The sequence below is a fragment of the Anomalospiza imberbis genome, unplaced genomic scaffold (genome assembly GCF_031753505.1).
Source record: "Anomalospiza imberbis isolate Cuckoo-Finch-1a 21T00152 unplaced genomic scaffold, ASM3175350v1 scaffold_288, whole genome shotgun sequence".
Taxonomy (NCBI): domain Eukaryota; kingdom Metazoa; phylum Chordata; class Aves; order Passeriformes; family Viduidae; genus Anomalospiza; species Anomalospiza imberbis.
Window position 1 is genome coordinate 1,902 of NW_027099912.1, and position 70,533 is coordinate 72,434.

The following is a 70,533-nucleotide window of genomic DNA, read 5'->3' on the forward strand; positions in this document are numbered from 1 at the left end:
GCCGAATCCGGGCTGACATCAGGCTCAGCCTGGAGCTCGGTCAGCCCCGAGTCAGGCTTGGCTGGGCCCTCAGCTGCTGTGCTGCCGGTCTTTCTCCGCCGAATGCGCAGGAACTTCCGGAACATCTGCAGGAGAACAAAGGACAGGGAAGCCCGGAGTGTTCCATGGAGTGCTCCAAGCGTGGTGCTGGGCTGAGCAGTGACAGCAGGCCCAGCCCAGGTGGGGATGGCTGCTGGTACCTTCAGGCTTCTGCGGAAGCGGCCACGGCTGGGTTCCTGCTCTTGTGTCCGGTCCAGGGCTGCACCTGGCAAAGAGCGAGCGCAGCCAGAGCTGAGGGGCTGCGGGAGAGGCCGGAGAACACAGCCCAGCCCCGCGCTCCCCAAGCAGGGGCAGCCAGGGATGCCCCAGGGGATGGAGCACGGCCACTGCAGGGTGTCTGCCTGGCCCCTCTTCCATCCTGTCCATGGGCATGTCCCCAGGGGATGGGATGGGATGGGATGGGATGGGATGGGATGGGATGGGATGGGATGGGGCCAAGCTGGCTGCAGCCATCAGCCCTGTGGCCCAGCTCTGCAACTCACCATCCTGCGGTGGCTGGAACTGCTCCAGTTCTTCATGCTGTTGTGCTGGGGCAGCTCCAGGGTCTTCCTTTTTTTTCTTCCTGAACACTTTGAACACACTGAGAAATCTGTTTGCCATGCCAGAGTATGACCTTGAGGGCACCTTCAAGGAAGATGGCAGGGTGATGTTCTGAGTCAACAAGTTGTGTAGTTGTGCCTTGAAGGCACCTGAGACAGAGAAACCTCAGCAAGGCTGCAGGACAGCAAGTCCTGCACTCTGGTCTGGAGGGCTCCTGCCACAATGACAGGAGACTCCTCGTTAAGGATTGTGGTCGCCAATTCCCTCAGTCTGGCTACGCGGGCACCTGCAAAAGAAAAGCCTCGGGAAGGCCACGGGCTGCCAAGTCCCGACGTCCTGCCACGAGGTCACCTGTAGGAATAACGCCTCGGGAAAGCTCCGGGTCAGACACAAACGAGCGCGCTGTGCGGGGGCTCCTCACGACACCGCTCTGTCCCGTCCTGTCCCGTCGCCTGCTCCGAGCACTGTGGCGTGCTCTTGTCACCGCCAGCTCCTATGTCCCCACGTGTCACAAAGGCAGGGCCCTTGGACACCTTGTCCCGTTCCATGCCATGGTGACTGTGCTGCAGCGTGTCACAAAGGGCCCTTGCACACACTGTTGCCACCTGCTGTGGGGCCGCCCCCAGCCCACCCTAAGTGGCCAAGGTTGGAAGGAATCCCTGGCCCCAGGTGTCTAAGACAGCCCAACAGGATCTTTAGGAGCAGCTCAAACCATCAGCACACCCTGCCCTGCTCTGCGGGATCAGGCCATTTAAGAATCCTCAATTCAGGAAGGCTTTACTTCTCATTGGGCCCCTGGAGTAGTTCCAAAATTTGCAAACTTCTGAAATTAATAGAGATTGCTGGGGAATGTGAATGATTTGGAAGTTTGTTCCCATCTAAAAGCAGCAACTCGTTTGCCTTAACACATTCCATTGAAAGTCACTCTGGAAACATAGCACTATACAGAGGCAAAAAGAAGACCATTCTTTGGTGTGCAAATGGTTTTCAATGAAGGGATGATAATATCGTCATTCTCTTAAGGAATAAAAGCTCTCAAGGATTGAAAGTCCATTAAGTGTTACAAAAGTAGCCCAAACAAATGAGTAGATGGAAAAAGGGCTCATCCACCCCAGTAGAGATATCTAAGTGGCCAATAAAGTACAGCTCTCCCATCTTGTTCCCTGCAGGAGAATCAGGACCATGAACGGAAATAGTCACAGATATTCCTTCTGCCCTCCATAAGCAAAGCAGCGCTAAACCACAAATGCTGCCTTCAAGCTGATTCAAATTCCAGCCTAGAACTCTCACCTTCCAGACAACTCCTTCCCCAACACGTCCCCCAAAACCAACCCCCCGCAAACACCCGCAGAGAAGCCCTCAACAGCCCGCCAGGACCCCCAGCTGTCCCCGTCCCTCCTCAAAGCTTTCCCACCATCCAGCAGACCCCCTGGTTCCCTGCATGTGCCGTGGAATGGCACTCTGAAGGATCTTCTCCGAGGAATTCCCTGGCAGCAAGCTCAGGCTGCCAGGCCTATGGATCCTGGCTCATCCTTCCCACCGAGCCTTCCTGTGCACGGCTTTTCCATTGGCACATCTGCGCTCAGCTCGGACTTCTCCACTCAGCCAGGGCTGCTGGTAAAGGATTGAGAGCAGCCTGGCAAGCTCTTTTTCCAGCTCCCTCTGTGCTCTTGGGGCAGGTAGAACATTCCACAGGAAAGCAACTGGTGCCACAGGGAGTGGGCGGCATCAGGCAGCTCTGGGGAGGCCCCTCAGGACTGCTGTACCCTGAGGGAACACTGTTGGCCATCCCCTGTGTGTATCTGCACAAGCTTAAAATCAGCTGCCTCAGCTGCCAGGGCCTCTCTTGGCCAGCATCCTGACGTGGATGCAGGACTGCTGCGAGGCACTGCTGGGACCCAGCGGGACAGGACCGGCTGTCTCGTGTCCACGTAGCACCCCTCACGCAGCCAGGGCCATCCCGAAAGCAGACAGATGCTCCCGTGTCAGCAGAGAGGAGCAAGGAGCACTGGGCTCCTCTCAGGGTACCTCAGCTGGGCTCGCTCCACAACACGCCCCCATTGTAAGGCCTGCTGATGCCCAGCTGCCAGAAATGCCCACCTTGTGCTCTCCAAGATGCACAGGGAGAGCCAATGAGCAGGACACTTTGGGAGGCAAACCTTCCAAGCCTTTCTGAGGCCAGGCACGCACCAAGATCAGCCAAGACTCTCCACGCTGCCTGGCCCACCCAGCCCAGCTCTGTGCTGGCCCTGGGCCACAGCAGCTCCCTCCAAGCAGGAGGCAAATGCATATTGCCAAGAGCTGAAACCCAGCTGTCTTGGTTTGGAAAGACAGGTGTCTGCTAAGGAAGGCAGCAACCTCCCCTGAAATGGAAAAATGTAGACCTCTTCCCTCTGAATTGTTCCAAGTTTGAAATTAAGGGGAGCTCCCAGGCAAAAATATGGGAGCAGGAATACCAGTTCTTTATTAGGGAAGAAAATAACAGATAAAATACACAATGCAGTGAACTGAAACAACACAGACAGAGTCAGAATACAACCTGACACCCTGGTGGACAGGGTGTTGGTAGCAGTCCAATTGGAATTGTGGCTGCAGTCCTCCCGGAGTGTCAGGTGTGGTTCTGTTGGAGAAGTGATCTTGTGGAAAAGGGTGCAGTCTTCCTCTGAAGAGGCAGTGGAAGAGGCAGCTGTTCCTCTGGGAAAATCCAGCGCAGAAATAGCTGTGCTCCTGGGCCAGAAGTTCAAGACCATACATGCAGGTAGGGATGCTTGGCTCCTCCCTCTGGGCGGAGCATCTCACAATGGCATGTTACAGTTCTTTTCAGTCTTGCAGTGGCCCACTATCAGCAGATGTCTTTCCGGAGGGAGGATTGATTGTGGAAGAGATAAGGAACAACTGCCCACTTCACACAAGACAACTGCCATACAGATGGCAAATAGAATACATCTTGCTTTTTTCGATCTGGGACAACAGCAGACAGGGAAGATGTGAAAAGGGTGTGTGTAAAGGCCTTTTCATTCACAGCTCCCACAGAGAGCTTTGGGGCTCACAGCGGGACAGAGACGGTTCTGCTCGCACCTCTGTCCAAAGGGGGGTAACACATCCTGCTGCAGGTGCTTGGCTTGGTCTCGGCAGGTCCAGGTGGATGCCAAACCTGCTCTTCACAGCCTTCTTCCTGCCCCTCTGCCAAGTGCAATGGGCCTTCAAGGACTGAAAGGAGCACAGAGAGCCAAAGGGGGATACTCGCACCTACCTCACTGGGAGCTCCCTGGGAAGCACTTTCCTTGAGAAGCAAGCCCCTTTCCTCCAAAGGCGTTTCCCCAAACGTGCAGCTTTTCTGGGGAACACCAACACACCCTCAAGAAACGCTGGCAAGGCTGAAAGACTTCAGGTCCTTTCAGGACAGGCACTCCAGCTCTAGCTCGTATTCCCCCAAGTGTGTTTCCAGGTGGAGGCTCAGACGTGCAGCCCCAGGCCTTCTACAAACACGGGCTGCTCGCTGCCTCTTTCTGCCGGATCGGTGCGTGTCTCACAAACGGGACGGGACCCTGACTGGTTGCAGACTTGTGATTTATTATCTGTCTGCATCATACAAGCAAAAAGCAAGAGGCACAGGAAAATGACAACACCCATGCAAACACAGATCACAGACAAGATGGCAGCCCATGCAAAGCCTTTTTATACCCATTCTTTGAACCAATAGCATAAAAGAAAAGGTGTAAAGTCGTTATACTCTAAGCAATTAGAAAAGGACCCACGTGGGTTTAACATAAACAAAAAGGACTTCTATGAACCTCAAACAATACACAATAATTCGTTCTTTAAGATGGAAACTTGTTCTATCTTTGCAAAGCATATATCTAGGACTTTCCACATCTTGAGCTATCAATACGTTCTTGTTCTTTCTTGTTCCTTATGATAAATATCAATGTATTCACTTGGTTCTTAACTTCCTAGCTTTCTCAGAAGGTGTAGAAATTTCCCAGCCTTTCTCAGCTTTGGAAAGTGTCTTTTACCTTTTTATATTCCTACACCTCTTCAGCTGTGGGGCCGCCCCCAGCCCACCCTAAGTGACCAAGGTTGGAAGGAATCCCTGGCCCCAGGTGTCTAAGACAGCCCAACAGGATCTTTAGGAGCAGCTCAAACCATCAGCACACCCTGCCCTGCTCTGCGGGATCAGGCCATTTAAGAATCCTCAGTTCAGGAAGGCTTTACTTCTCATTGGGCCACTGGAGTAGTTCCAAAATTTGCAAACTTCTCAAATTAATAGCCATTGCTGGGGAATGTGAATGATTTGGAAGTTTGTTCCCATCTAAAAGCAGCAACTCGTTTGCCTTAACACATTCCATTGAAAGTCACTCTGGAAACATAGCACTATACAGAGGCAAAAAGAAGACCATTCTTTGGTGTGCAAATGGTTTTCAATGAAGGGATGATAATATCGTCATTCTCTTAAGGAATAAAAGCTCTCAAGGATTGAAAGTCCATTAAGTGTTACAAAAGTAGCCCAAACAAATGAGTAGATGGAAAAAGGGCTCATCCACCCCAGTAGAGATATCTAAGTGGCCAATAAAGTACAGCTCTCCCATCTTGTTCCCTGCAGAAGAATCAGGACCATGAACAGAACTAGTCACAGATATTTCTTCTGCCCTCCATAAGCAAAGCTGTGCTAAACCACAAATGCAGCCTTCAAGCTGACTCAGTTTCCAGCCTAGACCTCTCACCTTCCAGACAACTCCTTCCCCAACACGCCCCCCAACCCCAACCCCCTGCAAACACCCGCAGAGAAGCCCTCAACAGCCCTCAAACAGAGTAAGTTTGGACTGAACTTTTGCTTTCAGGCACTCAATGGATTTGTCATCGCCGTGACTGGAGACGGCTACATCTTCTACATCTCCCCTTCCGTGCAGGACTACTTGGGCTTCCACCAGGTGAGCACCATGTTTTCCTGGCTGGAAACAGATGGATGCAGTCCTGGTGTGGGAAGGAGATGCAGATGGAGAGCAAAGCTTCCCAAAGGGCAGCAGCTCCTGTGGCAGGGGAAGGAGCTGGAGTTTGCCTGTTCTTTACACTCAGTCTTGCACTTACAGCACCCAGGAAGGGAAACCTTCTGCCGTGTCCTCTTCCCGACACCTCTGCCAGGCTGTCCAGGAGCAGACACTATTCTGTTTTGTCGTTCCAGTCGGATCTCATCCACCAGAGCGTGTACGAGCTGATCCGTGCGGACGACAGGGCCGTCTTCCACCGCCAGCTGCAGAGGACCCCACTGCATGCTGCTGACAGTGAGTGCCAGGCTGATCCCTGCAGGGGTTCACTTGAGCAGCTCTGATCCGTGAGCTCAGGGCGTGCAGCACAGTTTGGAAAACTTCCGTTTGCTTTTCCAGCTTTTCCCCCTGAGCAGCCGCTGCTTGCCAGACGCAGCGCCACATCCAGCCCCCAGCACCTCCATGCTGAGAAGCAGTCCTTGGTGGAGAGGAGCTTCACCTGCCGCTTCCGCTGCCTGCTGGATAACTCCTTGGGATTCTTGGTAATGCTGGGACACCCTTCTGCTCCTCCTGTGCCTGCAGGGTGTTCCCCCAGAGCCACTTGTGTCCCATAGGGGTGAGAGCACAGCAAGTTCCCAGCACCCTGTTTGCTTCACACCCACGTTTTCTAATCCCTGTAAGGCCTTGAATTTCCATGGGGGCCTGAAGTTCCCCCTTGGTCAGCAAAAGTCAGCAGCAGACAAGTCCCCAAAGTGCTTTCTTTGCCATTGCCACACTCCTCCCGCCTATCTGCATCCTGGAGCTCCGGACCAAAACACCCCCGTTGCACTCAAACACGTTGGTGACTCTGTGGCACAATGTCCTCCTCCAGGCAAACCCAGTCAGTTGCCCATCGGGGGCTTCGCTGGCCATAGTTCCAAAAGACTGGGAGCTGCAGGAGCATACGTGGAGTCCCAGACTCTGCCAGGTGGCAGTCCTGAGAATTCCCCGGGGGCTTGGCTGTGGTGGCCACCCCCCTCCCAGTCTTTTCCTTGCCCTGCCCAGGGCTTGCATGAGTCCCTGTTCTCTGGGGATGGGAAGCTCTATGATGTGGAGGCTGCTCTCCCTGCACCCTTAGGAGGCAGGCAGCAGCCAGGGCATGGCGGCTTCCCCAAACAGCCCCTGGTAGCCCACGTAGAACCCAGCTTTTCCTGGGAGGGGGAGCAGGCAGTGCTCCGAGAGGACAAGGGGTTCTCACAGCTGTGGCTCCCACAGGCTGGGGCAGCTCCTCAGAGGAGCCATGGGCAGGGCCAGCGCAGCACAGCGGACGCCTGCTGAACTCCAGCATGGATCCCAGCGCCCACCAGATGGACTGCATTGTGCTGTCCAAGTGCCAGTATGGAAACAGCCTTTTTGGCAGGAGAGCAACTTCCTGAGGGATGCTGCTAAAGAATCCCTTCCCCAGCAGCCAGGCGCCTTGCCTTGCCCTGCTGAGAACCACCCTGGAGCACCCTCCTCCTCACCGGGCTCGGCTTCAAGGTGCTCAGCAGCTCTCCCGTGAAGGTGGATGCAGGAGCACCCCTGTGCTCCGGGCAGGGTCCTGGCTGCCCATCAGTTCCCTTCTCAGCTGGGCAGCCCCTCTGAACCTGTGAGATCCAGCTCAAGGGGAGGTGCGAGGGCTGCAGGACCTGAGGGGTGCCCGGCTCCTGTGGAGGTCTGCCAGGAGTGCAGCCACACCATCCTTTGTGGGCAGCCTGGTTTGGGGCTCCATGTGAACCAGGAGCCCTGTCTTGGAAAGCCACCAGCAGCCGTGAGCTCTTCTCATACCTGCCTGCTGTGCCCTGTGCCCCCTGGTCTCTCAGCATTTTGTCTTCCAATGCCGTCAGGCAGTCTTGAGATGAAGTGGTTTGGACTTTTTGTTCCGTGAGAAGTCTTTCAGGGAGATGCAGCTGTGCCACTGGGGAGGCTTGTGGGCTTCTGGGGTCCAAGGAAGGACATTGCTTGCTGGCACATCCATGTGCTTGGGGCAGCCTCTTGCAGATGGAGCTGCTGCCTCACAGGCAGGCAGCCCTGAACTGCTGTTTCTCAACAAAACAGCATGCTCTCCTCATCTCCTGTGTTGGACCACCCTTGTCATGTTGCTGTTTAGTCCCCTGCTTCATCTCTGCTGGCCTGAGCCTCTTTTCCTCCTGTGCTCTCCATCTCCTCCAGAGACCATCCAAATCCTTTGGAAAAGATGTTACCAAGCACTTCAAGAAGCTCACAGCATTGAAGGGTCTCGGTGAGAGGTGGAGTTGGTGGGAGTGGAGGCATCCTGGGGATTTGGGCTCTCCAGCAGCCTCCCAGGGGAGTTTGGGAGAGGTAGGTACCAGGCATTGTGACTTTACTGGGATGCAGGGTGGGGAAGGTCCAGCTGAGCTCCCCTTGGGTTTGTCACTGGCTTGTCCTTGTCGTCCTCTTCTCTGCTCCACAGTGCCGTGGGACAGAGAAGAGTGGGGCTTCCCCCTGTGGTTTTGCCAAAGCAGTGAGAAGGAAAGGCAGGGAGGGATGCAGTGACCACTGGCTGCCTCTCCACTTCAGACCGACTTGGTGCCCCTCAAACCATTGTTCTGCAGCCCAGAACAACCGCTTTGTTGAATTCTCTTCCTTTTCCATATACGTAACCTAAGATTTGAATGAATTGTTTTTTCCCCACCATGAGAGCAAAGTCTTGCAGATTCATCAGGGAAATCCACAAAAAAGCAAAGATTTTTTTTTGGGGGGGAGGGTGGGGATGATTTGAGTCCACACTGACTTGCAACCTTGGGTTAGAGAGATCAGAGTTCTTGGGGACATTCACACCTTCCCCTCATGGACCCATCACCCTGAGCATTGCATCTGCCTCGCACACCAGTGTTAAGCATTTTTTGGATCAAATTAAATCTGGTAATCAGCGCAGGGCCAGCAGCAAGCCCACATGTCCCGGTGTAGAGTGGCCTCATCTCCCCGGGTCTCTTCCTTCATGCCCAGCCTTGCCTCTGCTCGTGGGGCCTGGGAAAGGTCAAGCTCCTCTCTGCAGGCTGCGAGCAGAGCAATGCTGAAACGTGCTGGACCACTCTGAGGCGGCTTCGAGGAGCACCTAGGTCGGGCAAGGAGTTGACTGGCCATGATCCAGATCCAAAAAGCAGCAGGATGGACTCTGCTCACTAGCCTTTGTTGTTCTGGTGCCTGTGAGACGGTGCTGGGGGCGTACCAGGGGCTCCCAGTGCTTCAAGAGATGGGGGCACTGCTGCTTAGGGTCGTGACAGATCCCCCCCCGCCCCGTGCTCTGTCACTGGTGTCTGATCTCTCTGTACCTCGTGGCTGTACAGATAAAGTCTGTTCTGGTGGCAGCGTCTCATTTTCTGCTCCATGATTTCTTTGTGCTGCTGGTGGCAGCTGGAAGGTGCTGAGGGGAAAAGAGCTGTCCGGAGCCTCACCCCTGTGTTTGGTGATGTATTAAAAGGCGATTTGCTTTGTGCTGATGTTTGTTTTGACCCAAAACCATGTCCCGCCATTTCCTCCTTGACTGAGCAAGTGCTGAGAAAAGCCTGGCCCTGGTGCTGGGTGGGTGACACTCCCGTTGTCACTGTCCCCAGCTACTGTGGGCATGCACGGCAGCAGAGGCGTGACAGTGTCCCCCCTTTGCACCCCCAAACTGCCCTGTGGGGTTGTGGGACTCACAGGCAGGCTTACACTCCTCATTGGCACACATGGTTGTTAATATCTGATGATTAAAAATGATTACAGTGATGCGTCTGCCCAAAATAAGGTGTAAATGACACCATATGCTGGTGCCAATAGCATGGATCTTTATTTAACCGTAAACGTGAGGGGGAGAGAGGGAAAAGATGGGAGCGTGGAGAGAAAGTGACTGCAGCCTACATCCATCGAGTGGTGAAGGGAAACAGTCCAACAAACACCACATGCGTGGGGTTTCTATTCTGCTGAGGCTACGTGGGAACATCCCCTGTACCTCTCCCTGGGGCGGGGAGCTTCACACCGGTAATACTGTGGATCACGGGACGCTCGGGGACTCTTTACACCTTCGGAGATGCTGCAGCTGTCTCCAGGTGAGCGCAGTTGAATTAACGATGGCCCATCAGTTGAGATGGGTACCTTCAGCTTATGTGTGACTGTCCCCAGACTTGGGAACCCATTACGTGAGGGAGGACATTGGCATGATGAGTGAAATGAATGGGCCAGGAGACCAACTCCCTTTGATGCCTTCATTGAAGTGATCAGCTCTGGGTGGGGGCCCGAGGGGTCTCGCACACCGCCGCTGCTCCCTTTGGCGACGCAGAGGAGGAGGTGATCAGGTTTGCTTCACAGCAGAGCTGAGGGTTCTGTGCTCATGGCATGCCTAGGAAGACGATTTCTGGCTCATAGTCAGGGGTCCTCATTCTATTCTGGTTCAGCTTAGGTTAGGGTGACTTCTAAAAGTCGTTTGGAAGGGTAGAGGAACTTCTCCCCAGTAGGTCCAGTCACTTAGTTCCCCAAATTTTAAATTGGCTCGTTGTTTCTAGGGTCTTTTGTGGTGTTTTCTTGAGCTTTTCTTGATTTGCATATTCCTGAGAAGGTTTCCGGCTGCCATTTTAGGGAGCAGCAGCAGCAATACACGAAGGCTCCAATAAGGGGACAGGTAAAAGGGAATACAACCAGGGTACGTGTAAGGGAATTTAACAAGGAGGGGGGTACCAGGTGGGGGTACAACCGGGGTGTATGTAAGGGGGATAACAGTGAGGGATTATAACAAGTGCAGATTTAAGGGAGTTTACATTGGGGGTGTAACAAGGGCGTATGCAAGGGAGTTAACAGTGAGGGGGGTGTAACAAGGGTGTAACATTTATTAACCTAAACAGCAAATGCTTTAAAAGCTCCAACCATACTGACCTTGTTCATAACAAGAGAATAAAAGCTTCCTGGTGTCGCTGCTAATAAAGGCTGAAACAACCCTCACACGTTGCCTTGGGGGCATAAGGCAGGAATTCAGATGGCAATTTCTGCTCCACACAGGCTCCTCTCTGCCTGTTTCTGCAGAGCATCTCCTGTTGGGACCCGTGCTGTTGGGGAAAACAGTATTCTCAGCATCTGTAGAGGATGAGGCTATTTGGAATGCAAAATTGGGTTGAATAATAGAACTGTCACTCCGAGGCCCGTGTTTATCGCTGGAGCGTGGACATTTCTGTGTACCAAAGACTCCTGATAGTTATTGCAAAATCATTCCAAGGCAAAATGATCCGTTTTGGAGTGACATTGGTATTGGAATGTGCCCCCAGTGAGGTACCAACCTCGTGTCAGTTTACACAGGTGATGATCTGGCCTGAAACTTGGGACTTCAGGGCCCTGTTTGATCTGATTCCTGTTGTCTTCCAGTTACCAGCTAAGCAAAAGCAGCAGAGAAAGTGCTCAGTGCCAGCTCTGCAGGAAGGCTGAAATGATGATTCCTGTTCTTATTTGTGACAAGGGGGTCATAAATCAGGTTTTTGGGTGGCATAAAGCCTTGTTGTGGCACTGCAAGTTTGGGAAGTCAAGTCAGAACTCGACAGGTGTCAGCTGAGGTTCTGATCACTGCAGTTCTCCTAATTTAGACGATTTTAACTGCAGGAGCATCTGAAGAGCAACCAAAATAACATTTGTGTAATGACTGTTCCACAGTTTGGTGTTTCTAATCTAAGTATCCTCCTGCCCCGCTGAGTCACAGCCTGTGAGGGGGAGTGAAGGACATTTGAAGCTCTGAGAGAAGTTGGGTTATGTCACGCTCTTACTGCTGGGATCTCCAACAGTTTGTTTAGTTTTGTTTTATGAAATTCCTCTGTTTGTATTTGAAACATGAATTTTAGCCACAACATTAAACAATTGGGAACGTGCTATTCTTCTCAGAAAGAAAACGCTGTGAATGTCCTGCTCAGAGTATTTGCCACAGACACAGTGCCGAAGGGCAAAGTACCACTGCTAAACCAACAGAAAAAGATTGACTTCATCTCCTGCATTTACAGCTGATCATTTTTCCATTTGTCACAGCCTGCTTTTTCCTCCTCTCTTTCACAAGGAGCTTTTCCCTTCAAGGCACGCTGCTTTAATGAACCTTATTTCCTCTGGTTTAAATCCTTCCGTGGGTCCGCCCGCTGTTTGGATTTTCTCCTTTTCTGTGTTTAAAATTCCGGGAATGGATGGGAACAGTTTGGGGGATTTCGGCGTCGCTCACACGCAGTTCCCTCCGCGCGCAGCAGGGGGCGCAACGCGCTGTGCCTCGGGCAGGGAATTCCAAAGTTTTCCGCACTAAATCCAGCGGGTGCGTGAGGGGACCTTGTGTGCGTGCGAGGGATCTTCTGTCTGCGCGGGACGCTGGAATCTGCGTGCGAGTGTGTGGGAGAGAGAGGGACAGCGAGAGGGGAGATTCTGTGTGCGTGTTTTAAAGGAACCTCTGAGCGTGCGCGTGTGAGTGAGGGGAGCTTTTGTGCGTGCCTGTGTGTGAGGGAAGCCTGTGTGGGTGAATGTGAGACAGAGGGACGGGGAACCGATGTGTACCTGAGTGGAACCGGTGCGTTTTGGGGGGAGCTGGTGTGCGGGGAGAGCCGGTGTGTGTGAGGGAGAGCCCCCGGTGAGTGTGTGAGAGCGCCCCGGTGAGTGCGTGAGCCCCGGTGTGCGTGAGAGCACCTGGGGTGTGTGTGTGTGTGAGAGAGAGAGAGAGAGAGAGCCCCGGGGTGTGTGAGAGAGAGCCCCGGGGTGTGTGTGAGAGAGAGAGAGAGAGAGCCCCGGGGTGTGTGAGAGAGAGCCCCGGGGTGTGTGAGAGAGAGCCCCGGGGTGTGTGAGAGAGAGCCCCGGGGTGTGTGAGAGAGAGCCCCTGGAGGGTGTGTGTGTGTGAGAGAGAGAGAGAGAGAGCCCCGGGGTGTGTGAGAGAGAGCCCCGGGGTGTGTGAGAGCCCCTGGAGGGTGTGTGTGTGTGTGAGAGAGAGCCCCGGGGTGTGTGAGAGCCCCTGGAGGGTGTATGTGTGTGTGAGAGAGAGCCCCGGGCGCGCTGCGGGAGCTGACGAGGGCCAGCAGGTTCGGCCGCCCCCCCGTTCTCCCCCGGCGCTCCCGGCCCCGCGCCCGCCCCGCCCCGCCCCGCCCCGGCCGGGGGCTCGCTCGCTCAGCCGCGGGCGGAGCAGCCGGCGAGAGGGCTCGGGATCCTCCTCCGCTCCGACGTCAGGCTGGGAGCGGGAGGCAGCGCCCAGCGCCGCCGTTGCCGGAGGCTCGGCGGCCGCCGGACGGGGCGGACGTCGGGGCGGCGACTCCCGGAGCGGCGGGGGGTGCGGAGGAGGCGCTATGGCCGACGCGTTCCCGGGCTCCGAGCCCGACGCCGACCCGGAGGCGGCGCGGCGCTTCGCTCGCAAGGGCGCCCTGAGGCAGAAGAGCGGGCACGAGGTGCAGGAGCACAAGTTCGCGGCGCGCTTCTTCAAGCAGCGCACCTTCTGCAGCCGCTGCACCGACTGCATCTGCTGAGAGCCCGGAGCGCGCGTCCCCCCCGCGCCCGCCGCCGCCCGGGCCCGCTCCGCCGCGGGGGATTCCCCGCCCCGGGCGGCCCCGGCTCCGGTGAGCGGCCGTGCCTGCCCTGCCTTCCCTTCCCCGCCCAGCCGCCGCGTCCCCGGGCCGCCGGGTCGCGGTGCCGCCGCTCTCGCCGGGGCCGGGCAGGTGACCCCGCTGGGGGTGACCCCCCGTGTCACCTCGCTGCCCCGGCTCTGTCGCATCCCCCTCCCCGCGGGCTGTGCGCGGCTGCCGCTGCCCGGGGGGCCCGGGGCTGGGCGCACTTTCGGGGCTGGGGGAGCCCCCAAACTTGCCGGCGCTCGGGGGGTGGCAGAGACCAGCAGGGTCCGGAGCCCCGCGCTGGGACCATCGCTTCCCACATGGTCCAGAGCTGTGTTTGTCACCCCTTGTCCCCGGGTTCTGCTCGGTGGGGCCAGGCTGGGGGGCTCAGCCAGACACAGCCGCGCTGGGACGGAGGGTGTCCGTGTCATACCGGGCCGTTGCTGGCTGGCAAAACTCGGCTCCCCCAGCCTTAACTCCTGGTCAGCGCCTGCCCTGCTCCCTCCTGCTGCCGAGGGCGGGCAGCGAGGCCAGGCAGGCGCCGTGACACCGCTGCTCCGGTCCACGCCGAGGAAAGGGAGGGGTGGTTTTTGTGAGGGAAGGGTTTTCCTGCGCGAGAGGGCAGGAAAACTCCCTCCCGACACCCTCATTACTAAGGTGGTGGGCAAAAATACACCCATGGGTTCGTGCCGGGGCAGGGCGGCAGCTCCGCGCAGGCCGGGCCGTTCCGTGGCCCGAGCGAGGAGCGGCGGCCCGGGCTCGCAGGAGCCGGGAGAGCCTCGGGGGTCCTGTACCTGCAGGGACCGTGCAGCACAAACAGCTGGGGATTCCCCTCCTTCACCTCGCTCCAGCCCTGCTCCGCTGCTCAAATTGGCACTGCGGCTCTGGGTGCCAAAGCAAGGGCTGTGCTTTATTTTGGCCAAAGTTGGGAAAAGGTCTGCACGCAGCTGGCTCTGTGTCCGTGGCACGCTTCTTGCTCTTTTTATCTGTGTTTATGTGTCTGGACACGGACCTTTTCCTTCCGGTCAGTTTTCCTCTGCTTGCATGCTGAAGCAAAGACTGTGCTTGTGCCAGAAATTATTGAGATCTATTCGCAGAGTAAGGAAGGAAAGCTGACATAGTAGACTGCACAAGAAACAAGTCAAATTTCTGAGTTTTTAGTTATTTTAATTTTTTGGGGGGGGGGAAAGAAAAGAAGTTGGGAGTGGTAAAAGTGAGAGACCTTCAGAAACTGCTTCAAAGTTAATCTAAACCAGAATGAGTTGGGAGGTGTGAAAAACCGCTGCAGGGTTATTGCGAGCGGTGTTTGTGCACACCAGCAGCACGATTCTAAAAACAAGCAGAGCTCTGTCACGAATGACAGGGTGCATTTGGAATTGGAAGGGTATCTATCCTGTGGCTGCCAGGTGGCAAGAGCGACCATGCTCTTGTCTTGTCGTGCTTGCTGAGCCGGGGGAAGCTCTTCACATTCCTTGGAAGAGCATCTGACACCTGGAAAACTTGTTTGTTTTCTGGTTTGGAGATGGGTTGCTCTCAACCAACCATCGCGCGCCACTGAGTGTTTCCAAAATGACTTGTGTCAATGAACAATGTTGGAAGGTATAAAGAACAGCAAACACAACCTTTCAATGAAATATACAGATGGATTCTTTTCCTTAGATTACATTTCATCAGGTAATAGTTATCAAAATAGTTTAGTCTTTCCTCTTCAGCAACTTTCGCCCCTCCGCTTTGGTTCTGGAATGTTGATATTTTTTAAAAGGCTTTTTACTTAAAAATTACATTGTAACTGCTCGGGGAGTGGAACGGGCTGTGGCTCTGCCGGGATTCAGCTGAGACATTGAGCCAGAGTCGTGCTTCTGGAGTAGATAAAACAGGAATATTTGCAAATAAGTCTATTTCAAAGGATTAAATTTTATCTCAAGTCTGTTTCATGTTCTTAGTCCCGCCACCAGCTTTCCTGCAATTGTATTTCCATGCTTCTAGCTTTTGAGCTTTGTCAAGATGACTGGTAAAAGCATCAGAATGACAATATAGGTATGTGTGCTGCCAAGTAAACAAATAATTTGATTTTTCTCCTGGTTTTCCTAGGTCAGGTTTGCTTATAATAACAAGAAGTAGCAACTTGTGCAGCGAAATGTAGAGAAATGCTCTCAGCTGTGTCATTTCTGCTTCCTCCTGAAGGAACAGTGCACTGAAGGTTTTGTCTCTTCCATAAATAAATAAAAAAAAAAGTGGAGAAATTGTTGATACTTTTTTTTTAAGAAACCATTTCCATAAAGCTGATAATTAAGCCGTGTGTTGTTAATTGCACAGAGCTTCTCCAGCTCATGGCTTTTTTCTGATTGTGTTTGAGTGTGAGCAGCTCCAGCTCTTCAGGTGAAAAACAGGCTGCAAAGAAAAAGGCAGAGAAATGTTTATAGGCAGGATACACAAAAGAGTTATTTTTGTGGGAAGAGAATGTTAGATGCTTAAAGAGAAGCCAATAAATCCACAGCAGTGGAGTGTGCCAGAGGTACAAAATGTGTTGGAACTCTGGATACCACTGTCATTGTATTCATGGCACAAGTGTTACACACACATTTGTATTTTGTTATGGAAATGAAGCAAGGAAGCTGGAGAGCAATCAGAATGAAAATCAGGGGCCTGGCTTCTCATTTATGTTGAAGCAAGCAAAACTTTTCACCTGCTTGCTTTCCATCCAGCAAACGGCTGGACTCTAGCTGAGCCTCACAACAGCAGCTTGTAATCCCAAAATCCAGATGAAACCCTGTCAGGGTCTGTCCGAAAATCCCTCATGTTTGCCTCACGACTGTCTCCAAGGACTGAGACCCTAGACCCTGAAAGTAGCTCTAGCCTGGCTGAGGTGGAAAGTCTGCCAAGCCTTAAGGACTGGTATGCGATGCCATGGGAACTCAGTGCGAGAACAATGGACTGGTCATGGTGGACTGAGCCCTAACCAGTTCATCCTGTACCTTTGGTCCTGTACTCTTGGTCCTGCACCGGCGCGACGGTTACAACTGGTTCCCAAAACAACGAGTCCACACCCACCGTGTAGCCAGGAGAGCTGCCGCTTTGGCCAGATGCCACCCGCTTTGAGGAACCCTATAAAAGACTGAAGGAGTTTTGAGGACTTTGTCCGGACCCCTCCTGGAGAAGACAGCCTATGAGCATCTCCTCAAGCTCCGAGGGCCTCGTCTCTTCAGACTGGTAGCTATAATCCCCTTCCTCTCTTTCTCTATCTTTCACTCTATCTCTTTATTTCTCTCCCACTATCGCAGTTGTTGGCACTAAATAAAAGTGCATTTTGTTTAAGCAAAGTGTTGTGTCCCCTGCTGTGTCTTTTGTGCTTTGAGATCTCCAAAAAGAACCTATCAGGGACCCTGCATGCACTTGCAGACCCTGACATTAAATTGGCGTAGTCGGCAGGATCTTGGTAGACAGATTAAGGGTTGCGGGTTGTATGTAGTTTGTAACAGGGGAAGGACCCTCGCTTCAGCCGCGCCTAGCACGCCACGTCCAGTGAGCGCTGTCTAGAAAGCAAGGGGGGCGAGTGGAATTTCCCGCAAACTGCATCCACCCAGGTGAAAAGCATCCCCTGTCTTCAGGATTTTTAAGAAGGAGATCTCATTTGTACAAAAGATGGGACTGTGTTGTTTTATTTTTTGTGTGTGTTTTTGAGCTGTTTGGCGCAGTTGAGGAGACAACTATTTGTAACTAAGGAGTACCTCCCAAGCAGTTTTGGTCCCCTCACCCACTCCAGGGAAGCGAAGGGAAACACAGTTTTAGCTGTGCTTGTGTGTAATTTAAGAGTACCTCCCTGAAAGTGGTTTTGGTCCCTTCACAAAATGACTGAAAAATATAAAGATACATTTTTTGCTTTGCTAGTGAAATATGGTGCTAGACCCTCTCCAGCTGGAGAAGGATGGGCACAGGATAATTGGTTTAGCTTTGAACACATCGTAGATAGAATATATTCTTTGCAACATGATGCCAGATATAAGCTGGGCAGAAATAAAACAATACTTTGCTCAGTTTTGGGTGCTTGCCTATCAGCAGCCATTGAAACCTGTTTTAAACAGGTAAGTGAAGAGAAAGCAGTCATAGACTCCCTGCAAAATTTAGTAGAAGTCTTGCAGAAAGAATTAGAACATGAAAGGAGTATTAGAGAGGAGAGAGATAAACGGGTGAATGAAGAAAAAGCAGTAATAGGCTCCCTACAAACCCTAGTAGAAGTTTTGCAGAAAGAATTAGAATATGAAAGAAGTCTTAGAGAGGAGAGAGATAAAAACTTAAAACATGTAGAATAACTAAAAGAAGTAGAAGAGAAAGAAGCACACCACATTAAACACATATACCCCCAGAAAGAATTGGTACACATACAAAATTGTGGAGAATCTTGTTGTTCCAATTTGAGACCTCTCATTAAAACAGAATACAATTTTATAAGTGAAGAGGATTTTGATCCTCACATTACTACCAAAGAAATACCATACACTGCCACTGAATTAGCCAAATTAAAGAAAGAATATTCACATCTCCATCAAGAATCAGAGACTGAATATGTGTTTAGAGTCTCAGTCACTGGAGGAGATCAAATTAAATTAAGTGAGCAAGAAGCCAGTGGCTATTGGGGACATGGAGTTTTCTTAACAACAGGAAACACTCGAGCTCCATGGTCCCTGACACAGCGTGCGGCTTTTTGGGCCGGGGGAACGAGCCCCTTGGACAGGGGAGACCCCATAGCTATAATTAGTACCCCCGACCAACTCCTAGAAAGTGTGCACAAAGCTGCTTGCCTGCAAATGATTCATGAAAAGAAATTAATTCCTGGGTTTGAATCCCTGATGCAATTACCTGTGAAGCCTAAAATAATGACCCCTTTAATTCAAGGGCTTCTAGAATCACTCAAACCTACAGTGATTTCAATTCAAAAAACCACAGCAGCTGTATGTCCTGTAGGAAGACCAGATAGATTTCCTAGTAACCTGAACGACCCATTTGTTCCCCTTTATGACTTGTTGAGGAAAGGGGTAAAATGGGATTGGACTCCTTCTCAGGAGAAAGCATTGCAATTGCTGATTTTTGAAGCAACAGCTTATCAAGCACTGGGTCCCATCCATCCTACAGATCCCTTTCAGGTGGAATGGGGATTTGCTGCCTCAGGGCTGTCAGTACACATATGGCAGAGGGGACCTGAGGGTCCAACAAGGCCTGTGGGCTTCTATTCTTGTGGTTTCAGAGACGCTGAGAAAAGATACAGTACCTGGGAAAAGGGGCTGTTTGTGGTTAGTTTGGCTCTCATTGAAGTGGAAAAAATAGCACGTCACCAACCTATTGTGCTAAGGGGCCCCTTCAAGGTTATTAAGACAGTCACTAGTGGAACCCCCCGCTCCTGACAGGGTGGCTCAGAGGGCCTCAGTTAGAAAGTGGTATGCTCAGGTTGAACATTACTGTAACTTTTTCTCAATGACAGAAGGAGATGTAAAATTTTTAGCAATCCAAGAAACTGAGAGCTTGGATAGCAGCCATGACAAACCTGCCTCTGTAATCAAAGTAGCCCCTCATTTCTCCCCTGAACAATCAGCAAGTTCTTGGTTCACTGACACCTCTGCTAAACGAGAGGGGAAGGTGTGGAGATACAGGGCAGCAGCCCCCCACATTTCCTCTGGTGAACTAATTATTACTGAGGGAGAAAGCAGTGCTCAGGCTGGGGAGCTGACAGCTGTTTGGAGTGTTTTCCAACGTGAGGTATAGAATACCTCTCTTGTCTGTAACTACACTGACTCCTATGCTGTGTACCAGATGATCCTAACAATTGAGCATATTACCCTGGCCAACCTGTTCTGGTGGACCTCCCTTGCTATAGGGCTAGTACCACTTGTGCTAAAACCCTCTCTGAATAAGCATGCATGGACAGCTTCTGATGCTCTAAGAAAAGAGCAGTGGATAAAAACACGCTGGATAATTCCATCATTCTAACCTTTTCTGCCTTATAGTGGCAGGATTCTGTTGTGTTTACTTTTACAGAAGAACTCCGAGGGACATGAAGACCACCTAATCCATGATAAAACTGGTGATACTTTTCTGCATCCTACCACAACCCCATGGCCAGAAACCAGCTGAGTGGCCACGGTCTGAAATAATTGTGGTAGCATGCCAAAAAGGTGAAAGGATCTCTTTAAGCACAAAAAAGTTTGTACACACCCAAGTGTACAGGGTTATTGGCACAATTTCACATTAACACAAACTGTAGAAATAATTTGGTTTTGGTCCAAAAATACTGAAGTGCTTTCTTTTAAGTTTAAAGTATTGATTTAAATACTGGGGAGGACTTGATGTTAATGTTGTGACACCTACCACCCAACCACCGGTTATGCTCACCCCGAAAATCTTTGAAATCGGACCATATGTAATAAAGAAAACTGGCCAACAACAGATATTGTTCAATCCGGCATGGTCTCTTAAACAAGTTAAATTACTGATGCAGAACAGTGTTTCAGAAATTCAGTCAAACTGTTCACCCTTTTTGCAAACTTCGTTTCAAGGGTGGACCACCTGGCTGCGAAAACGGAACCCTTCCAAGAAACGGATGGCAAGAGACATAACCGGTGTTGTGGGAACAGGATTGGGAATCCTAAACAGTATTGATTCGGAAGTATTGATGAATAAACTGGTTGCCACCACAAGAGACTTGACAAAATTACAACAACCCTTGCAGTCCTCTTTATCCGCCCTGGGAACACAACAGTGGTTGTTATCAAACATATTACCAAATTGGGAAAAGGTAAATGTGAATAATCATAAATTAATGATTGATGCACTTAGTGTCGCACAAAACAACATTTCCCTGGCCCTTAGCTGCATCCAGGCACAGCTCTGGATGCAGACAGTTGTTGCCTCAATTATAAGAGAAGGTGAAGAAGGCATTTTCCCTACTGAAATTCAAAAAATAATTTGGGACAATGTAGATGATTTTGAAAAGGAATTCCAATCCTGGTGGAACTTGGTGAACTTCACTTAACGGCCAAGTACAAACACAGCCACAGCTTTTGTGTTAACGATATCTAATGCTTCAGTGCATTTGATTTTCCCTATCATTGCATTAGGACTGAATCATGACGGAGCTATTCTCTATCCTTCCGAGCATAGAGAATGGGCCCGTCAAATTGGTAAGAAATGGCAAACTGTAAATTTAGAATCTTGTATTGTCCGGGAGCAACAAGGTTTTATTTGTGAAAGCAATGCAATTATTGCTCAAGACATTTGTTTGGACACAGAGCAGAATATTTGCCATTTTGAAGTTCACCCTGATGAGACTTAATTAACAGCAAATTAATTAGAGTTGTTTGTTGTTTGTTTTGATTAGTATTGTTTGTTTTAATAATGTTATACTGGGATTAAGTTTTGTTTGGAAATTTTGTTTAAGAAATTTTTAAAAGAATTTTGTGGATTGTTTTGATTGTTTTCGAAGAAATTGTTTCAATTATAAGAAAAATTGTTATAATCAATATTTATCATTATTTCCTATTAGATCTTTTCTTAATCCCTGTCCTTGTTTCTTTTACTTTTTCCCTCTTCCTCTTTGATATCTTTTTCTGTTTTTCTGGGATATATGCTACCAGAACACTGATGAATCGAGCCCTGAAGACATTGTGACAACGCTGCAGACCTTGCTGATGGAGTACTCTCGTCACCAGTCGTGAGTCACAGGGTGGTGTCAGGGTCTGTCCAAAAATCCCTCATGTTTGCCTCACGACTGTCTCCAAGGACTGAGACCCTGGACCCTGAAAGTAGCTCTAGCCTGGCTGAGGTGGAAAGTCTGCCAAGCCTTAAGGACTGGTATGCGATGCCATGGGAACTCAGTGCGAGAACAATGGACTGGTCATGGTGGACTGAGCCCTAACCAGTTCATCCTGTACCTTTGGTCCTGTACTCTTGGTCCTGCACCGGCGCGACGGTTACAACTGGTTCCCAAAACAACGAGTCCACACCCACCGTGTAGCCAGGAGAGCTGCCACTTTGGCCAGATGCCACCCGCTTTGAGGAACCCTATAAAAGACTCCAGGAGTTTTGAGGACTTTGTCCGGACCCCACCTGGAGAAGACAGCCTATGAGCATCTCGTCAAGCTCCGAGGGCCTCGTCTCTTCAGACTGGTAGCTATAATCCCCTTCCCCTCTTTCTCTATCTTTCACTCTATCTCTTTATTTCTCTCCCACTATCGCAGTTGTTGGCACTAAATAAAAGTGCATTTTGTTTAAGCAAAGTGTTGTGTCCCCTGCTGTGTCTTTTGTGCTTTGAGATCTCCAAAAAGAACCTATCAGGGACCCTGCATGCACTTGCGGACCCTGACAAACCCCAAGTCTGGTTTGTGTTCTGTGCCTTTGCTGGAACTTGGAATATTTTACGTGGCTGTTAAATATACATGTGGCGTTAAACGAGTTGAAATATTATGCAGCAATCACAGATGATGATAATTGTAGATCCAAAACAGCATGTAAAATAATAATAATAAAAAAATGTTGCCAGAAGCTGAAATTACATAGCTGGTGACAGCTCTTGTTCGTTGCTTTGAAATGGGTGGGCTGGTCTGTGTTGTGTATTTGAAAAGCTGTTGCTGTCGTAGCAAAACCTGAAGGAATTTAATATGAAGCTATTTTTATGTTTTTAGAGATCATCGAGTAGAAATTAAAACCAAACACACTAAGGCACTTTTTTTCCTTCTTTATACAGGGGATTTGGGAAGCAAGGATTCCAGTGCCAAAGTAAGCCACAACTGCTTTGCTGGCACACAGAGGTGGTGGCACCTCATTTTGAAGGTACCCAAAACTCGCCAGCAGCAAGAGAGAAACAGTCCTGGAAAAACCAAGCAAACATCACTGCCTATGTGAATTCTAAAAGAAGGCAATTGTTCAATTAAGTAATTATTGATTTTTCTATAATTTACATTGAACGATCGAGTAATTATTCATACTGTGATAATATAAAAGATTGGATTTTTTTTTTTTAATCCCAGCCCAGTAAATATTGTATACTCTGCAAGATTCTAACTTTTCATGAAAATAATCTGTGCAGTTTAGCTTTGCAAAGATCATTTTTCTCCTCAGAAGCTCTTGTCTGTGTGGGCATTTTGGAAAATGGATTCACTTTTTAGTCATATGGCTTCTTTTCATAACCCAAAGTCCCTGGTTTTCATTTCCATACAATGCATGTTCAGGAGGACTTTGGCTTTATCTCTGTATTAGGACAAGACAATTCTGCCTTACGTAATACTGAATTACAAACAAGAAAAATCCACCTGTATAAAATCACTGATTTAATCAATCTGCTAAGCTTGAGAAACTGAAAGCTGCTGTGGTAGAAGTGTAAATGCTGTGTTCTCACACAGCCTGTATTTCTGCCAAATACTTACCATTATTTGGCATTTAATCATGAAATAACCACACCCAACTAGTGCAGGTTTTTTCCTTTGTCATATGGTTGCTTAATTAGGATGAGCTTTTTGTTGTCCCTCTCACTTCTCCACCTTCTCCCTGTCACTTCTGCTGCAGCTGCATGTTGTGTACTCATTAGTTGGCCTTTTCCTTCCTTCTTTCCTGTCATTTCTGATGGGTATTGGCTCTTGCCTTAGAGCACGTTTGACTCTCCTGAACATTGCTTTTACTTAGCAGTTAGGGAAATTATGGATTCTGTGGTATTTTTGTGAAAGTTGATGTGAGCTGATGCTTCTTGAAATTAAACCTCTGAGAAAGTGGATGTCAAAGACTGATGCCTTTGAAAGATTAGTGATAAATAATTGTTATTTCTGCAAGTTGAGCCTTGCAGACACACACAGCATTTCCTGATGGAGGTAAGCAGGCATCCATGATTTTTCCTCTGTGCCCCAAAACATTAATATGAAATTTTGTAGATGTCGCCCAGGTTTTTGCCCCCATCACATCCAAAGCAGTGCTGTAGATGAGTGTGCAGTGCTTAGGTGGTAATGGAATGGCATTTGCCCAGTCTCATTCAGGACAGCTCAGTGGTTACTAGTTCAGGAATTATGTAGAGGTTCATTACAGATTCCTCTTGGTAGACAGAAAAGAATTTGGGCTGCATTATCCAGCCTAGCTTTTGCAGCTTGCACGGTGCTGACTTTCTCCTGTCTCCCAGCTGGGGGCTCAGGCTGGGCAGGATGCCCTGCCCTGAGCCACAGATCCACTCTGGCCTGGCAGCTCATCTCCAGGGGTTTGGATTTCCTTTCCTTTTCATTTTCCTTTCCTCTGCCTGGAATTCCTTCTACCATCGTAATTCTGCTGAGCCAGGAGCAGTTCTGCTGCTGAGGACTGATCTGTACAGAGCCAGCTGAAGTTCTGCAGTCAGTCTTGTTTCCCCTGCAGATGCTATTCATGGATACAACCAAGAGCCAAAGCAGTAGAGCAGCTCTGTTTGTTCCTAAGTGCCTCAGAAGTGACTCTTTTTAGGAATCGACATATGGTCAAACTTGACTTTTGTCTGTATCAGAGCGAGAACCTGCACTTTTTCTTTGGAGACTGCTGTATCCAGTGGTTTCGTCTGTTTTCTTGGTCAAAATCTCTGAGAAAAACTCTGATTATACATGGTTTGTAGCAAGCTGTTGTTTGTGCTCTAATAAGTTTAAGTAATGGGGTTTTGTAACCCCAATCATTCATTACACTTGTGTTCAAAATCAACGAGTTCATACTCTTGGGATAATATTCTTGAAAAATAAAGCTTCCATGATAAAGTTAAGCCAATGTTTTTTCAGTTCAACTTTCTGAAGCTTCTGTCTAAAATGTCACCAGCTAAAGCCGGAAAGTCAAATCAGTGATCAAAATTACTGAGAAGACGAGGAATTAAAGCCAAAAGTCTGAAACTAGAAGGTAGGCTGCAGAAAAAAAACCCCTAAATTCTACAATGAAATTACTGTCTTTACAGAGGAGAATGACAAATGGAGAATCAAGTGGAATTTTCAGTAGGACATGAAGGGAAGAATACTGCAGTGACAGCTCTTAGCATGACTGGAGTTCTTGGTCCTTCAGCGTTTCCATTATAAAAAGCCTTTTCTACTCTGTTTTCAAGAGTGTTGTAAAATCTCTCACTAGATACAAACTTGATCTCAGGTAGAATTCAGAGCTGGGGGCTTTGTTATTTCCAGTTGTTTGAAATTCCTCTGGCCGTTGATAAAAAGGGGAAGAAGAGGAAGGCCCACAACAGTCACACACCACACTCAAGTGATGTTTCTACTATCAAAAAGTGCAATTCTATCAGTAATTGCATTAGAGTTCTTTAATTAAGCAAAAGGTCTTAGTTGTTATGCAGTTTTAAGTATTGCAGCAAATGTAGTATGTTCTTATACATTTTAAAAACTTCCATTAAAAAAGTGTCACACAAAATGCAGTCCTAGTTTTATTTTTGAGATGCCCTCAAAGAAAACATTCCCATATTTTAATAAAGATTTTATTAGAATTTAAACTGTGCTATAGTGAAATGATCTGATTTTGGACCATTAATACCTTTTTTTCATTGGACTTGCTTAGATCCTGTTTCCACTTGCATGTTATCACTTTGGCTTTCAGATTTTGATGCCTGTTTCTGCTGTAGTGTTCAGCTTCAGCATTCCATAAAGACATTTAAATGAGCTCTTAAGAATGGAAGAGAATTATTTCCATTTATTTTCCTAAAACATTTTGCAATATAATTCTTTTCACCTCCTTTTTTGTGGGATCCTGATGAATTTGCAAAAGACAGCAAATTAAATTTTGGTGTGGTTTTAATGCCCTGAATGTGGCAGAGGGCCAGGTGCAATTGCATTATTACCAGACAAATGCTCAGCAAGGGACAGTCCACGTCCTAAGTAGCTTGTCTTTCTTAATGGGTGTATTTTAATGTGGCTGCTGAATATTCCAGCAAACAGAACCTCAGAAAGACTGCTGAGGTTTGCAGCCAGGAACTGGGATGTGCTAGTTCATGGAGAAGAGGCAGAATTCTGTTGCATGATTGAAAAGAAGTTTTTCAGATAAGGGGGTTGGGGATCATGAAGTAGCAGTGGAAAATATCTGTCTTTTTGGCCATGCGTGGGTTTGAAAATCAGCTTGAAAGACTTCAGCAGGATTAGTGTTCACATAGGGATAGGATTCAGGAAGAATCTCTTCATAGGAAGGGTGGTCAGGCATTGGAAGGGGCTGCCCAGGGAGATTTGGAGCCTCTGTCCCTGGATGTGTCCAAGGAATAACTGGTCGTGGACTCAGTTTTCTGGGCTGGTGACAAGGTGGGGATTGGTCGCAGGTTGGACTCGATGCTCTGGGAGGTCTTTTCCAGCCTCAGTGATTCTGGGATTCTATGCAATTTTTATCCCTGTTACTAGAAAGCATTTTGCCATTTGGTATTTGTGGTTTGTTGTTGATTTATAGAAACATGAAGTATTTTAAGTATTGTGTTTGTGAAACAGAAGCTCTCATTCTGCTGTTTTGCTCTTGCTCTTTGCTGTTGATCATGTCTGTGGCAGTGCAAACACGATGGGAGGATTATTCCAGGGAGTTTTGGCTTTGTTATGTTTTCTTACGTTGTCAAGCAGGCCAGCAAGCTGTCTGTAGCACTGAAAGCTTTCCTCTGATGTGCACCTGGAAATACTGCAAGAACAATTTGAAAACCAGAATCATTTTAACCTTTTTCAATCTGCCACAGCATGAAAGTTCCTCTTTTGAGACAGCCAACTTTAAATTAAGCAAGCAATTAAGTTAAATTTTGGCTTCATCATTATTTTGATAGACTGTTCCACTCTGACTGTAACCTACACTTGTTTCTTTCTGTTGGATTTGTAAGAAGCATTTTTCTGGTGAACAGAGATCAACAAATAGGAACGCACTAAGATGTGAAGAGCAAACATTGTAGACCATGGATTTCTGTAGGTTTAGAGGCTGTTTTAGGTTCAGCACTGAAGGCTCAGCACATTTCCTCAGGGCAGAAATATTTTTAGTTACAGTAATATAAATGTGATCAGCTCATGTTCCTGATCAAGGGTCTGTTGTTAATTCTCTCCTGAATGGTCAGGATTTGCAGTTATTACAGCAAGTTTTCCCTCTTTTCCATGGTTGCTGCAGGCTTTGCTGAAGGGCAATATTCTGCTGTAGTTCACCTGTGAAATACATTTGGCTTTAGGATAGTAGTGAGCTGAGGAAGAGTTTCACATTTGTGTCCTAATTTGCATAAATAAAAATTAGAGAAATCAATTAAGCAGATCATTATGCTTCCCTATCTGAGCAACTATTGCTCTTTCCACTGTTTTTTCCTGTCTTCCCTCAATTTATTTTCAGCTCAGCTTTCTCTGAATGTTGAATTTTACCTTCCATTGTTGCCCTAAGCTGCTTGGAACAGCTTGTGCCTGGCTGGGTCTGGGCTGGGCAGACATCTACAGCAATTCCTTCAGTAAAGGGGAAAACAGGGACATTTTATTAGTTTTTAATAGTCAAATATTGTAACATTGGCACATCCAACCAGCACTTCATTTTCTCTGCATTGTTTATCTTTTATCTGATGATTCTTGACCTCTCTTCTACAACAAAAAGACCAAAGAACCCCTTGGTGCCACCTCATTTTTAAACCGTGTCTTTTCATTAGAAATGTTGCATTAAAGGTCTGTCTAGTGATTAGGTTGAGAAACTAATTTTTAATGTTCTATGATCTGAAGATTTGAACCAATGAAAACTCTGACCACTTCCAGCCTGGTTGACACACAGTTTTTCATCAATGCTCAGTGCTGATATATTTATAGCAGGAGCAGCAGCATTCTTTTCTGTGTTTGGATCAAGACTTAATACTTGGTTTTCCATCCTGATGACTGTGTTTCCCCTACAGTTTCTTCTTCCTTTTACAATCTTCATTTTCCTTTGTAACCTAAGAAAAATCGATTGCATTGTGACGTTGCTTCTCATAAAAATAGTTTGTCTTCCTTCCTTGGAAATGTTTTTGCCAAAGGGTGGACAAGACATAAAGCAAGTTCCCTTTTCTGTGCCAGAACTGCTTCTCTTGTAACATTATCATTTTTGTGGTGAGATGGGGCATTACAGACCAGGGCTTGAACAATGGGGGTGTTTTCCTTTGTGCTCTTTATATTATTTATTAGTCATGTGCTACAGTTTACATTAACTAATGTTGCTGTGAGCCTGAGATTGAGAAATTAATTCCATGGAAGGCTGTGCCTGTGGAGCTTGAAAGTCAGCGTGAAATCTTCTCAAATGGGAACTCAGTAAAAACACACTTCCAGCAGCTGCCTCGTTACTGTATTTTCATGTGCATAACTTGGAGGTGTCTGCTCAAAAATCAAACCCCCCCAGAGTAAAACCCAAACAGTTACACACGCTCCCCAAAAAATCACAACCCAACCAAAATAATAAACAGCACCTGGGAGCATAAATTGTATCTGCACACAGTTTCCATGATTCCTCTCCTTTGTCCTTTCCTTTGGCCTTTTTCCTCTTCTCAAAGGGCAGTAATTTTACTGCTCTGCAGATAATTTGACATATACACACACACAGACAAGATGCTTGTTGTGCATTTGTCTTGTCAGCTTCTATTTATTGTTCCTCCCCTCGTTTGGCTGTCCTTACTCTTCCAACATCTGACCCATTTGATGAGGAAATATGGTGCCATTAATTGCTGATGCCTGTGAAAGTTGAGATTGTTCCTTTTTCTGCAGGGGAACTCTGAGAGATCTTTGGAAAATTGCCCAGGTTCTGAGTTCCTCCTGAGAACAGCAGTGATGGGTGAAACTCCTGAGTCTTAATGAGTGCAGACCCATCAGTGCTGGTTCAGACCAGGAGAACCCTTTGGAAATGTGTATCCCAGTCATCCCAGCTCTGTCTGTGTTGCTGGGTGGTCCTGGAGCATGGAGCTTGTTTTTGGTTCCTGGATCCCACTGCAGCTCATTGGACAGAAAGCCCTGAACTGGAGCGCTTAGTTCACAGCATTTTCCTCTACAGATGTGCTCCTTTTGGAGCATCGCCTGACAATGCAGATGTGCAGGTTCTGCTTTCAGCCATTGCCTTCTGTGCTGGGACAGGGATTTGTTGTCCCTGAGCTGGGTAGAAGGGGCAGTAGGACATCTGTGTCAGGACAGGGAAGGTGCCTCTGTGTGTGTTGGTGAGGGTTCTTTGTTACTACAATCACATGCTCTCACAAAGTTCAATATATTGAGTAGATCAGGATGAGTCACCACTCCTGGAGGGATTTGAAGATGTGGATGTGGCACCTGGGGACATGGTTTAGTGGTGGCATTGGCAGTGTTAAGGGCTGGACCCGATGATCTCCAGGGTGTGCAGTGACAGACTGAGGGAGGGCAGGTTTAGGTTAGAAATTGGGAAGAAATTCTTTCCTAAAAGGGTGGGGAGGCCCTGGCACAGGGTGCCCAGAGAGGCTGTGGCCGCCCCTGGACCCCATTGCACTCCTGTTTCCTGGAAAATTTCCTTGGTGATCCTGTGCTCATCAGACCTCAAACATAGTTAAACCTTATCTTGCAGCAAACATTTTATTTCTTATATTTCATTTCAAGAGCAAAACCATCTTCACCCTTCCCACATTCTACCATGTGAAGTTTGGTTTTGTTTACTTGCATTGGTCAGATACCCCAGCAGTGTGTTCCAGTAAGGAGACTGACTGTTCCAGTGCCCTGGCTGTAATTCCATGAAGCTCTTCAGCTTCTAATTGAACATGTGGGATTGACAGCTGATTCCCAGTTGACAGATAAACTAGTTTGAGGCCTGGGCAAGATCAAGGTTATTCATATTCTTAATTTTCTGCTCTCCCTTGGTTATCCTGCACATCAGCCGCTGTTACACAGCCACATATGGTGTTCATTTTATGCAAGATTTTTGTGGATGCCATGAGCAGAATTTAATGAAATGTTGGAAAGAAAGTTGCAAGAAGATGAAGAAAACAGATTTCCCTGTTGGGATGCATCGAGAATTATTTTTTTATGTTTGTTTTTGTGGGTTGTTTCTCTTTAGGGTGAGAGGTAAAAATAATGAGTTATTTAATAAATACTTTAGGCTCTGTTCCTCAGCTTTTCCATCTGCAGTAGAAAGCATGAAAGTCTAAGAGAGAAGGACTCTCGTGTGTGTAATTAATAACAGGAACTACCCTTGAAGTGCTTTTAAATTCTCGTGGATGCTGAACATTTTAATTCTAACTGTTTCCAGCAGTGCCTGTTGAAGGCTTGCAGAGGCTGGCAGTGCTTGGAGCTGGTTATCAACTGTTAATTTTTCAATTGCAGCTATTTATGAATAATGCCTTCCATAAATGTGATTCATAACTGTTACTTTCTAAGTCAGGCAGCCAAATGTGCATATGTAACTTTTCTGTGCATTTCAGTATCATTTACTCTGGTTTCTTAATAAGAATGTGATTTACATGAAGTTTTTTTCTTCCCTTTTGCAATGACATAATATAGACTTGAAGGTACTGCAGGCACATGGGTCTTTTTTTCAGCATATCTTCTAGTTGACTTACTTTACATTTTGAAATCACATTAATAATTAAAATCTTTTCATCAAATGAGCTTTATTAGAAGTCTGGCCTATGTCCTTATAAAGGTAGAAGTCTGCTGGAATTACTGTTTTTGTCTGTCCTGTCTAGTTTACAAAATGTCCTTTTTTATTTATCGTTTAGTCTGATACAGAAACACGCTTTTTGAACTAAAAGTGCAAATGCATCCAGAACACCAAGAACGTAGCCATTATTGCTCTTAGTTTGCTACTTTTTAGTTTTTAAAATGAAGCTGCAAAAGTCTAATGAATGCTTGTCTTTACACAATGGCCTGTCAAGACTGAGGAGATTGTCTCATCACTTCCAAAGAGAGATTCTGCCACTGTCAGAAGTGTCAGTGGATGGACACTGCTCAGCACAAAACGATGCGCTGAGGCGCAGCACCAAGAGCCTGTCCAGCCCGGCCACCACGTCGGGCGGGAAGGGCAGCAGCCCCGCCCGCCGCTCCAGCTCCCGCTTCAGCCGCTCCCGGTGCCGCTTGGCCAGGTTGGAGTCGCCGCCTTCGGCCGGGCCCGGCCGCGTGCCGCTGGGCACAGCCGCATTATCGGGGAAGGGGGACACCTCTTGTTATGAGTAAAAAATTGTTCATTTCTCAAAGGTTATGAAGTGTCACATTATGACAGGTTGCTAAGGAATTGTTAATTACCCCTTGTTCATCCCTTGTTAATTACTCTGTTGATCATTAACTGTTCATCTCCTGTTAGAAATTCTCTTTCTGTCGGGTTGGGTTTCACTGTCGCTGCTTCCTAGAAAATGGCTCCCAGGAAGTGACATCAGAAGCAGTATGCAAATGGAGGAAGGTGTCAAATTCAGCACCGAAAACCCCTGAAACAGCGAGCCACAAGGAAATTGAAGGACTCCAACCACTGTAAAGAGTGAGCAATTAATCCGAGTTTCTGCAGGAACCTTTCTAATGCCTCACTCTAACCAACAGAAACATCGGCTAGTATGAGGACCCCTGACTATGAGTCGAATCCCGCCGGTCCCATGAGGATGGAATCCCTGGCTCGGCCTGCGTGCAAAGCGGACAAAGCTGCACTCCTCCTCCTCTGTGCCACTCTGGGAAGCAGCGGCGGCGTGCGCGTGACCCGTCGGGCCCCCACCCGAGCTGGTCACTTTCTAATAAAGGAACTTTAAAGGACTACGATCTCCTGCACAAATTTATTTCACCCCTCAGCCCTTCCCCGGCCCCCTCAGCCCCCTCGCCCTCACTCACGCCTGCGGCACCAGCTTCCTCCGCCTGCGCCCCATGTACAGGGCCGGGCCGGCAGCGCCCGACCGCCGCTCCCTCAGGGCGAGAGGCGGCGAGAGCGGGAGCGAGAACGGCCCGGCCCCGGTGACGGGGGAGACGGGGCTGGACGGGATCTGGGGCTGCGGGGGGACTGGGAGCGGCGGGGCTGGGTGTGCGATAGAGGGCTTTGGGGGCTGAACAGGGAGTGGGAGCTGAGGGACACAAAGGATGGTAGGTGCGAGGGACAGAGGGGGTTGATGAGGAAGGGAAGGGGGCCGAAAGAGGATTCGGGGCGCGAAGGGGCTGTGGGTGGCGGTGAGCAGGGGGCCATGGGTGGGTGGGGATGTGAGGGTGTTGATGGGGAGCTGGGGACCGGACCGGGGGTGCCAGTGGCTCGAACAATCCGCCTGGTGCTTTGGCAGTGATGGACAGAGCCGCCTGCCCGGTGCAGAAGAGTGCGCACACCCGAGGCTTGCAGATTTGCCATGTGGAGTAAGTCCTTATCATGCCAATGTCCTCCCTCACGTAATGGCTCAGCTGTGAAAACTCCGTTCCCAAGTCTGGGGACAGTCACACATAAGCTGAAGGTACCCATCTCAACTGATGGGCCATCGTTAATTCAACTGCGCTCACCTGGAGACAGCTGCAGCATCTCCGAAGGTGTAAAGAGTCCCCGAGCGTCCCGTGATCCACAGTATTACCGGTGTGAAGCTCCCCGCCCCAGGGAGAGGTACAGGGGATGTTCCCACGTAGCCTCAGCAGAATAGAAACCCCACGCATGTGGTGTTTGTTGGACTGTTTCCCTTCACCACTCGATGGATGTAGGCTGCAGTCACTTTCTCTCCACGCTCCCATCTTTTCCCTCTCTCCCCCTCACGTTTACGGTTAAATAAAGATCCATGCTATTGGCCCCAGCATATGGTGCCATTTACACCGTATTTTGGGCAGACGCATCACTGTAATCATTTTTAATCGTCAGATATTAACAACCATGTGTGCCAATGAGGAGTGTAAGCCTGCCTGTGAGTCCCACAACCCCACAGGGCAGTTTGGGGGTGCAAAGGGGGGACACTGTCACGCCTCTGCTGCCGTGCATGCCCACAGTAGCTGGGGACAGTCACAAACAGGAGTGTCACCCACCCAGCACCAGGGCCAGGCTTTTCTCAGCACTTGCTCAGTCAAGGAGGAAATGGCGAGACATGGTTTTGGGTCAAAACAAACATCAGCACAAAGCAAATCGCCTTTTAATACATCGCCAAACACAGGGGTGAGGCTCCAGACAGCTCTTTTCCCCTCAGCACCTTCCAGCTGCCACCAGCAGCACAAAGAAATCATGGAGCAGAAAATGAGACGCTGCCACCAGAACAGACTTTATCTGTACAGCCACGAGGTACAGAGAGATCAGACACCAGTGACAGAGCACGGGGCGGGGGGGGGGTCTGTCACAGCCCTAAGCAGCAGTGCCCCCATCTCTTGAAGCACTGGGAGCCCCTGGTACGCCCCCAGCACCGTCTCACAAGCACCAGAACAACAGAGGCTAGTGAGCAGAGTCCATCCTGCTGCTTTTTGGATCTGGATCATGGCCAGTCAACTCCTTGCCTGACCTAGGTGCTCCTCGAAGCCGCCTCAGAGTGGTCCAGCAGGTTTCAGCATTGCTCTGCTCGCAGCCTGCAGAGAGGAGCTTGACCTTTCCCAGGCCCCATGAGCAGAGGCAAGGCTGGGCATGAAGGAAGAGACCCGGGGAGATGAGGCCACTCTACACCGGGACATGTGGGCTTGCTCCTGGCCCTGCGCTGATTACCTGATTTAATTTGATCCAAAAAATGCTTAACACTGGTGTGCGAGGCAGATGCGATGCTCAGGTTGATGGGTGCATGAGGGGAAGGTGTGAATGTCCCCAAGAACTCTGATCTCTCTAACCCAAGGTTGCAAGTCAGTGTGGACTCAAATCATCCCCACCCTCCCCCCCCAAAAAAATCATTGCTTTTTTTGTGGATTTCCCTGATGAATCTGCATGACTTTGCTCTCATGGTGGGGAAAAAACAATTCATTCAAATCTTAGGTTACGTATATGGAAAAGGAAGAGAATTCAACAAAGCGGTTGTTCTGGGCTGCAGAACAATGGTTTGAGGGGCACCAAGTGGGTCTGAAGTGGAGAGGCAGCCAGTGGTCACTGCATCCCTCCCTGCCTTTCCTTCTCACTGCTTTGGCAAAACCACAGGGGGAAGCCCCACTCTTCTCTGTCCCACGGCACTGTGGAGCAGAGAAGAGGACGACAAGGACAAGCCAGTGACAAACCCAAGGGGAGCTCAGCTGGACCTTCCCCACCCTGCATCCCAGTAAAGTCACAATGCCTGGTACCTACCTCTCCCAAACTCCCCTGGGAGGCTGCTGGAGAGCCCAAATCCCCAGGATGCCTCCACTCACACCAACTCCACCTCTCACCGAGACCCTTCAATGCTGCTGAGCTTCTTGAAGTGCTTGGTAACATCTTTTCCAAAGGATTTGGATGGTCTCTGGAGGAGATGGAGAGCACAGGAGGAAAAGAGGCTCAGGCCAGCAGAGATGAAGCAGGGGACTAAACAGCAACATGACAAGGGTGGTCCAACACAGGAGATGAGGAGAGCATGCTGTTTTGTTGAGAAACAGCAGTTCAGGGCTGCCTGCCTGTGAGGCAGCAGCTCCATCTGCAAGAGGCTGCCCCAAGCACATGGATGTGCCAGCAAGCAATGTCCTTCCTTGGACCCCAGAAGCCCATAAGCCTCCCCAGTGGCACAGCTGCATCTCCCTGAAAGACTTCTCACGGAACAAAAAGTCCAAACCACTTCATCTCAGACTGCCTGACGGCATTGGAAGACAAAATGCTGAGAGACCAGGGGGCACGGGGCACAGCTGGCAGGTATGAGAAGAGCTCACGGCTGCTGGTGGCTTTCCAAGACAGGGCTCCTGGTTCACATGGAGCCCCAAACCAGGCTGCCCACAAAGGATGGTGTGGCTGCACTCCTGGCAGACCTCCACAGGAGCCGGGCACCCCTCAGGTCCTGCAGCCCTCGCACCTCCCCTTGAGCTGGATCTCACAGGTTCAGAGGGGCTGCCCAGCTGAGAAGGGAACTGATGGGCAGCCAGGACCCTGCCCGGAGCACAGGGGTGCTCCTGCACCCACCTTCACAGGGAGAGCTGCTGAGCACCTTGAAGCCAAGCCCGGTGAGGAGGAGGGTGCTCCAGGGTGGTTCTCAGCAGGGCAAGGCAAAGCGCCTGGCTGCTGGGGAAGGGATTCTTTAGCAGCATCCCTCAGGAAGTTGCTCTCCTGCCAAAAAGGCTGTTTCCATACTGGCACTTGGACAGCACAATGCAGTCCATCTGGTGGGTGCTGGGATCCATGCTGGAGTTCAGCAGGAGTCCGCTGTGCTGCGCTGGCCCTGCCCATGGCTCCTCTGAGGAGCTGCCCCAGCCTGTGGGAGCCACAGCTGTGAGAACCCCTTGTCCTCTCGGAGCACTGCCTGCTCCCCCTCCCAGGAAAAGCTGGGTTCTACGTGGGCTACCAGGGGCTGTTTGGGGAAGCCGCCATGCCCTGGCTGCTGCCTGCCTCCTAAGGGTGCAGGGAGAGCAGCCTCCACATCATAGAGCTTCCCATCCCCAGAGAACAGGGACTCATGCAAGCCCTGGGCAGGGCAAGGAAAAGACTGGGAGGTGGGGGTGGCCACCACAGCCAAGCCCCCGGGGAATTCTCAGGACTGCCACCTGGCAGAGTCTGGGACTCCACGTATGCTCCTGCAGCTCCCAGTCTTTTGGAACTATGGCCAGCGAAGCCCCCGACGGGCAACTGACTGGGTTTGCCTGGAGGAGGACATTGTGCCACAGAGTCACCAACGTGTTTGAGTGCAACGGGGGTGTTTTGGTCCGGAGCTCCAGGATGCAGAGAGGCGGGAGGAGTGTGGCAATGGCAAAGAAAGCACTTTGGGGACTTGTCTGCTGCTGACTTTTGCTGCCCAAGAGGGAACTTCAGGCCCCCATGGAAATTCAAGGCCTTACAGGGATTAGAAAATGTGGGTGTGAAGCAAACAGGCTGGTGGGAACTTGCTGTGCTCTCACCCCTATGGGACACAAGTGGCTCTGGGGGAACACCCTGCAGGCACAGGAGGAGCAGAAGGGTGTCCCAGCATTACCAAGAATCCCAAGGAGTTATCCAGCAGGCAGCGGAAGCGGCAGGTGAAGCTCCTCTCCACCAAGGATTGCTTCTCAGCATGGAGGTGCTGGGGGCTGGATGTGGCGCTGCGTCTGGCAAGCAGCGGCTGCTCAGGGGGAAAAGCTGGAAAAGCAAACGGAAGTTTTCCAAACTGTGCTGCACGCCCTGAGCTCACGGATCAGAGCTGCTCAAGTGAACCCCTGCAGGGATCAGCCTGGCACTCACTGTCAGCAGCATGCAGTGGGGTCCTCTGCAGCTGGCGGTGGAAGACGGCCCTGTCGTCCGCACGGATCAGCTCGTACACGCTCTGGTAGATGAGATCTGACTGGAACGACAAAACAGAATAGTGACTGCTCCTGGACAGCCTGGCAGAGGTGTCGGGAAGAGGACACGGCAGAAGGTTTCCCTTCCTGAGTGCTGTAAGTGCAAGACTGAGTGTAAAGAAAAGGCAAACTCCAGCTCCTTCCCCTGCCACAGGAGCTGCTGCCCTTAGGGAAGCTTTGCTCTCCATCTGCATCTCCTTCCCACACCAGGACTGCATCCATCTGTTTCCAGCCAGGAAAACATGGTGCTCACCTGGTGGAAGCCCAAGTAGTCCTGCACGGAAGGGGAGATGTAGAAGATGTAGCCGTCTCCAGTCACGGTGATGACAAATCCATTGAGTGCCTGAAAGCAAAAGTTCAGTCCAAACTTACTCTGTTTGAGGGCTGTTGAGGGCTTCTCTGCGGGTGTTTGCAGGGGGTTGGGGTTGGGGGACGTGATGGGGAAGGAGTTGTCTGGAAGGTGAGAGGTCTAGGCTGGAAACTGAGTCCGCTTGAAGGCAGCATCTGTGGTCTGGCACAGCTTTGCTTATGGAGGGCAGAAGAAATATCTGTGACTAGTTCTGTTCATGGTCCTGAGTCTCCTGCAGGGAACAAGATGGGAGAGCTGTACTTTATTGGCCACTTAGGTATCTCTACTGGGGGAGGATGAGCCCTTTTTCCATCTACTCATTTGTTTGGGCTACTTTTGTAAGACTGAGTGGACTTTCATTCCTTGAGAGCTTTTACTCCTTAAGAGAATGACGATATTATCATCCCTTCATTGAAAACCATTTGCACACCAAAGAATGGTCTTCTTTTTGCCTCTGTATAGTGCTATGTTTCCAGAGTGACTTTCAGTGGAATGTGTTACGGCAAACGAGTTGCTGCTTTTAGATGGGAACAAACTTCCAAATCATTCACATTCCCCAGCAATGGCTATTAATTTGAGAAGTTTGCAAATTTTGGAACTACTCCAGTGGCCCAATGAGAAGTAAAGCCTTCCTGAATTGAGGATTCTTAAATGGCCTGATCCCGCAGAGCAGGGCAGGGTTTGCTGATGGTTTGAGCTGCTCCTAAAGATCCTGTTGGGCTGTCTTAGACACCTGGGGCCAGGGATTCCTTCCCAACTGGGCCACTTTGGGTGGGCTGGGGGCGGCCCCAGGGCAGGTGGCAGTGTGTGCAAGGGCCCTTTGTGACACGCTGCAGCATGGTCACCATGGCATGGAACGGGAGAGGGTGTCCAAGGGCCCTCCCTTTGTGACCCGTGGTGACATAGGAGCTGGCGGTGACAAGAGCACGCCACAGTGCTCGGAGCAGGCGACGGGACAGGACGGGACAGAGCGGTGTCGTGAGGAGCCCCCGCACAGCGCGCTCGTTCGTGTCTGACCCGGAGCTTTTCCGAGGCGTTATTCCTACAGGTGACCTCGTGGCAGGACGTCGGGACTTGGCAGCCCGTGGCCTTCCCGAGGCTTTTCTTTTGCAGGTGCCCGTGAGGCCAGACTGAGGGAATTGGCGACCACAATCCTTAACGAGGAGTCTCCTGTCATTGTGGCAGGAGTCTTCCAGACCAGAGTACAGGACTTGCTGTCCTGCAGCCTTCCTGAGGTTTCTCTGTCTCAGGTGCCTTCAAGGCACAACTACACAACTTGTTGACTCAGAACATCACCCTGCCATCTTCCTTGAAGGTGCCCTCAAGGTCATACTCTGGCATGGCAAACAGATTTCTCAGTGTGTTCAAAGTGTTCAGGAAGAAAAAAAAGGAAGACCCTGGAGCTGCCCCAGCACAACAGCATGAAGAACTGGAGCAGTTCCAGCCACCGCAGGATGGTGAGTTGCAGAGCTGGGCCACAGGGCTGATGGCTGCAGCCAGCTTGGCCCCATCCCATCCCATCCCATCCCATCCCATCCCATCCCATCCCATCCCATCCCATCCCATCCCATCCCCTGGGGACATGCCCATGGACAGGATGGAAGAGGGGCCGGGCAGACACCCTGCAGTGGCCATGCTCCATCCCCTGGGGCATCCTGGGACTGTCCCTGCTTGGGGAGCGCAGGGCTGGGCTGTGTTCTCCGGCCTCTCCCGCAGCCCCTCAGCTCTGGCTGCGCTCGCTCTTTGCCAGGTGCAGCCCTGGACCAGACACAAGAGCAGGAACCCAGCCGTGGCCGCTTCCGTAAAAGCCTGAAGGTACCAGCAGCCATCCCCACCTGGGCTGGGCCTGCTGTCACTGCTCAGCCGAGCACCACGCTTGGAGCACTCCATTGAACACTCCAGGCTTCCCTGTCCTTTGTTCTCCTGCAGATGTTCCGGAAGTTCCTGCGCATTCGGCGGAGAAAGACCGGCAGCACAGCAGCTGAGGGCCCAGCCAAGCCTGACTCGGGGCTGACCGAGCTCCAGGCTGAGCCTGATGTCAGCCCAGATTCGGCTGAGCGCTCAGAAGACTCTGCCGCCTCAGCGACTGAAACCTGGGCAAAGGCTCTTAGCTCGTCAATGACTGAGGATGTGGCCATCACAAACAGTGACAATGAAGAGACTCAGGGCATCACAAATACTGACACCACATCTGCTCCCATTATGATTCAGGAGATCATATTCAACTACTTCAAGGAACCTAGTGTTTCTTCTCACAAGCAGCAGGTAAACAGCCTGGCTCCACACCTGGAGGCCAGCCGGGATCGCGTGTCCCCTCAAGCAAGGGTCTCTGGGCCCCCTCAGGCTTTGAGGCCAGCACAGTGTGGTGGGAAGGGAAGCACTTCTTGGGGGAAGCTGGAGAAGTTGCTCCCTTGGACAGTTCTCCAAGTCTTCCCCATGCCTCCTCCAGGTGCCAGCCAAGGTGAAGAACATCCACCAGAGTCTCGTCTCCCACATCTCTGTGGATGCCAGGCTGCAAATTGACCTTGTGAGGCTGGCTGAAGAACACCCTGCTGACGTGGTGCTGACCCTCCTGCGCTGTGCCCCAACGTGTGACAGGTACGGGGCTCATGAGCCTGGAGAGCTCAGGGCTCAGCAGCCTTTAGGGCCCGTGGCCCTGCACAGCCTGTCCCATGGGGTCTGCCAGACAGGCAGAGAGGCCCAGGACCCTCGGGCCCCTCTGTTTCCTGAGCCTGCTGCCACAGCTCCTTCCCTGCCCTTCAGGGCTCCAGGGCTCTGTCACCTGGGCCCCCACAGCTGCACAGGGCATGGTGCTGTGACTGACATGGCCCTGACACAGAGCTCTGATCCCACAGAGCTGCTGCAGTGCTGTGGAGAGCCATAGGCTCATCAGGACCAGCAGTGGAGAAAGCGCTGTCAACACTGCTCTGTGTGATGGAGGACTGGCCTCTGACCAGAATGTGCACCTCTGATGGGGACAACAAGGACATTTTTGCCCTGGCTGTGAGTTTCTGGAACTGGCCTTTGCTCACCCCCAGGTCGCCTCTCCAGCAGCTCTCCATCCTCTCCACGCCTCAGGCGCTGGGCTGAAACCTGGGCTAGGGGCAGGCTCAGGGGGCACCAGGCCTTCTGCTCCCCTGCGTCTGCCCTTGGGCCCTGCCCCATGGACACCTCGGCACTGAGCCCTGCCTTGGGCTGCTTCTCTTGCAGGCAACTCTGGTGATCTGGGTGATTGTCCAGGTGCCTGAGTGCCACGAAGCATTGATCCTTTATTCCTCCCGCCTGTTTGTGGCACTGCTCTTCCATGTTGTCTTCACCACACAGCAGATGCCACCAGAGGAAGTTGATAACTTCTGGAGAGCATGCCGGGAGGAACACCACCTTCCCAGCAAGCCCAACAGGTCCCAGTCCTCCTGTCCTTCCCGTGCCCTTGTGGCCAGTGCCAGTGCTCCCAGGGTGACCTGGGCTTTTCTCTGCACACAGGTTTGCCGTGCAGGTCATGAAGGCTCTGCTCGGCCGACTGCGGTGTGACAATGTGGTGGAGGCTATGGAGCACATGGGTGGCTGGGACACGCTGCTGTGTGCTGACTCCCAGCACTACGCCGTGGGTCTGTTGGCCAGGTGAGACCCCCTTCTACCCACTGCCCCCAGCATTTGTGCCCTGTGCCCCACACAGTCCCTGTGGTCCTGGGCCAGAGGGGCTCGTCACCAAAGGACGGCCAAGAAGAATGGAAAAGGCCGAGAGAGGAGGGTGCCCAGCAGGGGCTGCTTCTCAAAGCGCCTACATCCCCTCCAGGGATGCTGGGGAAAGACCAGACCTCTGTGAGTCAGTCCTGGGAGAGGTTTGGTCTCCCCGCCTCAGGGCTTTGGTGCCTTTTTCCCCACTGCCAGGGAGATGCTCTGCGTTTTTATGCCTTTGTGCTCTCGCATCACAATCCACATGCTTCGGCATCTCAGCAGGGAGGATCCGTGCTGGGATCTTCCCTTCCTGGCATTCCTTGTGGAGGTGAGCCTGTTGGTCAGTGCTTCCTCGCTGAGCTGCCTCCCAGCTCTCTGCCCTCTCGTAGCCACAGCTGCCAGGACGGTGCCCACGCCCTGTGCTGCTGCCTGGGCCCAGCCCTGTGCGGTTCTGGGCTCCTGCCGGCCGGGTCCCCTGTCACTGCCCTGTGCCTTTCAGGTCCTCCAGCGCCTAGACTTGAGTAAATGTGGTGGCAGCGTCCTGAGGATCACGTCAAGGTACCTTCAGGGCGAATGCAGTCAGAGGCGTCGCCTGGCGCTCAGAGGCCTCGTGGTGCCCAGCAAGGATCCCTCGATGGTGAGAAGGGGGCAGCGGCTGAAGCTGCGCTGGGCAAAGCAGCCCCTTGGGCTGGCAGGGCTTCAGGAGCTGAGGCAGCTGCTGCCAGCTCTCCTGCCTCACCTGCCCCGCTGCTTTGGGACAGGCCTTTGGCCTGCGGGCCCTGCAGCAGCAGGGTGGGGCTGCAGAGCCAGGGCGGTGTTGGCCGTGCAGCCGTCCATGGCTTTCCAGCACAGCCTTGTGTTCCACACAGGCCATAAGGATGTGCAGTGTATCTCAAAGCCTTCTGGGGCTGCTGGGAGATGCAGATGGAGAGGTGGTCATCATGAGCCTCCATGTGTTCACGAACATGCTCCAGCACAAACACATCCTGGTATCCAGCACCACTGCCCCAAAGCTGGCTGAGGCGCTCCTGCTGCTCTTTGACCACGTAAGGCTCTGCATCCTGAGCCACAGGCATCGGATGCTTCCCAGAAACTTTGTGCCCTGTGGATTTTCAGGCCATTGCCCAGGTGGGCCTGGAGTAGCTGGTGTAGGTCTTTTCTTTTCCTCTAGGACAACCGCCACGTGCAGTTGCTCTCCATTCAACTCTTCTGTACAGTGATGGAATCAGTAGTGGATGAGGGAAAAAAGCCCCTGAAGACAATTGTGAACAGGAACCTGTACGCACTTTTAATCTACTGTCATGATGAGAACTGGCACGTGGCAAAGGTGAGCATTCCTATGATGCTGGGAGGGGGCTCGGCTGCCTCCTGCCCTGGCGCCTGGTGGGCTTCAGCCTCCTCCAGGCCTTGGCACAGGGACACAGGTCCCAGGGCTTTGTGGCCATCTCTGGGTCTCTGCTGCTCTCCAGGCCTCTCAGGAAACACTGCTTTGTGCGGCCAAGTTCCTGAAGAGGAGGAATCTCGAGCAGCTGGTGGAGAACGGGAATCTGTGGAAGTTCGCTGAGGTCCTGGTAAGGACGGCCTGGAAGCCCCAGGCTCAGCCTGGAGAAGCCCCCTGAGCGCGGTGCTGGGTGTGTGGGCTGGCAGCTGTGCCCCTGCCCGGTGCTGCACCCAGAGGCCGCGCGGGCTCTTCTCCAGGCTCCCGTGGGCCCCAGCCGGGTGCCCATGGAGCCCCGGCCCAGCGGGGCTGCGGGGCGGCCCCGCGGCTCCCCGGGCAGCAGCCGGCCCTCTGCCCCCTCCAGAGCCCGGTGCCAGCGGCTGCTGGCCGGGCCTCGGGGCTGTGCGGGCAGGGGAGGCCGGGGCAGGGCGCAGGGAGCGCCCGGCCCAGGGGCCGAGCCCGCGCCAACCCTTCCCTCCTGCCGCTCTCTCCAGCTGGAAGAGGACAGGAGCCAAGTGGCCGAGCTCCTGCGCCGGGCCCTGCCCTACCTGCAGAGCCCACAGGAGCCCCTGCGAGAGGCGGCCGTCAGGTTCATGGGTGAGCCACGAGCCCGGGCTCCCTCCCTGCCCCGCCTCAGCTCGGCCCCAGCCGCGGCTGCTGCCCCGGCAGCGCCATCCGGGCCCGGCGCCGTGGAGCCCCGCCTGGCCTCGGCGCTGCTGCCGCCCTCCGGCAGCCGTGCCCTGGGGCGGCAGCGTGCGGCAAGGGCCCGGGCTGAGCCCTGCCGGGCCACCAGGGCGTGTGGCCACAGGGCTGGCAGCGCCGCTGGCAGGGAGCTGTGCCGCTGGGGCCAAGATGAACTCTTTGTTCTCAGAGATGGCCGGCTTTCCCATGATGAGGGGGCAGCAGGAAGAGCTCCCCGCCCTCAGTCAGGGTGAGTGAGGGCAGCGGGCTGTCAGCGGGGGCTGGCGGGGGGAGAGCTGCATTGCTTGGGCAGGGAGTGGGAATTTCTGCTCCAGCTCTAGCGGGTTTCACTCCCTGTGTGGAGGAGAGGTGGCGTGGGCAGAGCACACAGGGATTTCAGGGACATGGGTGGAATTTGTGGCCAGCAGCTTGCTGCTGACCTGTTGCCAACACCTCTCTCTTGGCCTTGGCAATTGTTGGGGGAGGTGGCCGTGGCAGAACGGTCTCCTCAGGTCACTGCAGATTCAGGCTCTGACCATGGCTCTCTTGCTCTCTGTTCCAGGCCTTCAGTCCCTAAAGAATAATACCACACCATCTTGCTCTGACACTGAAATTCAAGCCCAGTTAGGCCTAGAAGATGAAGAAATTGGGTTGCTTTCTGGATCCGGTGAACCAGCGCCCCAAGAGCAGCACCAGGAGACACTGAAGAGGACACCACCTCCCATTGCCACTGGGGCTCCAGGCACAGCTGATGATTGATACAGCTGAGCCTCTGGGAAGCTCACATGGCTTCAGCCCTCTCCCTGCCTGTAGATAGCTCCCTCCCTCCAGTCCTCACACACTGTCCATCCACTTTTTCCCCTCCATCCTCCCTCCATTTTGACAGCTCCATCTCACCAGCCCTCAGATCATGCCCATTCCTGTGTTTTCCTTCCGCTTTTCCTTTTGACAGCTCCATAATGCAAGCCCTCAGCCCTGCCCATTCCCTTTTTTCCCCTCCCAGCTCGTCCCTTAGTTTCATTTTCCATTAATAAAGAGTTTGGCTTCTTCACTTTGCCTCCATCTCTGTGGAGCTGAAGCGACGCAAATCCCGAGCCCTGGGGCACACAGGCCCCTGCTGCCATCCTCTTCCATGCCATGGTTTGTGCACACACACAGAGGAACGAGGGCAGATCAGGCTGGAAAGGTGCCTGTGCTGAAATTCCACAAGGCTGTGGAGCTGCAGATCTTGCTGAGCACCCTGGAGCCCCTGGAATTTGGAAGAGCCAACCTGAGTATGCTCTGAACCCAGCTGTGAGGGATTCCATGGCAAGCATCCACAGAGGGCAAAGGAGCTTGGAATGCTGGAGGTTTTCAAGAATAGCTTCCTGAAAGCACAGCAGTGCTCCATCCCTGCACAGGATGAGGAAGAGGGCAGAACCAGCGACCATCCGGGCTTAACAGGGAGCTTTGGGTGTGCCTAAGGGCAAACGAAGCAGCAGCATGGTGCCCGAGACTCGGACGCGCGACCGTGCCAGTGCCTGGAGCGCTGTCAGGCAGTGCCGGGATCCTGGGTGTGGTTCTGGTCCCCACAAGTGAGGAATGGCAGCCCCAGGCTCAGAGCCAGTCAGAAAGCCAACCAAGTGAGCCCACAGGGAGGGCGCCCTTCCAGTTTCTCTGGGCCATGGCCGCAAAACAGCCCCTGCTGCTTCTTCCTCCGCCTGTGTTTGGGGTGTGCTGGTGGCCGAGGCAGCCAGGTTGGGCTCTGCCTTCCAAAGCCTGTTGGGAGCAGGCATGAAAAGCGCTGCGTGCACAGCGGAGAGTCCTGGAAGGTGCTGGCAAGAGCGTCCCGTGGGAACAGGGCTCTGGTCTGTGGCCGGGAACAGCCTGGTTTTGGTGCCATGAGCGCAGGCAGGAGTTGAGGCAGCTGAAGAGGTGTAGGAATATAAAAAGGTAAAAGACACTTTCCAAAGCTGAGAAAGGCTGGGAAATTTCTACACCTTCTCCTGAGAAAGCTAGGAAGTTAAGAACCAAGTGAATACATTGATATTTATCATAAGGAACAAGAAAGAACAAGAACGTATTGATAGCTCAAGATGTGAAAAGTCCTAGATATATGCTTTGCAAAGATAGAACAAGTTTCCATCTTAAAGAAGGAATTATTGTGTATTGTTTGAGGTTCATAGAAGTCCTTTTGTCAATGTTAAACCCACGTGGGTCCTTTTCTGATTGCTTAGAGTATAATGACTTTACACCTTTTCTTTTATGCTATTGGTTCAAAGAATGGGTATAAAAAGGCTTTGCATGGGCTGCCAACTTGTCTGTGATCTGTGTTTGCATGGATGTTGTCATTTTCCTGTGCCTCTTGCTTTTTGCTTGTATGATGCAGACAGATAATAAATCACAAGTCTGCAACCAGTCAGGGTCCCGTCCCGTTTGTGAGACACGCACCGATCCGGCAGAAAGGGGCAGCGAGCAGCCCGTGTTTGTAGAAGGCCTGGGGCTGCACGTCTGAGCCTCCACCTGGAAACACACTTGGGGGAATACGAGCTAGAGCTGGAGTGCCTGTCCGGAAAGGACCTGAAGTCTTTCAGCCTTGCCAGCGTTTCTTGAGGGAGTGTTGTTGTTCCCCAGAAAACCTACACATTTTGGGAAACGCCTTTGGAGGAAAGGGGCTTGCTTCTCAAGGAAAGTGCTTCCCAGGGAGCTCCCAGTGAGGTAGGTGCGAGTATCCCCCTTTGGCTCTCTGTGCTCCTTTCAGTCCTTGAAGGCCCATTGCACTTGGCAGAGGGGCAGGAAGAAGGCTGTGAAGAGCAGGTTTGGCATCCACCTGGACCTGCCGAGACCAAGCCAAGCACCTGCAGCAGGATGTGTTACCCCCCTTTGGACAGAGGTGCGAGCAGAACCGTCTCTGTCCCGCTGTGAGCCCCAAAGCTCTCTGTGGGAGCTGTGAATGAAAAGGCCTTTACACACACCCTTTTCACATCTTCCCTGTCTGCTGTTGTCCCAGATCAAAAAAAGCAAGATGTATTCTGTTTGCCATCTGTATGGCAGTTGTCTTGTGTGAAGTGGGCAGTTGTTCCTTATCTCTTCCACAATCAATCCTCCCTCCGGAAAGACATCTGCTGATAGTGGGCCACTGCAAGACTGAAAAGAACTGTAACATGCCATTGTGAGATGCTCCGCCCAGAGGGAGGAGCCAAGCATCCCTACCTGCATGTATAGTCTTGAACTTCTGGCCCAGGAGCACAGCTATTTCTGCGCTGGATTTTCCCAGAGGAACAGCTGCCTCTTCCACTGCCTCTTCAGAGGAAGACTGCACCCTTTTCCACAAGATCACTTCTCCAACAGAACCACACCTGACACTCCGGGAGGACTGCAGCCACAGTTCCAATTGGACTGCTACCAACACCCTGTCCACCAGGGTGTCAGGTTGTATTCTGACTCTGTCAGTGTTGTTTTAGTTCACTGCATTGTTTATTTTATCTGTTATTTTCTTCCCTAATAAAGAACTGGTATTCCCGCTCCCATATTTTTGCCTGGGAGCCCCCCTTAATTTCAAACTTGGAACAATTCAGAGGGAAGAGGTCTACATTTTTCCATTTCAGGGGAGGTTGCTGCCTTCCTTAGCAGACACCTGTCTTTCCAAACCAAGACAGGTGGGTTTCAACTCTTGGCAATATGCATTTGCCTCCTGCTTGGAGGGAGCTGCTGTGGCCCAGAGCCAGCACAGAGCTGGGCTGGGTGGGCCAGGCAGCGTGGAGAGTCTTGGCTGATCTTGGTGCGTGCCTGGCCTCAGAAAGGCTTGGAAGGTTTGCCTCCCAAAGTGTCCTGCTCATTGGCTCTCCCTGTGCATCTTGGAGAGCACAAGGTGGGCATTTCTGGCAGCTGGGCATCAGCAGGCCTTACAATGGGGGCGTGTTGTGGAGCAAGCCCAGCTGAGGTACCCTTCCGCCGTGCCTGCCTGAAGCTCCCTGGGTTCCCCTGCCCAGCCAAGGCACGGTCAGCAGCAGGGGATATTCCCCTGTTTCTCGAGGAGTTTCGGGGAGCGGCTAAGACAGAGCGCTTCGCTGTTTGCCTGTTAAGGAGGAGAGGCGGCGTCCGAGGAGGTCATGAGGGAGTCAACTCAAGGCTGGGGAAAAAGTCTCAGGTTTAATGCAAGCTCCAGGGAGCTCTGAATGCCCTTGTCCCATCTTTTTTCAATCTGGGCCATTATCTACTTCTTATTCTATTTTCCACCTGTGTTACATTGCAACTTTAAAGACTGTTTTTACTTAAGACTAGGTTTTCCTGTGGTATACAATGGCTTTCTCCATCTCCATCTCCATCTCCATCTTTCTGCAAAACTTACTAAGTGTAACTAGGTTCTTGAGCAAAAACAACCTCACGGATGGGTTTGCCTTTGCCTGAGGTGGGATTAATCTAAACAGTCTTTCTTAAAATACTTTCTATATGTACCACAGGGACTTTATCGCTGTTTACTGTGTGCAGGGGTTCAGACTGGGCAGGACTAGCTTGATTGATGGATCTTTGGGTGTTGACTACCTAGGTGGCTTTTGTTAAATTTATTTTTCAATTTCTAAAAGTTTCTCCGCCAAGTGCCTTCAGGGGAGTTTTAAGTAGTCTGTTGCACCGTTCAACTTTCCCAGCAGTTGGTGTATGATAGGGGATATGATATATCCATTCAATACCATGTTGCCTGGCCCAGGTGTTGATAAGGCCGTTCTTGAAATAGGTCCCATTGTCCAATTCAATTCTCTCAGGGGTGTCGTGTCTTTACAGGACTTGCTTTTCTAGTCTCAGGATGGTGTTTTGGGCAGTAGCATGAGACACAGGGTAGGTATCTAACTAGGGCTGCTTCAGAAAGTCCCAATGGATGGAAGGCAGAGACAAGACCATTGAGGAACTTGGATATGAGCTCTACCAAATCTGCCAACACATCAAGTTCAAAGGTGGACAGCACAGTGTGATTTAAATAACATTCCTGTTCCATTATACTGGGGAACAAGATGTTACCATCTGAACTAGTCCTTCATTAATTAAGTCTGGACAGGAGAGTTCTGAAGGTTGGTTCGGAGCAGATGCTCATGTAGGAGGAAACCTTGAGGGCACCCTGTGAATCTGCATGTGCAGCTTTCTACCTCTGTATTTCATGAGTTACTTTTTATTTCTTCTTCTGGATCCTTCTCAAAACGGGTCAAAAAAAAAAAAAAAGGCAAAATGGTAGTGGCAGAGACTAAAGAGAAACATGAAAAAAGAAAAAAAATTGGAAGAGGACATCCCTCACAGCATGCAGCCAGTGCTGTTCCCTGGGAGGGACAGCCATGCTTTAAAGAGCTGATTTTCCTCCTTCTTTTCCAGGAGACTCTGAAGCCAAAATGCAACATTTGTAGGCCAGCTCACTCACTCCACCAAACTCCTCCAGTGCTGCAGGCTCTGCAGCTAAGGATGAGCCTGGCCCAACACCTGGGTTTGGGAGGCAGAGTGGGGACAGAAGGGAACAAACAGCTCATCACTGACACTCCAGAGAGGAAATATATTAATTAAACACCAAGGGTGACAGAGAATTCCCATGTGCCAGTAGGATGACGAAACTGAGGAAAAAATATCTGAAATTAATGATTATTAATCTTCTATACCCACCCCAACTGATTATTCCTGCAGGTATAGAGTTAGAAATGCTTTATGTAGGATACATGCTGTTGATACTGTTTACTCAGCCCCAAATAAAGTTTTCAAATGCTTCAAAACCCTGTTTGTATTAGGAATACATAAATTCCTATCTGATTCAGACATTCATCACCTGCATATTCTTCTGAATATTTCAATGTAATCTGGTTTGAATGCAGATCATTGACTTTCTGTTCCAACACTGTCTGTAAACACCACACTCTATTTTGCTCAAAGCACACTAAATAATCTCTGACTTCACTGTAAGTGTCCAGAAAAAAATTAGCACTATTAATCATCTGAAACTGTTTACAGACATGTTTGGACAATGGATGCAGAAGATCAGGACTAAAGATTATTTTTAGCTGTTATTGTCCAATTTTACTTCTCTCCATACAAACCATTAAAGAACAGGTTCGAATAGTCTCAGAAACATTTATTAAAGCACTACAGGCAGCTGCAAACAGTCAGTTCCAAATAAATGCACCATTTAACAGCTAGAATAGCTGAAATTCCAACTAGCAATAGAGAGCAGCAGATAAGTATTTGCCTGAAGGGTTCAGACAGTTTAATTCTCTTTTATTACCAACAAAGCAGAAAAGAAAGCTAGCTGAGAATTCTGCAGGAAAGGATGTGCTTTTGCTTTGAAGGAAGGGATTATTTTTAACCATTGCACCTCCTTGCTCAAGGGGTGAGGAAAGCACCCTGTAGTAAGTAGCACCTGCTCCTGGGCCTTCAGCTCGTTGCGCTGGAGCCTCCTCTGAGCATCATAAACCTGCCCACGGTCATTCTCCACCTTGTCCTGCAAGGCCTGCAACAACAGCAAAACACACGTGAGAAACATGGGATGGCAGCAAAACTTCCAGGTCACGTCTCCAACGAGCTCGGGAAGGACGTGGAGCACTGTGAGTCCAGCTGGACTTGGTGCTGAGGCATGACAGAGGCAGTTTGGCCACTCAGAAAAGTTACTTTGCACAGGTGGGACCGTTGGCTGAACAAGAGTAGTTACAGCTTAAAAGTCTTATCTTCTTATAGGCTACTCATCCTAAAAATATATTGTTTTTATATCTTCTTACCGACTATTCATCCTAAAAATGCAAGAAATACTCTCAAAGGTTGGAAGGCAAATGGAAATATTGCACCATTTGCATTTGCAAATGTCCCAGGTTTTTGTTGTCATCCTATCTGCACCACCTGAGCTTCTTAGGTGCAGTTTTGCAGTGTACCAACAGGTTTTTTTCTTTAAGCCAGAATAATCCTCTCTCTGGAAAGCAATGTCTGGAATTTGGAGTGGAAATGTATTCCATATTACTGAAGTGGGATGCTGGCCGAGATGAGGGTCTCCCCTCCTGCCCTGTAGTCAAATCTAGCACGTGATCTACAAATGAAGTATAAATGGCAATAAATAAAAGGAATAATATGATCCTGTCACTTTACCACAACTACCCAGTCCTTATTTAGTTCAGAAGTAATCACTCCTAAACCAAGCTCATAAAATGCATCAACAAATTTATTTTGCCATGATTGTTCTCCTTATACATTTATTTTTATTCCAGCAGTCACTCAGAGCCTTGATCCTTTTGTTACATGCTTAAGAAAGGAACAGCGTGCCCCAAGGAACTGATAGTCTGTGTTATTGCTAACAGATACACACCAAGCAAACAATACAAAGTTTTTCTTGTTTGTTTCCTCCTCATTGTTGGATGTTTGAATACACGCTTAACATTTACTTACACATTTACTAAAAGCTTAGCGATGTTGTCAGCTTGAATAAAGGCATTGTTAACTGCAAGTGCTGACTCCAAGCAAAGTGCACAATGTGGATGGGGGATTGACACCAACACAGAAGCGGCTGTGGCTGCAGAAAGGGAATATTTTGAGTTATCTTTTGTATGGCAGGAAATCGGGGCATTGATACCCATCAGAAAAGCAGCACGGGGCTGGACCTGGGAAGGGGCTCGTGCTGCAAATGCCACTGAAGGAGCCCTCCAGTGCTGCTTTTAAAAAAGCTGAGCTGCACAGAGGCCTTCTGCAGAGCACCCTGGAGTTACAGAATCATTAAGGCTGGAAAAGACCTCCCAGATCATTGAGTCCAACCTTTGACCAACCCTACAATGGTCACTAAATCGTATCACGAAATGCCACGTTCACTTGTTTTTTGAACACTTCAGGGATGGTGACTCCACCACTTCCCTGGGCAGTTCCAGTTCTTGACCGTACTTTCAATGAAGAAATTTTTCTTAATACCCAACCTAAACCTCCCTTGCTGCCCCTGCCTTTCCCTTGAGAGGAGAGACCAAGAACCCCACGGACTCAGGGAGTTTTGCAGGACCTGCCATATGGTTTATGTTTGCTTCCAGCGGCCCAGGGTACCTGTGCACAACTCAGGATCATTAAAAGTCCTCATGGTGCAAAGATTTAACAGCAAAAATGCCTCGCTCTTTTCCACAGCACCAAAATCCTGCACTCTCCAATAATTTACAGGCTAAAATTGCTATTGAGGTAAGATAAGAGGACTACTTATGATAGATCTTGCTTGCTGTTTTGACGTGATGCCAGGCATTAACTTTAAAGTCTTATAGCTGTAAGATTGTTACATGTTCTGATGCCAAAAATTGCAACCAGACCCAAGCATGAACTTCAAATCTGCCCAGGGACTTTTATGCTATCAGAGCTGCTGAGAAATGTTGAAATCCAGGCTTTGAATGCATAACCCGTCTTCAATAATCAACAAGTCTTGCAGGACCAGGAATTTGCATTATGAGAATGAAATATATGTGGGAATTATATGGGAACTGTAGGCTTTTTGTTTGCTTTTTGTCCACCTATCTTGTGAGGTAAAACACAAACAAACATAAAAGCTAAAATGAGCAGTGTAGATATGCAATATGGAGCAGGGTCATTCCACATTTGAGGAAGATCACCAAAAACCCAATTAATTAAACAAAGATCCTGCCATAACCCCACAGTGTCCATTCATAACCAGCCCAGAATGACTCTCAGGAACATTCCTGAAGCACATTTTGGGTAAACTACAAAGTATGACCCATCTTCTCCTGCTCTTTCAGGATCAGCTTTTCCAGCCCAAATGCTGAAAAATAAGGAGGCAAGAAACCTCATCACACATCACTCATCCTTCCCTTGTGCTCAAGAGCAAGTTGGACCCTTTCACAGGACTTTGAAGCTGGCCAAGAGATAACATTTAAAGGTTTAAATACATGTGAGTCCATATATATGTGTTTGTGCCAGAAAACAGATTTCTATCACCCCCATCCGCAGGTCCTGAGTACAAAACTGGATCTCAGACTGCTCATGCACAGGACAGCAGCCCCGTGGTGGCAAAGAGAACTGGTGCCCTGCTCCTTCCTTCCGTTCTCCACTTTTACATCTCTTATTTACAACAAACTTCTTCTGCAGAGGGTAAAACAAGAGGCTCCTTTAAATCTGAGGGTTTGCAATGCATCTGAAAGTCTTTAAATTTGGGAAATTCAGATAACACAGCCTTTATTAGGTTCACCTACTCTAGGTAGTGTTTGCCAGCACGGAGCACACATGTTTTATTTCATTAGGACAGCAGAAAATGTCCTAAATTTAAATTTAGAAAGAAAGTATTTTTACTATAGCATGTAAGTACAGCAAACTAACAACTCTTCCAGTTATCCATTCACCATTTGTCCAAACCAGAACTGACTGTATGAACTCCCAGATTTTTCCAATCACATCATAACTGGCTGTTGGCAGGTTTTGTATTGGGATGGCAAAAAAACAACTCAGCTAACTCCTTGGATCAATCACAAATACCTTTACTGGACCCTTTTTGGACTATTCCTGTGCTGCATAAATTCCACGAGTAATTAATGTTCATTTGAGTACTCCAGATATTGTATCAGCACAATGGCAAAAAAAGTAAAACCAAAAGCTCAGCATTTGATCAAAGCCGTGCCAGAATGAAAAAGCAACATCAAAATCTCATGGTTGCTGTAGATTCCTGCATGCGATTAACTCTGAAAATAACTATTGGAAGTACACAAGTTTGTTGCTCGTGATTTTAATTTTCTAGGAGGGATCATGAGAGATGTCATGAATAATGCACCTTTTTGAAGATCACACTGAAAATTCTCTCTGTAGTCAAAAAGCCTCACATGCAGTGGCCAGAGCCTGAATGCTGATGGCAATTCCTGAAGCTACCAGAACCTCAGATCTTTCTCTGAATCAGACAGGGAAGCTTTTGCCATATAGAACGCTCTTAAAAACAGCAGAGGATTTACCCCAGGTACACCCCAGAACATCTCTTTTATAAAATTAAACAAAGTTCTGTTTTGTTCAGAAATGCAGCTTTTATCCTACTTCAAAGTGTCACATTTTGCCCAAAGAGCAGCAGAGCCTATGATTAATAACTGCCGAGATGAGGAAAAAGGGATTAAAAATAAAAATCCAGGCCAATTTTTAAGCGTCAGAGGCTTTTTTTGCCCTGAACAGAAAACAAAACTTAACTTATTTAGTTAAATTTTTCCAGGTTCGTGTCACCGTAGAGCAGGACGGGAACAGAAATGACTCCAAGTCGAAGGCAAGAGAATGAACTCTGATTTATTTCAAATGCACCGCTCTATTTATAGGGATCATCGTGCAGACTGATTTCGTTGGTCTTAGAGTAAAAACACCTCACACCATTGGTGTGCAGTGAATGACGCACGGTGGCAGAACCTATCTATAAACAATGTGAACAACAAGATAGATTAGAGAGGTATTTACATTCTTTCCCAACTGTCTCCCAGGCTCTCGCCTGGTTAGAAAACCTTCTAAAGCTGAACATCTGTGAGATGTCCCTCACCCTTCCAGAGGCCAGCATGTCACCTCTGTCAGGTGGCAGCACAAGTGGTGCCATTGCTTTGATCTGGCCCAACAGACTCCCTACTGTTCCAAAAGCCACACACAAAACACATCATTGTTCCCCCCAGCACAGAGCAGGGTCTCTCAACACCTACCAAAGTGATCTTGTTCCTCAATTCCCTGAAAAAGCCCCTTCCAGGTGGACCAGAGCAGGCCTGGCACCAAAGCCAACCGCAGTGTTTCATCCTCTCATGGCACAGAAGATAAACAGAAATGAAACCACATTTCCCTGCTGGAAATGCAAGCTTAGATCCACACAGGAACAGTGACAAGAGAGAACTTTCGTGGATTAACCACCTCATTCCTACAAAGTACTAAAAACCCCCTTTCAATCCTTCAGCAGGTGTCACCAACAAAGGCCACTTGAGTTTCATGACCAAGCTCACACCCGTGTCTGGTGCAGCTCCTTAGCTCCCTAGTCTGTGTCATGCAGTAATTTCTCTCCTTCTGCTTTTCCCCCCTTTACATTTCACAGCAGTACTGAACAAAACTTTCTTGTCTCCACCCAAACGTTTCCTGAGTATTTCCCAACCCTGAAATTACATTACAAGGAAGAAAATCACCTTCAGTGGGCCAAATCCAGCATTCATACGAACATTCCCCGTGTCAAAAATGATAAAAAGAATAAACCGCTGTTTCTTGACAAGAAGAGAAACAGATAATGCATTAAATAATTGAACCTGGTGATTATGAAAATAGGTGTTGCCACCTGTAAGCCTGGGGAACAATTTGAAAGAGTCGGAGGTACAAAGGATTGTGAGGAGGAAACAAAAAGCATTTTCTGTGTAGGTTCTCCCCCCTCCGTCCCCATCACAAAATTCTATATATATAAATAAATATAATATCTAGAAATGGTGCTTTTATAGGAAGGACAGCAGCACACCGTGACCTACAGCTGCAGGAAGGGGTGTTTTCTCCCCTCCACCTGCAGGAGCAAAGCAACTGCCCTGTTGTTCATATCTTTTCTCGATCTCATGCAACTGCCAGGAGAATTCTTTGGCTTGCTTTTCCCAGAGCAATTTTGATCTGCTTAGATCTGCTTCGACCTCTGCCATCTACATGGGAAAAGAAAGGGAATATTTAATTTTTTTTTTTTTAAGGCATAGCTTGAAATGTTCTGACATTTCTACAGTTGTTTGTAAACCATCAAAGAGGAGAATATCACATGTTGGGAATGATAACAACACCATTTGTACGTAGTGAAAATGAATATTCAGTCTCTACCGGATTATTAGTTACTCAAGGTCATAGTGATCACTGTCATGCCACTCACTAATTACAAAAGATTGGCTCCATTTTTCACTTAAGAGTGCTGAATATCCCATCAAAATTAAGTAAATATTTTCTCTAGACATATTTAAGACTGAAATATATTTCTCCTAAAAATATACTGCCTTTGGAAATTCAAGGGAAATCATGTGTGAGTCAGAGCATATACTACACAATTAAAGCAAGTTTACATTAAATCAGAAAATAACTTTAAATAACTTAAAAGAGAATTAATCGGGCTGCAAGTGAAGTCCTCTGAAGATAGTCATCGCCTATGAATAATGAGTCCCACAGATTCCAGCACGCAGCATCAAGGAAGCAATTTCACAACTCAATTGACAAAGGCTTTTGTATCAAAAGCACAACTGTTAGCTGCACATCAGGCATGTTTCCAAGGAAATGTATATAAATATACATATGTAACTCTGCTGCAGTGCACACTCATCAGTGGCTTTCAGATCTAGATCCCAAGAGAAGCAGTGAATAAACTGTGTCCCTAAAAAGGGAAAAGAGGTGGAGGGGTTTGAAGGACCACAAGCCCATCTGCTCCAAAAAAAGAAGAAACCCATGGATTTCTGAACCACGAGCCAAAATCCTGCTTGGGCTAAGGGAGTGCTCAGTGTTCAAGAGATGTCTGTGCCAATTGGCCTGGACATCACTCCCCAGGCAGGAAGGAGGAGAAAAGGCAGCACTCGCAGTGGGAAAAGCATTTTATTGCAGAGTACTCCAGCAGGAAAGGAAGGGACTGGAGTAGGAGCAGTTGGCCAAATAGAAAGTGGAAAAAGAGAACAGTGAGGAAGCAGCTCCTGAACCTCACTGCTACTATCTTCCCTTAAGAAAAGGGACTGCAATCAATGTTTTAGGAATCATTTTCTTCCAGCTCCAAACTTACTCAAATTGCATGCCCATGGCCATATTTTACTCAGGTTCATAAAACCCAGAAAAATAACAGATCTTGTTGCTGCACCAAAGGAGGTCTTTTTGGGGTTTTTTTTGAGAATGAAAATGTTCTAAAAAGTGAAATAGTAAAAACACGTGCAAAGATGCTTTCAATCTACTGGCTTCTGCAGTTTATTCGTTAGGTCACGTTCATCTGTTTCCAACAACTGCCACAAAGGCTCTTGATCACTGTTGGCCAAACCCAGGAAGCCCCAGATCTACAGTTCCATGACATAGCCTATGTATTATTTCTCTTTGTTTTAGTTACTACTGGAAAAAATGCAGATCTTGCAGTTAAACACATGCCCCCCACCCACCAGTGGACATCAGATGACTCTTAATAATCACAAGCTTGACAAAATAGGAAGCAGATGGCAAAATAAATGATATTATCATAGAGCCAAACTAAAGAATCAGATATTGATTGCAACAACTGAAAATGACCCCATCCGACTCATCTCCATAATTAACTTCATCTCACACCAAAAATGGGTTTAAAGCCGAGTATTCCTAATGCAGATCAAAGGACAGAGTTGCTATGGCTTCTGCAGTTGTTTTGTAAGTAATACCTATCACCTCACCACAAAACACAGAATTTTCCAGTATGTCCCAATGTACTGGGGGATTTATATAAGGGTAGGTGGATTCAGAGGAATGAGAAAGGCCAAAGCCATGAAGAGAGAGCTTCAGCAGTGTTCCTCTGATGTATTTCCTTGGACCTTGGCTCCTGGAGAATAGAATAACTCCAGGACAATGCACAATATCATTTAGTATTTCTAGATTTTAGCACCCAAGTAGTAAAGAGAAAGAAGTAAAGAGAAAAGAAGGAGTAAATTTTGGCTGATTCATGAAGTACAGCAAAACTGATTTTCAAAATTTCCCAGAATGCAGCAATATTCTGAAAGAAATTTACTGTCATTTTAAAATTATGGTTGACCATGTTTTCCAAATTTTTTTACACATTCTTATGTTTTTGATTGGTTTTCTTTGATGAAGTGTTTTTTGTTTTTTTTTTTTAAGTGAATGAAACTATTATTAGCCTTTCTAGAACTAGACAACATCCCTTTTAGAGCAGAACTAGGGTATTATTTTAAGTCATCATGAAGAAATTTCAGGAGGGTCACACAGTACAGAAAATGTCAGATTAAAATGGTGGTGGGATTTCTTGTATTGCCCTTGTGGGTATGGCCTGCTGCACATCTTGTTTTCATAAGTTTGTTCTCAACTTTTTTTTTTTTTTTTTAATTTCCAAATTCTGTTTTTTGCTGCCTGCATGGGTCTTAAAAATATCAGCAGTGAAGATTTTCAAAAAACTTTGAGAACAACAAAAAGGGAGTTTCCTCAGCCCTAAGGCAGCACTCTCAGGCACCCATTCCAGTCCCAGCCTGCAGCACCCTCCTGTCAGCAGTGAGGTTTGGTCAAGGTAGGTGAGGTTGGAACTTGCAATCCAGAATGACAAGCTGGAGTTCTGCCTGGAGATCTCAACCACAGGAGGAGTAAGGAAATATCCCTTCTCTCCCCTTCTTTTTGATCACCTTTTGCTTGTTCCCTTTCACTCCTTGGGCTGCTTTTATAAACTCCAAGGAGAATGGTTTCACTACTGTTTGCTCCATAAGAAATTTAGGCCACCAAACTCCCTGATTTTCAGGGACAGAAAAGTGGATTTTTCCATCCTCTGCACATGACTGCCAGCAGCCACCATGGCTCTGCCCCTATTTGGGCTCAAACTGATCACAGGAGCTCATTAATGGAAGACAGAGTCGCTGGGAAAAGAGTAGGAAGAGACACATGTAAGTGGGAAATGACAAGCGTTGTTCCATAGGGTGTATAAACTAACCCTTTATACTCTCACTCCTGAAAAATCCCTAATCGGTATCATAACTGCAGCTATCTTTATAACAATGACAATTCTGGCTTTGTCAGAAAGATCAAACACCCGCCACCATCCCTTTCTGACTCGCTGCAAAGACACTACATTGTGAAAGATTTTGACGTAGCACTCTCAAGAGGAGCATGTTTCTGGCATTATAAGATCAGAATCCGCTATCCCACTGCGCCAGAGTTTCAGGAAGGCTGGCATTGTGACCTCCTCACCGGCTGTTTCATTTCAGCAGGGTCTTTCTCTGCGTTCAGCTCCACCTGCCGCTTCAACTCCTCCAGGGCAGCGCCTGCCTGCTGGGCCTGCAGCCTCTGTACCTCCGTCACCCGCCTCAGCTGCTCCTCCTTCTCCCTAGAAAGTCACAGAAAATTTTCAGAGTTCAAGTATCAAACAAAAGAACAAGTGTGCTGGTGTAAAAGAGAGGCCTTTCACCCCATCAGTTTAAAATAGTATTCAGATTTCAATTTCCTGTCCCAGCTTCTGCCCAACCTCCCTTTGCAGGGCTTTGAAGAAGGCGATGGAAGGCCCGAGTTATTTTCGCTTTCTCTGATAGAATTTCACACGCCCAAACACGGCGTCCACAGCTCACAACAAAACCTCCACCTTCAAAGTCTCTCTTCCTTTCAATGGCTCTCTACCCACTGTAGAACCCCTTTTATTAATCTCATCTAATTAATAAGATTGAATAATAGTAACAATAAATAAATACAAATTAGATTTCATTAAATTAGATTTAACACCCCCCAATATTTAAACAAACTCTTTTTAGCATGATTGCCTTTCCAGATTAAAAAAAAGACAAAACAAAACAAAACAAAACAAAAACATGAAAAGTATCCCAGTGCCATCTTTGCTCAGACAAGGGACAGGATTATTCCCTGCTTGTCATAAATCAAAAAGCAAAGCAGGGCAGTGCGTGACACGTGGTTCCTTCTTAATCTATCAGAAAGCCATAATGCTGTGATGTCTAGTCAGCCTTTACAGTAATGACAGATGTTAAATCTCTGTGCAAAGATATTTCATATCAACAGCCCGCACTATTTGACATATTAAAGCTGATACATCTATAGAAATCAGGCTGGGTTTCTTCAGACTGGATGGTACATCAAAAGTAATGTTTCTGTAATATTTTATGTACATTCACATATATGAAAAGATACACATGAAAAAACAGAGACATTCACTGTATTGACACAACACAGACAAAAGTTCGGGTAACTTATAAATATTTCAGAAATGTTGATGTGAGTCCTCAAACATTACTAACTTTTATTAACTTGTTACTGGCTTTGTTATTAACTTTCTGTGACATGTTCCTGCTCCCACAGGTCAGCAGAGCTTCCTGACTTTGTGTTCAGACACTGGAGAACACGATGGTGGCATCGAGGGACAAAGCTGACTCCACCCATGGCTTGTAACAGAAGACACATTCAAACAGACCTGGGGCTGACATTTTCATTTTGCAGGCAGAGGAAGTACCTCACGATAAATTTCCCATTTTGACAGAAATTATTTCCATGTAAAACAAAGAATCTGACACGTAAGAGACGGAAAAGCCCAGTTAATTCATCTCGTCTGTCACCTCGCCAGCCCTGGAGAAGCTGCTGCAGCACTGAGTGAGCCTTTCAGAAAGGTCAGGAAGCTGCCAAGCCCAAAGTTACAGTACTCACATCCTCTTCTGTGGTTTGCAGACCAGACTTTGACAACAGGACAAAGACCATAATCCTACATCTTCACAAAGCGGCCGTTTGCAGTGCAGGAGAGCCGCGTAATTCCATTAGCAAAGAGATCAAAGAAATGCCACAAGCCCTGAGTCAGTACATTGCTGTTTACTTCTAGAGGTTTTGTTCATGGAAAAAAAAAAAAAAAAATTGGTGCCTCACTCACAGCTGATGGAATAACTGGGAATAGGGAGACTGCTCCTCTCGTTACAGAAGAAGGAAAATTCCCTTTTTCCCCAGCAGAAACTGGAGGAAAACGGAACAAAGTCCTGAACCACAGTTTTGAGGATGATTGTTTTGGGGTTTTGGTTTTTTTGTTCTTAGAATACCTGTGCAAATTATCTTCAAATTTGCTAGAGAGCATCCATCACCCCTCCAGATATGCTTTATTTCCACAGCCTCATCGATTCCATTTCCCACACTCCTTTGAGGGGGAAGCACATCTGTGTTAATCTAAGCCATCACATTCCCCACTCATTGATGAGACAATAAAAAGTATTCCGCAAATAAACATCACTTCCAAAATCAACATTTCTTTCCCCATCTAAACTCAAATGGCAAAATGCCATTTAGGATTTAAATTCCTCCTGCAGAGGATCCAACAGATCCAAATCCCAAGTACAAAACTCCTCCTCCACCATTCCTCAGAATGGGCACACCAGTGACACCTCCAGAGCTCAAAGTGATAGGAACTGTCTGATGGATCAGTTATCCATCTGCTCCTGCTGTTTGGCTCAGTTATCCCCCAAAGCCCACATCCCAGGGAGCTGCTGAATACAGGTATTTTTATTTTACAGCTGTTTGACACTGAATTGCATCAAGCACATCACTCCCCTCTCCCAGCACAAAATCTGCCTCAGAAAGAAGAATATGAAAGAGCTCCGCCCGATTTTGTTACCTTGGAGAGACCACGGAGAGGGGAAAATGTCCACTTCTCCTCCCAAAGATCCATAATTCAGCAATGGGCCCTGGATAACAAATCTCTCTCCCTGCAAAACACATCTAACAATTCCACTCCACACTGGAAGCAAAACCGAAAATGGAAGCTTAGTCAAACACTTTCACACTGCCAAGTGTCACAGGACACTGGGACAACAGCTTTGGTCCAGTCAGATGGAAACACAACAAATCTAAACTTAAAAGGACAAGATATCAGGCCTCGTGCTCATAGTGAGGCTCCAAATTTATGCATCTTCTTCCTCATGAAGATATTTTTATTTCAAAATATTATGATGTAAACTACTTGGAATGTGGTTTTATGCACCTTCCTTTCTTTTAAGGACTTAATCCCATGAATAAATGCAACATCTCATTATAAGCAGGAAAAAACCTTCATTTTTAAGGATTTAAGGATGTGGGAGCCAGCACTCTATTTTTTGTGCAGTTCAGATTTGTACAGAAGCTTAGAAAACCTGTACAACAATGGCCCTCGGTTCACAAATAAAAGAAAAGCTTCACTTTTTTTCCCAAGACACCGAGCAATGTGCCTTGCATGAAGCACTAAAATATTCACTTTGAAGATTATTTTTTTTCAGTTGGACTAGTTGTGGGGCCCAGTACAATACAATTACATCACTCAAATCCCCTAAAGCTGAGCTGGTCTGATTATAAAAACAGGGTGAATTTACTCTTGGCCCCCAACTTAAAAAGCAGCAAATTCCTCTTGTTTCAGTGTATAAAGGACATGGCAATGGAATGAGGAGTCTTACAGCACAAACCATCTCAGGGAAAGTTGGCTGTGAAGACCAGAATTTCAGTTTCAGAAATCAACACCCTGAAGTGCACTCATGAGAAATACAAATATCTTACCTGCTTCCTCTTCATGCCTAATCATAAATATTTGTCTTGCTCTGTAAAATGTCTTCCAAGAGGTAACAACTAAACGCAGTGAGACTTTATAGCACTGCACTAACAAAACCCAGGGCAATTCAGGGGTTAACGGGAAAGGTTAATGAGTTTGGGCTGTCCCAGCAAATGTTGGATGAATCAACCCCTTCCTGGAGGGCTCCCACCATGCCCTGAACAACAGCAAGGGCTCACCAACAACACAGGGAGCAGGAGATGCACCTGGCTGGGTCTCAGCCTCGTCAACAAATTAAAACCCTTGAGACATGAAGTGCCAGCACACACTGAGCACACTCACCCCCAAGGCTGCACAGGGACAGAGTTTCACATCCCAGCAGTAAACCCACACCCAAGCTCCCTGTGTGTCATTTAGAGAGATTTTCAGTGGAAAATGGTAGTAGGCTGTGAAACTCTTCATGATTTCTTATAAACTTACCCCAGGCTTTAATTCACAAATAGGCAAATTCTCCCCCAGGTTTTCAAAACCTGCTGGCAGCACAGCCCACTGAATCCCAGCTGTACTGGAGAACAGAAGCAGAGCAAGGAATATATTTTGCCACTGAATGAGCTTCTGAAATTTAAATTCTGATGGACTCCACAAGAGGGAGAGGCTCCATCCCTTGTCTAAGTCTCTCTCAGGTTGTTATGACTCTGGGTTTCTGCCTGGAGATAAACAGGAATCCCAGAATATCTCCAGTTGGAAGGGACCCACACTGAGTCCAACTCCCTGCTTCCCACAGAGCTACTTACAACAAAATCAAATGACTGAGAGAAGGCTGAGGTATGGGAAAAGCAGAGTCATGGCTGAGCCTGCAGCCCCTCTGCTGCTGCTGAGATCTGCTGGGAAAGGCCAGGCTGCCCTGCCATTCCCACATTACACATACTCTAATCCTAGGTACTCAGATTTGATGTACTCACACAAGTCTTTGCCCATTCCTTCCTCTCTTTCCTAAATATTGCTGCTTCTGAGGGAAAATTGCTTTGCTCCCCACCAAACTGCAAACTATTCACTTGCTGGAAGGCAGCTGAAGGAGGATATTGTTGGTTCTGCACAGCCTTCCTTTTCATTTAATGTCACAAGAAATAAAAAATTGACTCTCACTAATACCTGCTGAAAAAAAAAACCAGTTATCACCATTCATATAATTAATTGAGATTCAAAAAACCCTAAAAAAACCCTCTATATAAACACATTTCCAAAGGAGAGCACAATTTCTTATATAATACACAGCAAACTGTGTAGCTGAAAACACAACCTGCATCAAAACATACCCAAATTCCCCATGCAAACCAAAATTCAGGAATTTCACCTTAGTATCTTCAGTGTCTACAGATATGAGGACCCATCCGGTGTACAGACACATGCACTTGACTGTACATAGGGAAATTCAAGCAGACCCATGATCCTGCTCCTGTTCCCAGAGAGTCCCTCACATGGAGATGCACTGGTACTGCCAGGACTCCACCAAATTGCAGCAGTTTAATTAATTCATTAAATTTATAGCCAAATGCAAGACCCATGCTACCACCTTTAGTACCACAACCAGTAAAATCCACTCCCTGCCACAGCCCCTCTGACCTAACTTCTAGCATGCAGCTATTCCACTACGTAAATAATGTATTCAGGCCTAGAACACCACGTATCTATAAAAGAAGGGGTTAATGGGTTAATTGTTACAGAAAAATGCTTCAGTAGTAATGCCAAATCTGTGAAATACACAACAATCTATTTTGTTTCTCTGCTCTGTTTTTAACACACAGTGATAGCTCAGCTTTGGGCCTAACTCCATCCCAGCTGTGGCTGGAGCATCCCTGGGCACAGGCTGGGATTCCCACAAACATCGAGGAACAACCAGGGCTCTCCTACCATGCCAGCCCCAAACATATGGAAGATGTGCAGAACACTCCTTTTTGGTGTGGAGAGGAGGAGAGACACTGCAAAGTCATTCAAGCGGAATGATAACTAAACCAAAGCCAGCTCCAAGGAGCGAAGAAGAAAGACTGAAATGTGAAGCCGAAATACTTATTGCCTTCAAAACATCATCCCTATCCTGTCCCTGGGCACTTTAATATCTGGGACTTGTTAGAAAGCATTCTAACTTGTTTCACCATTTCAAAGAAATAAAGCCAAAAATAGAAAGGCAAGAAATAAATATAAAGTGTTCCCCAGTTTTAAGAATAAGATGAGTTTGTCTTTGTGAGAAAAAGCACAAATCCACTCATAAGCTGTTTTCAGTTTGCATAATTTGAGATGTTTAACATCAAAAAGCTGGTCTGCATTCCTTCAAGTAAGCTCCAACAATGGAAGATATTTACAATACAGTTATTGTTTTAAACTATAAACTTATGTTTTAAACAAATCACGAGAAAACATTAACAAATTAAATCACTCCTTAAAGCCATTAATGAGTTCGGAGCAAATAATACTCCACGTGTGCAGTATCCCACTGAAATAAGAATAACGCATTAGATTCAAAATGAACGGCTCACAAATTAGGCAGGCATTGGTTAAACACACTAATAATTATTATAACTATTTCTCATTACAAAAATGACAGGGCACTGTTGTGCTAGGTGCTGTGCAAACAGAATAAAAGAGCAACTGCCAAATGATGAATGTGATGTGGGTTAGAAGGCTGGGTAAGTGCTGTACATGTGGCTGGAAAGGAAAACTTGGCAATTTTGCTCCAGACTGCAGAGACTGTCTCCAAGATTTAGATCCACCACATATAGGAGAGAGCACAGGGCCTCAGTTATCAAGGGAGGAGGATTAGAACAGAGATTAAACAGTCACGGCTTTCCCATGCTGAGACCACGGCTAAACCTCAGCGAGGACAACACGGAGGGGAGAATTAGAGAGACAGGTGCAGCTAATGGCTTAGAAAAGGGGAGACAAGTCTGTAGTTAAAAGGTGGCCCTGAAAGCCAGCACAGACAGCAAAGACATTCACGAGGTACCCAAAGAAGAGGAGCAGGGAAGGCAAAGAGGGAGATCAGAGAACGGCGCTGTGGCACTGAGAGCTGGGGGTGGATAAAATAAACCATCCAAGGACAAACTATGTGAGAAATCACCAGGCACAGGACAGAGCCAGGCAAGGAGAATCACTTAACACTAACAAAGCACAGCCCAGGCTGTGTGAAGAGTGGCAGAGCCAATAGTGGTTGGCAAACCAAAGATGCTGAGGATGAGCTGCCAGGATTAAGACTGTTAAGGAGGTACAAGGGCTCAGAATTCATCTTGTCATTCTACTGACTTAAGGTAACTAATTATATGGTTAAAATAATTGGTTAGTTCAGGATTCAGAGTAATAATATTAATGTTGTAGTAGATAATTAAGATATTTAATTCTGGGGAACCATGAGTGTCTACTTGGCTCATTCGTTTCTTCTTTCCAAGAGGACATGGATTGTGTCACAATTTTCTTTTCCTTAAAAGTACTGTTTGAATGATCAGATTCAACTCCTCCATGAAGGTTGGTTGTATTGTTGCTGAAGCTGAAGGAAAGTTGTACAAAGTACATAAAAAGCAAAAGAAAAATTAAGAATATCAAATGTAATTGAAGTAGAGAGATCACAATCATCACGCAACAACAAGGAACAGAGTTTTTCCTTGTACTGTTTTGTAGATGGTTTCTAAGTGACTCAAAGGAGGTGACGGCCTGAAACATTTCATGCTTTTTAACAATCAGTAATCAAATTCAATCATCTGTACAACTTTTTTAGCCATCTGAAAGCTTTTCTCATTTCATCAATGTTTTGGGCATTGTATAACCTCAAAATGAGAAAAGAAATAAGAAATCTGAAACATACACCAATGTGAGAGGGAAGCCTTTGGAGTTACAAGGAAACAATTCTGCCATTAGTGTTGTTTATTTGTATTTTCATTTAGTCAATGTAATTGTGATAGTCCTTAACTACATGAATTATGAGAATAGCAATTTACAGCAATTAATGAAGTGCTACAGCATGACACAGCAACGCTCTTTACCTCACAAGGCAATACTTTCAATTTCATAAGCTGTGTGCCATATCAAACCAGTTTCACAGTTGTTATCACTAAAAAGATGCCATGTGATATCTCTATAACCATCTTGAGGGACGTAACAGTCCCAGAGCCAAGGATTAAAAATCAACTATTACATTTTTTTCTACAACTGGAGCCTTTCTTTCAAGACCTATTTCATTAATGCCAGTAGGTCTCCAGAGAAAGAGGGGGAAAGAAAACGAAAGGCTGTAAATAGTTAATAGAACACTTCATTTTTGCTTTTAAGTGAGACTATTAAACAAAGCTACCATATTTCGGAGCCCTCTGTTCATGCTCCACGTTGTGGCCCCTCGAGCGAGGGTTAGGGAGTGTTTACAATACGCTGGAAACTTTGACTGGGTTTGCTCTAAAAGGTTTCAGGTGCTCAAGCACCAAGTGGAGAACGGCTGCTAGGCTTTCCACTGATTCTTAAAGGAGAAAAAAAAAACAAAAGCCAAACCAAAACCCACCATACCAAAAAAACACACGCGGTTTTAAAGAGTAAGACTATATCCCAACTCCTCAGCCACATCACATTGCCATTGTTTTTAAATCACAGACGCGGCTTTTTTCATCATATTGCAATGGCTGTAACGAGACAACCCTCAACATTTAATAAAAGATAATGATGAACACAATGAACATGAGTATAAACTCTTAACAATGCTCTTCTATTGCAACACTTGGAAGTAAAGACAATGCCTGCTCATATTCCTTTAATTATTTCCGGCTTTAAATAGTAATAGCTTTTCCATTCTGACAAGAATTGTCTCCACACACAAATACTCCATTTTCAGGGAAAAATGGAATTAACTGCAGGAAAACAGCTACACTTAGGCAATTACCCGGAAAATTGTAATGATTAAGCTGTACAATCAAAAACGTATCAGCAGCTCTAGGAAATCCTTTTGGCCAATACTGATCAAAGGCCCAGCAAGGAGTCAAAAATTCAAGTGCTGTTCAGCTGTAGCCAAGCTACTTAGCAGGTGCTGCCCTGACAGGGCAGCTCTCCCCCATCCCTCCCTCTCCCTTTGCTCCCAAAAGAAGTGCTCAGGAGGAAGCAGAAGCCGGGGTGGCTACAGGGCCAGCCCTGTCTGGTGTCTTCAGTAACTACAGGCAGGGCTGTAAAACAAACACTTACTGTTCTAACTTCAGGTCTTCTTCTCTCGTCTCGTCTTGTCCTTATGTGGCAGAGAAGTCAATTCTTCTCATCCCCTGCAGATCCCTGAAAAACCACAGAGAGAAATCTGGTCAGAGAGAGATGCCTAAAGCAATTCCAAAGCCAGGCTTTCCTAAATTTCCAGAGAAAATGTTCATTTCTCCCAGGCATAGTCTATGCAACGGGCTCTCCCGCTCTTGCCTTCTTTCCTAGCACTCCCTCCAATAATCGAAATGGAACCTTGGCTTCTCACCTGGCAGCTCACAGTGCTTTGTACCATTAAACTTTTCCCAAGCACAGAAAAATTCAGCAGCAGGTTTCCTTGTTCAATGGCTGAGAGTGCAGTGAGGACTGGAAGCAGGAAAATTATCAGGAAAAAGCAAGCAATTAGAAGACAGCTAATCAGTGTGCACAGTCTGGCCTAACATATAGCCCTGCCCCCGCCCCCCCAAACATCCTCGACCCCATACCTCCAGCTGTCAGTAAAGAGCCAAATTTTTAAAAACAGCCAGTAAAATCTGATTTTTTTAACCCATAAATGCAACAATTTTGTCAGCATGCTATAAAACCCGAGGCCCAGGTTGCAGCCACACCCACAGTTATTTATAAATAAATCAAAATTTCTTTTTATAAACACACTCCTTTTTATAAACACACTGCAGTTGCCTACAGTCAGAAATGGTCACTTATCTGAGAGGATGCTTCTGAAGTGAATCCCACAGCACGCCTGGGTTGCAGGAATCCTCCCACCAGCTCTCCTGGGTACCAGTGTTGATGCCCTGGGATTGCTCCTTGTGGTCTTCCTCCACTTTCCTGTGCTTGGCAAACAAAGGATCCTGGCTGTCCTGGCTTGTAAAATAAGCATGTATTCTATTTTGCCATCTGTCGGGAGTTAGGCAGTTTTTCTTATCTCTTTCAAGAACAATGACACTGCCAGGAAGATAATCTCCTGTTAATGGGCTATTGAATTACTCACTGTGGCTGGTAAGACTAGTTACATCATCCCATTGTGAGATGCTCCACCCAGAGGGAGGAGCCAAGCATCCCTGCCACCATAAAACAAGCATTTCTGAGGCAACAGACAGCCTTCTTCGCCGGATTTCCCAGAGGAATCAGGAACCAGGCCCAGCTGCTCCTTCGCCGCATCTTCAGAAAGGACCTACACCCTTCTGCAGATTGCCGCTCCAGGAGGAGCAGCCACCATCTGGCTGGACTACTATCAACACCCTGACTTCTCAGGGTGTCAGGTTTTTTTCTCACTCTGCCAGTGGTTTTTGTTTATTTTTGCTTGTGCTAAATTGCATTGTTATTTAGTTTTTTTCCTTCCTAGTAAAAAACTGTTATTCCCATTCTCATATCTTTGCCTGAGAGCCCTTTTAATTCTGAAATTGTGATAATTCGGAAGGAGGGGGTTTACCTTTTCCATTTCACAGGAGTCTTTTGCCTTCCTTCACAGACTCCTGTCTTTTCAAACTAAGACAGATTTTGGCGCCCAACGTGGGGCTCGAGGGCATTGAGAAAAAAAGGGATTAACAGTTCTTAGGTAATTTAATTTTTAAGTACCACCATGTGGTCTAGTTTTCCCTGGTTTGGGTGGCATGTGGTCGCAAGTGTATACTTCCCATTTACAGGCCCTTATCTAAATATGGGTCCTATAACTAAGGCTACTGTGTCTGTTATCAAGTTTGTCCTCTGGGTGAAGGATTCATGGATCTTTAATTTCTTCTGGATGGCAGGTACATGGATTCAGAGCTATCACACACTAACTGCATGTTTTTGGAGTTACTTTAATAATGGTACCTACTGTGAGGAAATGACACGGGGGGAAACTTTCTCCCAACCTTTTAACCATCTTTTTGTGTCTGCTCCACCAGTTTTCGAAGGGTTAAGATCCACTCTAAGTGCTAATGATATCATACAATGGGTGGTGTTGCTGATATGCCTGTTATGTTTAGCACTCAGAGATAAGAGAAGATTAACCCGGATAACTACCCTGACACCTACACCAGAGACTAAAGATGCTGCTGCTCCAGAGCCTGACCCTGCCCCAGAGCCTGCCTCAGAAACGAACCACCCAGATTGGGTGAGGGTGCTGGTTAAGGAGATGCAGGAGATGCAAGAGATGCTGAAGGAGTGCATTTCACCAGCTGGTGAGAAACCCGCCCTTTGCATTGAAGAGGGACAGTCTAATAGTACAGCTGTGGAACCCACAAATGTTACAACTGTCCAGGTTCCAGCTGAACCACAAAGGCAGTCACAGCCAGCAGCAGTTGCCCCGGTAGAAACAAGGAGGTCTAAGATGAAAGCAGAGCACCCAGATAGGGGAGGGCCCTCACAACCCACAGGGGAGCCAGAGGTTGCAATCATCACCGAGTCCCTGACGTACGAAAGTCTCCGTAATCTGCACAAAGACATTGTGCGACGAGGGCGTGAGGCTTATACTACCTGGTTACTCCGGGTCTGGGACCTTATGGGTACAGGCGTGCAGCTGGACGGTGGTGAGGCAAGGAACTTGGGACCCTTAACCCAGGACTCAGGTATGAATCAGATTTTTGTAAGGGAGCCAGGATCCCTTTCTCTCTGGGAGCGGCTTTTAATGAGTGTCAGAGAGAGGTTTGTCCACAGGGAGAGAATGCAGGAGCACCACCATAGAATGCGCTGGAAGACCCTGGAGGAAGGGATCCAACAGCTGAGGGAAGTGGCAGTATTAGAGGTACTCTTTGGGAGGGATGGACAACATAATAATGACCCCGACAAGGTCAGGTGCACAGGGCAAATGCTGTGGAGTCTGGCAAATCTTGGGCCATCTCAGTACACCACTTCCATTGCAACAATTGATGCTGACACTAACCGAGAGACAGTAGGCTCTGTTGCCAACAAACTTAGGAATTATGAGAGTATGATTAATGGCCCAATGCAGGCTCATATCTCAGCTGTGATTAAGGAGTTCAAAGAAGAGATGAGGGAGGAAATGAGGAAGGTTAATGCAGCACCCATACGAGTCACAGACCCCAAAGTCAGACCCCAACATTCCCCAGCTAGAGAGAGAGGGTACACCCCAAGGGCTAATCTGTGGTTCTTCCTGCGTGACCACGGGGAAGACATGGGGAGGTGGGATGGGAAACCCACTTCTGTCCTGGCAGCACGGGTCCGTCAACTCAAGGAGGGAAACTCTAACCGGGGGAGTTCCACCAAGGTGAAGGTAGCCTCAACCTCCCATGACCAAGCTTTTGGGTACGATCTGTCAGATCCCCTTGAAGGGACCTCTAGTATGTATACCCAGGAGAGGAATAATAACCAGTGTTAGAAGGGCCCTGCCTCTAGCCAGGGAGAGGCACGGGAAAACCGGATCTTCTGGGCGGTGTGGATCCGATGGCCTGGCACATCAGAGCCACAAAAATACGATGCCTTAGTTGATACTGGTGCACAGTGTACCCTGATACCATCGGGACATGTGGGGGCAGAGCCTGTTTCCATTGCTGGTGTGACAGGGGGATCACAGCAATTGACCCTGGTGGAAGCCGAGGTGAGCCTGACTGGGAAGGAGTGGCAGAAACATCCTATTGTGACTGGCCCAGAGGCCCCGTGTATTCTGGGCATAGACTTCCTCCGGAACGGCTATTACAAAGACCCGAAGGGACTCAGGTGGGCATTTGGCATAGCTGCTGTAAAGGCAGAGGACATCAAGCAATTGAACACCTTGCCTGGACTGTCAGAAAACCCGTCTGCAGTAGGACTCCTGAGGGTAGAAGAGCAACTCGTGCCAATTGCGACCTCAACAGTGCACCGCCGGCAGTATCGGACGGATCGAGATGCCGTGATCCCCATCCACAGGATGATTCGTGAGCTGGAGAGCCAAGGAGTGGTTAGCAAAACCCACTCACCCTTCAACAGCCCCATCTGGCCTGTGCGCAAATTTGACGGAGAATGGAGATTGACTGTGGACTATCGTGGCTTAAATGAAGTGACTCCACCGCTGAGCGCCGCTGTACCGGATATGCTGGAACTCCAGTACGAGCTGGAGTCCAAGGCAGCGAAGTGGTATGCCACTATTGATATTGCTAATGTGTTTTTTTCCATTCCTCTGGCAGCAGAATGCAGGCCTCAGTTTGCTTTCACCTGGAGGGGCGTGCAGTACTCCTGGAACCGACTACCCCAGGGGTGGAAACACAGTCCCACTATCTGCCATGGACTGATCCAGACTGCACTAGAAAAGGGTGAGGCTCCAGAACACCTGCAGTACATCGATGATATCATTGTGTGGGGGAGCACAGCGGCAGAAGTGTTTGAGAGAGGTAAGAGGATCATCCAGATACTGCTAGAAGCTGGCTTCGCCATCAAGAAAAGCAAAGTCAAGGGACCTGCCTGAGAAATCCAGTTCCTGGGAGTGAAATGGCAAGACGGACGGCGCCAGATTCCCACTGAGGTCATCAACAAGATCACCGCTATGTCCCCACCAACCAGCAAGAAGGAAACACAAGCTTTCCTAGGTGCCATAGGTTTTTGGAGGATGCACATTCCCGAGTATAGCCAGATTGTGAGCCCTCTTTACCTGGTTACCCGCAAAAAGAACGATTTCCACTGGGGCCCTGAGCAGCAACAAGCCTTCACCCAGATCAAGCAGGAGATCGCTCATGCTGTAGCCCTTGGCCCAGTCAGAACGGGACCAGAGGTCAAGAATGTGCTCTACTCTGCAGCCGGGAACAATGGCCTGTCCTGGAGCCTTTGGCAGAAGGTGCCTGGTGAGACTCGAGGTCGACCATTGGGATTCTGGAGCCGAAGTTTCAAAGGGTCCGAAGCCAACTACACCCCAACAGAGAAGGAAATCTTGGCTGCCTATGAAGGAGTTCAAGCCGCCTCGGAGGTGATTGGCACGGAAGCACAACTCCTCCTGGCACCCCGACTACCAGTGCTGGGGTGGATGTTCAAAGGAAAGGTTCCTACTACCCACCACGCCACCGACGCCACATGGAGCAAATGGATTGCTCTCATCACACAGCGCGCCCGTATTGGAAACCCGAATCGCCCTGGGATTTTAGAGATAATTACGAACTGGCCAGAAGGTGAAAACTTTAGTCTCACTGACGATGAGGAGCAGGTACAAGCGACAAGAGCTGAAGAAGCTCCACCCTATAACCAACTACCAGCAGAGGAAACACGTTACGCTCTTTTCACTGACGGTTCTTGTCGCATCGTAGGGATGAACCGGAAGTGGAAAGCAGCCGTATGGAGCCCCACACGACAAGTTGCACAAGCTACCGAAGGAGAAGATGGATCGAGCCAACTTGCTGAACTCAAGGCCGTTCAGCTGGCCCTGGACATTGCTGAAAGGGAGAGGTGGCCAAAGCTCTACCTTTATACTGATTCATGGATGGTAGCCAATGCTCTATGGGACTGGCTGGGAAGGTGGAGGAAAGCCAACTGGCAACGTGAAGGAAAACCAATCTGGGCTGCTGATATATGGAAAGACATTGCCTCTCGGGTGGAGAAACTAACAGTGAAAGTCCGTCATGTAGATGCCCATGTCCCCAAAAGTCGGGCTAATGA

General features: G+C 48.5%; 3 protein-coding genes and 1 pseudogene across 3 annotated transcripts in view; 3 read left to right on the forward strand and 1 right to left on the reverse strand.

Moving 5' to 3' along the window:
- Positions 1 to 697: 697 nt before the first annotated feature.
- LOC137466570 (uncharacterized) lies at positions 698 to 7,039 on the forward strand. Its single transcript, XM_068178275.1, is given in 8 exon segments — positions 698 to 742; positions 5,481 to 5,570; positions 5,822 to 5,921; positions 6,024 to 6,166; positions 6,306 to 6,374; positions 6,376 to 6,544; positions 6,547 to 6,912; positions 6,915 to 7,039. Coding segments are annotated over 8 exon segments (1,107 nt in total).
- A 26,936-nt stretch (positions 7,040 to 33,975) lies between these two features.
- Positions 33,976 to 37,156, reverse strand: LOC137466567 (uncharacterized; annotated as a pseudogene).
- On the forward strand, positions 37,155 to 40,008 carry LOC137466568 (maestro heat-like repeat-containing protein family member 7). Its single transcript, XM_068178273.1, has 7 exons — positions 37,155 to 37,272; positions 37,566 to 37,630; positions 38,265 to 38,413; positions 38,671 to 38,818; positions 39,026 to 39,216; positions 39,299 to 39,436; positions 39,993 to 40,008. Exons 1-7 carry the CDS (start codon positions 37,155 to 37,157, stop codon positions 40,006 to 40,008), a joined length of 825 nt encoding a protein of 274 aa, XP_068034374.1.
- Positions 40,009 to 67,976: 27,968 nt separating this feature from the next.
- Positions 67,977 to 70,533, forward strand: part of LOC137466569 (uncharacterized) — a 3,506-nt gene continuing 949 nt past the window's right edge. The window contains exons 1-2 of the mRNA XM_068178274.1: positions 67,977 to 68,631; positions 68,718 to 70,533. The exon at positions 68,718 to 70,533 is cut by the window's right edge and continues 949 nt beyond it. Coding sequence (XP_068034375.1) covers positions 69,434 to 70,533 — 1,100 coding nt within the window. The 5' untranslated portion in view covers positions 67,977 to 68,631; positions 68,718 to 69,433. The remainder of the gene's footprint in view (positions 68,632 to 68,717) is intronic.

Bases quoted from the DNA above. Each gene is read 5' to 3' on its own strand.
- LOC137466568 (XM_068178273.1), top strand. From the start codon at position 37,155: ATGGCAAACAGATTTCTCAGTGTGTTCAAAGTGTTCAGGAAGAAAAAA. The intron at 37,273-37,565 runs GTGAGTTGCAGA...GCTCTTTGCCAG, and splicing joins GTTCCAGCCACCGCAGGATG to GTGCAGCCCTGGACCAGACA. The intron at 39,217-39,298 runs GTCCCAGTCCTC...CTCTGCACACAG, and splicing joins CTTCCCAGCAAGCCCAACAG to GTTTGCCGTGCAGGTCATGA.